This window comes from Pristis pectinata, chromosome 14 (assembly GCF_009764475.1).
Source record: "Pristis pectinata isolate sPriPec2 chromosome 14, sPriPec2.1.pri, whole genome shotgun sequence".
NCBI lineage: Eukaryota > Metazoa > Chordata > Chondrichthyes > Rhinopristiformes > Pristidae > Pristis > Pristis pectinata.
In genome coordinates this window covers 38686533-38747480 of record NC_067418.1, presented here as the reverse complement: position 1 = coordinate 38747480, position 60948 = coordinate 38686533, and the positions used below count along the sequence as shown (strand labels likewise).

Sequence of the window (60948 nt, the reverse complement as noted above, 5' to 3'; positions counted from 1 at the left end):
AGAAATCATCACTTGGGCTGCATGTTATTCTGCCAGGAATTTGGGCAAATCCCTATCTCCACAGGCACTTTTTCATCGATGTTACACCCATGGCATAATGTGGAGAGGATGCTAGTGAGGGCTGGATATTGTGGGGAGCCGGGATGAGCAGTGCAGCCACTCACCTCTGAGGTGTGGGGCTCAAGGCTGCATCCTACCCACCACAGTGAGTGCAGGCTGGTGCTGGGGACAGGCAGCAGCTGCCCCAAATGCTGACAGACTATTCAGATCCTACCATCTCATCATCTCCTCTTGGATGTGATAGAAGCTGGAGTCCCCCAATAAATTTGGCTGCACAAGTTCAAAGGCCAGTGACCATCACTGAGCGTGTTATCACAGAGAAGTCTCTGGGCTGGAGAGAGCTGTACTGCCGAACAAGCAGGGATGGGAGACATCAGTTTCCCACATATCCAAAACGTGATGATGAGAGAGATGGTAGGATCTGGACAGTCTGTCAACACAATGGTCTACACTCACTGTCTCAGACAAGCTACAGCCCTGAGCCCAATATCTCAATGCTGAGTAGCCACATGGCTCATCACAGCCCACCTAACACCACCCCCCTCCAGTAGCCTCTCCATACCTATTGATTGCTGGATTCACTCCAAATTCCCAGCAATCAGTTTCCAAGCACAGCAGCACCTGGGTGCAGGGAGCACAGGGGGTTGCTCCAGTTTTCTGGCACAGCAGCATTTTCAATTAGACATTTCTGTATGAACAGTCTGTAAGGGCCCCTTTTAGTACAAATTCTATTAGCGCTCTCATTCCTGGGAACATATTCTGAGTGCTAAGTGAGGTACTAGTGTATCTGACGTTTTAACTCCTGCACAATTGATAAACTGTAAAACTGTTCCTTAAACATGAGAAGGCTAGGATATTGCATGTCAAGATCGCCCACACTGAAACATTATGGTTGAGAACCATGCACACACACACACGTACACCTCAGCATCATTTATCTGATGAATGACATAAAACTATGATCATAAAATAGTCAACGAGACTTTTTCTGTCACTTTGGTCCATGGCTGGATCGCTGTCACTCATTCCTCTGCTTGTTGGGATAACTGTCTCTCACACAAGCTCAGGGCATGGTGCACAAACTGGTACTGTTCACATGTCTGGATCATCCCTCCCCTAAGAAAGAATACAAAATCAACATCAGGTGAGGTTCCTATGGAAGTGCAAAATACTTTAAATTTATTTGAAACACTAAAGAAACTCAGAAATCCTATGGCAGCTAATGTTGTTTAGTGCAAGAATCATAATAATTCACACTAGGAAATTCAGAGATCATTGAATACCACAGTTTCCCACTTCCACTGACAGGGAGTCAGCTCTGGAAACTTTCACCTGCACTTTCAGATCTCAGCTGCCTTGCATTTACTCTTGTATTTGCCAAGGAACTTATTCAATTGTTGATTGCACAACCATTCCCAATCTCCACATTTGACATCCTTCTCCCTCATTTCGTACATGAAAACGTGAACTTGTATATATCTGATGTCATGACATTACCATCCCATCACATTGGCAAAATGGTCAAATCTATTTAAGGGAATTTACCACTAAAAATGCTCAAAGTGCAACACACACAAAATGCTGGAGGAACTCAGCAGGTCAGGCAGCATCTATGGAGAGAAATGTACTGTCAATTTTTTGGGTTGAGACCCATCATCTGGACTGCTATGACTTAAGTATCCTATCTATGACATAATACCCTACTTAAGTCATAGATCCAGTAACCATTTCAGCATAGAACTAGATGAAGTTTGAAGGATGGAACTTGATGATTGCCAAAAGCAATTGTTGAACTATTAAGTTGAACTCTGTAGAAGCATATGGATGACTGTGACAAACTGAGGTTGGAGGGGAAGTAAAGAAATGATTAGGAAAGAATGGAAGTAATCAGGAGGAATGAATGGGTCAGAGATTGGGAAAGGTGAGGTGGCAGTTGAGGGAATGGAGTGGGTGGTAAATTGTAACTTGCAGCAGCTCATGATTTTAACATGGAGCCAAAAGGAGCACTGCTTTTCCTGTTGGCTTTACATTAAGGTGTGCATGTTTTCCAATACTAACTTTTTAATGCATGATCTCCAGCAACCTTCTGAAGGACCACTGGTTAGGTTACACATAATCCTTGTTTTCTGGAGGTTGTATCCAGCACAGCCCATTTATTGAAAAATATTGACACTAGGTCTTCTATTGCACCTGGAGAAGACTTAATACCAGCTTTGAATATGGGTCATGGATATATCTTTCGGTATTTTCTCATAATGGATTTTGACTTGCAATGTGTACATGCATGACCTCTGTTATATTGAATCCTTTCATGTTCATTTTTGACCAAGAAAAGTAATCATCTATTTACAGTGATCTTGTTTGCTTCTGCGTTACCCCTTCTCTAAAATAAAACAATGCTGATCACAGTTTTCATTTGAAATGTTAGCTTGCAAAGACTTTTTATATTCCTTTTGGATCATTTTCAAATTATTTGTGAAAGCAATCCAAAATACTTTTATCCCAAGCAGATGCAAAAGAAGTTTTCCACCAGAAAAAAATTTCTGTAAAGAATGATTGCTATTATATTCTTAACAGAACAAATTGTACTGCTCTTCTTATCAACTATTTCTGTGTCAAAAGGCAAATTGTATTTAATTAATCTGATTGAATTGATACAGTTAATGAGGTCAGTGTGGTTGAAGTGTATATGGACTTTTGATAAAGTGCCATGTAATAGGTTGCCAGCAAGGTTGAAGGCATTGTAATAAAAGAAAGAGTGTGGATAACAAATTGGCCTAGGGACAGAAAACAGAGTAAAGGTGAACAATTGTTTTTCAAACTAAAGTCTGCGGTGCAGGGAGGATTATTTTTCCTGATACATATTAATAACCTGAATTTGGATGTATAGGGATAAGTTTCGAAATGTGAAGGCAACACAAAACATGGAAAATTTGTGAACACTGAGGAGTATAATGTTGGACTTCAAAATAACGTAAGATGATGAAAAAGGTGAACATGTGACAGATGAAATTTAGCACAGAAAATTGTGGTTGTACATTTTGGTAGGGAAAAGTGAAGGGAGACAAAATAAATATAAAAGGTAGATCAGGAATAGAGAGACCAATAGGTAAAAATGCATAAAATTTTGAAGGTGGCGGTACAGGTTGGTAACCTGATTAATGTAGAATACAAAATAAGAAAGCTGGGAGTTTTCATAAAATACTTATTGTCCAAAATTGAAGTATTTTTTCCAATTCGTAGAGCAAAGAAGGTTAAGATGAGAAGTGTTCAAAATAAAAAAAGAGTTTCAGAAGACAGAGGTAAACTGTTCCCAGAGAACACAGGTTTAAAATGAACTCATTGGTATAAAGAACCAAAGGCAACATAAAGAAATACTTTTTACAAGTGGCAATTGGCATTTGAAAAGGTCTGTAGAAAGGTTGGTGGAGGGAGATTTGTTCATAGATCTCAAAAGGGAATTGGATAAGAATGAAAAAAAAATTGGTGGGGTGTGAAGAATTGGCTCTTAATTTGGCCCTCTCTCACAATTCTTACAATAGAGAGTTATTCTCCATCTTGTTTTCAAATGGTTTGGAAAATAATGTAATTATAAATAAGAAAAGGCATAATCCCTAAGCCATAAGAGAATTATGTTGATACATAATAAGAATTTCTACAAAATAAATCGATTAATCAACAGTATTTTTGTACCTGCAGTCTTTGCATATATTCAATAAGATTTTTGTAGTGCGTGGTGAATAAAATGAGGCATTTACTTTAACTAGAAATACTTTGGTAGATTATTAGTGTTTGCTAGGAAAATGTTTGTTTTATTCTTGCTGCACCATTATTACAAATCTTTTTCATATTCTGTGCTTTTCCCCCAATTTCATTGATGTACCATTGCTAAAACCCTTTATGCCTGCAATTATCTTTCACAATTACCTGTCTATCCTTAGCTGACAAGTTGTCCTCAGTACATCAACCACGCCAGCATACTTCAGCTCTCTGTAACAGATGCTGGTGGCAATGAAACAACCTGTTCTCCCAATGCCCGCACTGCAATACAATAACAAGTAAACCAAATAAATAGTTTATTCCACATAAAGTGATGGGACTCTAGATTTTGCACACTTTAGACAACAAGTGAGTGGAGTAAAATCAAGAATTTGGTTGAGAACATCCCTTTCTACTGGAATCCAGCTGAGGAAGTCATTCTAGAGCTTGCTTTAATGATGGAGAAGACTGGTAAAGAGCCATATCAACAAAAAACTAGATTACCATAAAAAAGAAAGGATAAGCAAATCAGGAAGCAGAGATTAAATGACTTCATATGTGAACGTTTAAATCCTGCAGGTGAAGGAGCCGGAATTATAAGAGCTAAATTCATGGGAAAGATTGAGTCTGGAAAATTACAGCAAGGTTCTAGCTCTGAAATTGTATAATGTTCTTTGTCCTACCTGCAATGGACTATTACTGGTCCACTACTGTCCTTCTTTGCTTGCATTCTAGCTTCTTCCACTTCCTGGACCAGCTGTAATAGTGGTCGAGCATTGTCTGGTGTCTTCTGATCTGGCCAGGATGTGTACCAGTAGTGCTTTAAATGTCGTTCCTCAAAACCATCCTAAAACCAGAAGAACGTAGTTTGAAAACTCTCGTGTGGGGAAATTTAGCTGGTCAGCACATAGGATGTGATAAATGAAATTTTGACATGTTTCCAAATGGCTATGGGATTGAATCCTTCTTATTTAGAGATATATTTGTACATGAAAGTATGTAAACAAGAACAGCAGAAAGAAGAAAAATTCATAGAAATCCTGAAAGGAATATACTGTATTATTATTCAAGTAAGGTGAATGTTCTGAATGAAAGTTAATTTAGTCTTTATTTATGTTTTAATCTTTTAATTTCTGGTATAAAAATCTACAAAAATGCCTATTAATTTGTTATCTGGAGTAAAGAAAGTTGTTATTCAACTTTACTCCCTATTTGCTTTAAATATTATGATTAGTCATGTTCATTTACAGGGACTATTTCATTTCATTCCTTTCCCAATGAACAGTGTATAAAAATAGCTTCAGTCTAGAATTTTGTTCAGAAAACTGTGGTCACAAAGAGGCACTAGTTGTTTGGATTCTAGGAATGTGGATGTGGTTGGAACTTTATGGGTGATATACTGGTCCATGTCTGCAGCACGTCTGTTAAAGTTAGTAGTCAATTTTAGCTGGCTGGCTGACACGGCAGATCAGCATGGTAGTACAGCAGGTAAAGCTGCTGCCTCACAGTTCCAGCAATCCAGGTTCATCTCGTGTGCTGTCTGTGTGGAGTTTGCACATTCTCCATGTCACCGTGTGGGTTTCCCTTGGTCCTCTGGTTTCCTCACATGTCCTGAGGACAGACTGTTTGTTAGGTTAATTGGGTACAGGACAAATAATTCCTCATGTAGGTGGGCGGTAGAAGGTAAAGTTGATGGGCATGTGAGAGAGAATAGATTACGAGGAAATAAGAGGCAGAATGGAACTTTTCTGAGAGCTAGCAAAGACTCAGTAGACTGACTGTCCTCCTTTTATGCTGTGAATAAATTTGGAATATAGATCACCATTTATAGGAGGATGGATGTCAACATCCTAAAAGAGAATAGCAGATTTGTGCCACAAACCCACGGCTTCCTATTGCATTGTAATTCGTTGGAGGACTGATTCCTGGACTGCTGTAACACTCTTAAAGTCCCTTTAAACCTGAACTAGAGCCATGATAGAAGTTCCAGCTTCTCCTGCAACACACAGATATTGGTGGCTTCTGCTTATGCAGCAGTCATTTTAGATTGGGTGCCTTAATTTTACAGCAATAAGGATCAGTGTTCTTTCTTCAGTAAGACACTCACACCCCCAAATCCCTCAGCTCCTGGCCTTGATTTCAAAAGGGAGTGTGGGGAGGTTTCAAAAAAGAAGTCCAATTCTTTCACATGAATTTGTGTTGACTTCTATGGAAATAAAAATTGGTTTAGATGTGCACCACTGCTTTGATGCTACTGAAATTGAAGGTTGGCCCCATTGCCTCTGCTCCCAAAGGAATTGTGCACAGGAGCGGAACAAAATTAAGAATGACGAAACAGCATCAGACCCAACAGGTTCTTCCTTTTTTATAGATCCCAATCTTCCAACCAATTTGGTCAATCTCTACTGTGTTAAAAAAATATCCAATTGTCCCAACCTCATCTGTAGTGACTGTTCAAATGTATTTCCCTAGAAACTTAACTATCCTTTACAAATGCATCAGCTGAGTTCTTTTAACTTTTGATTTCCTCTGGTGCTTGAACTCTTCAACAGTGAATCAGCATCTGAAACAATTCTAATGATTTATTTCAAAATTCTCAAAGCTCCTGTTAGACCACCTACAATGTCTTTTACAAAGCCCATTTGTTTCTGAATTAGTTATATTTTTAAGTCTTTCATACTTGTAGTCATCTATATGGCACAGTGTGATAGTGCATATCAAACAATGAAAAGGTAGGGTTTCATGGGAAATAATTAGTTTATTTAGTCAAAGAATTGGAAAATAATAATCACAAGACAAAGGAGCAGAAGTAGGCCATTCGGCCCATCGAGTCTGCTCCATGAGCTAAACTAATACTATTCCTATCTAGCCCCAAGTTCCGGCCTTATCCCCATATCCCTTGATACCTTGACTAATTAGATACCTATCAATCTCCTCCTTAAACGCCCCCAATGATCGGGTCTCCACAGCTGTACGTGGCAAAGAATTCCATAAATTCCCTACCCTCTGGCTAAAGAAATTTCTCCTCATTTCTGTTTTAAACTGGTACCCTCTAATTCTAAGATTGTGCCCTCTAGTCCTGGACTCACCCACCAGGGGAAACAGCTTAACCACATCTACTCTGGCCAGTCCTTTCAACATTCTAAATGTTTCTATGAGGTCCTCTCTCATTCTTCTGTACTCCAATGAATACAGTCCAAGAGCCAACAAACGCTCATCATAAGTAAGCCCTTTCATTCTGGGAATCATCCTCGTCAATCTTTTCTGAACCCTCTCCAACATCAGTACATCCTTCCTAAGTAAAGGGCCCAAAACTGCGCACAGTACTCCAAATGAGGCTTCACCAGTGCCCCATAGAGCCTCATCAACACTTCCTTACTTTTATACTTCATACCTCTTGAAATGAACATAGCATTTGCTTTTTTTACTGCTGATCCGACCTGGTGGTTAACCTTTAGGGTATCCTGCACGAATACCCCCAAGTCCCTTTGTACTTCTGTACTTCGAATTTTCTCCCCATCTAGATAATAATCTGCCCATTTATTTCTTTTTCCAAAGTGTACAATGGCACATTTCTCAACATTGAATCTCATCTGCCATTTCTTTGCCCATTCTCCTAAACTATCTAAGTCTTTCTGCAACCCTCCTATTTCTTCAATACTCCCTACTCCTCCGCCTATCTTGGTGTCGTCTGCAAACTTAGCCACAAAACCATTTACTCCATAATCCAGATCATTAACTTACAAAGTAAAAAGAAGTGGCCCCAACACCGACCCCTGCGGAACACCACTAGTAACCAGTAGCCAACCAGAACAGGATCCCTTTATTCCCACCCTTTGCTTTCTGCCTACCAGCCAATGCTCCACCCATTCTAATATCCTACCTGTAATTCCATGAGCTCTCATCTTGTTAATCAGCCTCTTGTGCTGCACCTTGTCGAAAGCCTTTTGAAAGTCTAAATACACGACATCCACAGCCTCTCCCTTATCCACCCTACCTGAGATTTCCTCAAAAAACTCCAATAGGTTGGTCAGGTAGGAACTTCCCTTCACAAAACCATGCTGGCTTGGGCCTATCTTGCCTTGCACCTCTTGGTATTCCATAACCTCATCCTTGAGGATCGATTCCAATAACTTTCCCACCACCGATGTCAGACTAATAGATTTGTAATTTCCTTTGTGTTGCCTCCCACCCTTCCTATACAGCGGAACTACATTTGTGACCTTCCAGTCCTCCGGAACCATGCCAGAGTCTAGTGATTCCTGGAAAATTATCACCAGTGCCTCCGCAGTCTCTGAAGCCACCTCCTTCAGAACCCCGGGGGTTCACCTCATCCGGTCCGGGAGACTTATCTGTCTTTGGTCCATTTAGCTTCCCGAGCACCTTCTCTCTAGTAATCTTAACTGAATTCAGTTCTATCCCCTGAGACCCCTGACTATCCGGTATATTGCTGATGTCCTTCACAGTGAAGACCGATGCAAAATACTCATTTAGTTCCTTTGCCATCTCTCTATTATCCATTATAATCTCTCCCATACCGTTTTCAATTGGTCCTATATCAACCCGTGTCTCTCTTTTACTCTTCATATATTCAAAAAAGCTCTTGGTATCTTTTTGAATGTTATCTGCCAATAATAATAATTGTATGAATAAATAATATTCTTCAAGAATACTTGATCCAACAATAATGGTAGCAATCAATGTCCAAAAGACAACATTCTCTCACCTTCAGGGTCATGTTTCTCAAACTGTAATCATCTTCATGTAGAACATCATTGACAATGACTTCGATTCCTTGATAATTGGCTTGATACTCAGGCCAATACACTGTACATTTCTGAAATAATGAAACAGGAATGCACTTGAAAGAGAGTAGTTGAGTAAAAGGGCTGCACCAAAACAAAAGGGTATAGGTTTAAGGGAAGAGGTAGGAGTTTTAAAGGGGAGCAGGAGGTAATTTTTTTTACACAGAGAGTAGTTGATATCTGGAAGGTGTTGCCAGAGGAGGTGGTGAAATCTGAGGCAATTACTACGCTTCAAAGACATTTAGATAGATTCTTAATTAGGCAAGGCAAAGAAGGATACAGCACTAATGCGGACAAATGGGTCAGTATGGGTGTGGTGAGGTGAAGGATCCATTTCTGGACTGCTTGAATCTATGACTCTAATATTGAAAACTTTTGACGTGAAATTTGAACATATTAATTGTGTATATGTTTTACTCAGAATGGAATGTTTCTAGTCCACACTGAATAGATGGAAGGATTCATGTTATTACCTCAAAGCTTGTACAACTAAATTGCATTTAGGAATAGTAGATGATCTTTTATTGTATCAGTGAAAACTAGGTGTGGGTGGGTTAGTAAGGAGGATGTATTCATTCTGCTGAATTCCCCGCCCCCCCCCATTGTTTCTACTCATCACCGACCAGCCTCTAACTCAACACTCCCCCGTACCCCCAGCCCCTCCTTTGGTTCCACCACCAGCCCCTGTCTCACCTCTCCCTTTCACTTCTATATACTGGCTATCTTCCCTCTTCACCTCAGTCCTGATGCAGGGTCTCGACCCAACTCGTCAACCATCCCTTCACCTCCACATATGCCATTTCACCCACTGAGTTCTTCCAGCATCCACAGTCGCTTGTGTCTCCTGTGTTCCCATTGTTGATGGGCTGAATTTTGCTGAATTGGGTTTGTTGCCCAGATCAGAGGCAAGAAGAAAATTGAAGACAAACTCAAATTTCTTTCTTCTAAAGTTAATTTGAACAGGTTATTGAATCATTGGTGAAATATCACCAATAAGCTTGATACAAGCTGTACTTGATACCCAAATACACACACCAGATAATACTCAGGTCATTAATTAAATTACAGATTTAAAAACAAACCCAAGGATCTTAACTCTTCTGACCAGGGCTGTACAGAAAGCCCAAGAAAAATATAAAATATTGTTCCTGTTCCTCGCTGCAGTAGTGCAGAGGAAAGAGCAAAAGTAGCCATTCATAATGTAATAAGCATGAACTGGATGGGCCAAATGTCCTATTTCTGTGCCATATATCCTATGTAAAAGGTCAGAAATGGAATAGAAGGGACTTTTAAAGGGATGTCAGAGAAAGCCAAGAGCTAATACTCTCTGAAAGAAACGTATATTCAGCAAAGCAATTTCCTAATATGCATTCGATTCTTCCAATTCATTTTAAGATCTTCAAAGATCAATCTTCCTACAAAGGAAAGGCAGACTTCTAAGTAAGTAGTTGCAGATCAATGTTTCTATTAAAAAGCCATTGGGAAATATGTTGGATTAAGAGTGAAAGGAGGTACTCAGTGAGTACAGTGTTAATAAACTTGCTTTCTTAAAATCCTCAATTAAGCCATAGTCCTGGAACTAACTGCTAATTGCCTTGTTTTCAGCATTTCTGGAACCACTGAAACTGTAGGTTTTGCGCTAAACTGCCAATTAGTAGAAACATTGCAGTACGTACAGCTTCCACATAGACATTTGTACTGAGGGTGTACATTGTGCAGACTGACAGGGGATGGCACTTCTAAGAATGGCTCAGGAATGGAGGGAAAGGACACATAGGTTCTCAGTGACATCACTGGAGATCTTGGTTCACAAAATATAGGGTGCAGGTGGGTGGGGAGATGTGATGTTCTTTCCAAAAGAGGGAAGAAAGCCATGGAGAAAATCCTTGAGGAGGCCACAGACAGGATGACTGCTCCAAGGATACGCTGTAAAAAATATTACAATTTGCCATGACTCATCAAGATTCCACCCTAAAACTACATTAACTGGACCAAGACCACAGTCCCACCCTAATCAAGTTACACCACCATCTCACTTCAGACATTCCACACTATTGCATCCTACAACAGCATTTTTCACACCTCAAACAAACCTCCCAGCTTTCAGTCATGTAACACATCACAAACGATCACAGCTGCCGATACACTTGTTCACATTTGCCATTTCTCTCAATTTTAGGAGAGAATCTCATATAACAAGAGCTATAAACACCTAAATAAGGTAGGGGAAGTATAACTTTGTGACTTATTCCCTTTGAGAAGACACTGTTAGTGGAAGTTTACGCTGTAATGGAAGAACATAGCCTAAGTAAGAGACCTATTTTTGGAGGTATTTGGTCAACCCAGTGTTTTCTGTATCGACAGTTCTTTTTCAAAAACTGCACAGGGTGTGATTACACATTGTATCACAGAGGTAGCAGAGGAGAAGGATCCTCATGGTGAACACATAAGGCATTAGTCAACAACAGTTACACCATATAAAAGAGTGCCAGAGTAGGTTGAATTCTAGTTCTGGTGCAGAGGAATTAGATGAGCACTCTACTAGGCGAAGCTTCAGGAAAAGATTAATTAGTTTGTCAAACTACATACTTGGTTCATTGGGTAGCCAAAATACTCTCCAACTTGGAGGATGGCCAATTCTATCCAACTGTCTATGGAACTCAGAATTTTTCAGCGTTTAATGATTTGTTTCCCAGCTTCCAATACAGCCATTGCAACTTGCATGGAATGCTAACCAGCCTACATGATATGATTAACAGTTGCGATGGAAGATAACCAGCGCAACCACCATAATCTATGGATTAGCAGAGCACTGGATTGGAAGCTCATGCATCTGCCACATTGGCTTTGGCCAATTTGCTTGAAAGTGGCTTGTGGAGTTCAGAGAACGTCTCTCCAGTAGATCATTAAACTGGCTGAACAGTTGTCCTAAAGTAATATGAGGTAAGCATAGCAGCCTACAACCTTCCTCTAGATGGCAGTATTCCTGCTTCCAGCTTCACCATTGCTCGTATAGTCTGTCCACCCAGACTACTGATCCATGCAGAGATGATGCAATCTAAGCCATGGCCACATGGCCCATAGCCCTTTGAAGGTATTGCAAGAGGACACCTCAACTACTCTCTTCAAATTCTCAGCAGACATTTGCCACACATGTTGTAACCACTTAGCTACGGTTCAAGAAGCAACAGGAACACCAAGAGTACTTTTAGAATAGCCACTAACAATGAATAGTTTAATTTTTGAAAAGACTATTAGTTGGTATAATGTTTGCTTTCCTTATCCTTAATATAAAGATTGATTGTGATAATTGGCTGGTGATGGAATTTGAATCTATTTTATTGTGCTCCTCATGAAGAAGAATTAAATATAGTTATTGGATCTCTCTCTAAAGATACTAAGTCCTGGAAATGTTGACATGTGGCAACAGCACTCCAAAGCCTGATGGTGGAGAAGCTCTTTCGGAAGCATCTTTCAGTTAGATAGGGGCAAATGTCCCTCTCCGGTGTATCCTATCTACCTGGAATCCTCTGACGATTGCAAGGATCTCTTCACATTCCTCTGGCAAATGGAGGCAAGAGAAGCAATTTAAACCCTGCTCATCTCATGGGAACGTGAGTGCAAAGTGATTAAAATTGCTCATGGGACTTGACCATCAAGATCTTAACTTCATTATCCTGCCAACTTCCTACTGACTAACCGGCATTCTGATCTGTTAAGCAGAATGACCGTCTACACAATTAAAATTTGAGATTGTAGTTCTATAGAGAATAGAACAATTGTGCTTTTTGGGTAAGTAGACTGTCTGGTGTGGCACTGGAGCATACTGACTAAGAGGAGTCAGTCCCCTATTTGTTTAGAGTTAGCTATCCTGGCAAAAGGTGATAATACTGAAAATGTGGGTCAGGAGCGAACAAGATCAGGTGCATTGTTATGATGCTGGCACTCACTGAGTAAACTAACAGATGCATAAAGCTCATGGTTAATAGTACTGAAGGAATACCAGCATGAAAGTAAAAGTATTTTCTGATTAATGCAAATTGCCTTGTCCAGTAATTTCCTTCTCTTTTAAAGAGTCAGTGGTGCTGACAGCTGTCCCAGTACCTCATTCCTCTCCTCCAGGTTTGTAATCATGACAACAATGGTTGACCTTTCCTGCCAAATCATTGTCCAGAAATCCGACACAGTGTTCACAATTGGTCCCTGAGTAGCAATGTACACCTTTTCCTCCCCTCCATAGCCCTGTAAGCAAAAAACAATGTCAGTTTAATACTGTTATTAAAGAAAAGAAACACCATAATAGTCTGCAATTCTCCTGCAGTTATTCAGAGTAGAACATAGCTGTTAAACCAGTCACAAGGAAGGGTACGAGAAAACCTAGCTGTCAAATTTGCACTTAGTTCCTGCAGAGTCCAGAGAAGCAGAAAGTGAGTTCTCCATCCAAAGTACATTATGCATAGACCTGTAGAATGGAACAACTTGTTCTGATGAATTATTTATTTCTCACTGTCAGGTCTTGCACATGTACCTGCAAAAACCTGTAAAACTGATAATGCAACTCCTGCATTGAGCAGTGGATTGAATGCACACAAGGATTGGCCAAGGATAAGTGATCAGCTCATTTAGGTGATTTACTTGTGGATACATCACTAAAAACAAATTAGGAATGGCAGCATTGTATTTTAAATATCTATAACAGTAAAGGACAACTGGCTGCAAGTCCCTCTATGATTGTACTTCTCCATTTCTGTAATCTCGTTCAGTGCTATAACCCTTCAAGATATCTGTGATGCTTTCATTATGGCCTCTTGATAATCTCCAATTTATTCACCTCACCATTAGAGATTGTGCCTTCAGCTGCCAGATCCCTAAACTATGCGATTCCACCTATCAATCTGTCTGCCTTCCTTAAAGTTGTTGGTCATCTACCATAATGTCTCATAGTGGCTTTTTATTTAATAACACAGTTATGATATGCCTTTTGGCATTTTGTTACAATTTGTAATTGCAACATAAATAGCAATTCTGGAAATACACAACAGGATATCCTAAGATGCTCAGCACTCCAGAACATGGGCAGTAAATAGCCTTTAACCTTACTTAACAAACAATAACACAATAATTATGTGGCAAATTACGCCCTTGACCTGCTCAAAAAATAGGAATATCACAGTTACATTGTAATTGGAGCAATAGCATTTTAATTACCAAAATGTTATTTTTAAGATTAGCCAAGATATCTTCAGTATCCCCTTTGGAAACTATAACTATAGATGTTGCACTTACCCTAATGTAGTTAGCATTAATGTATGAGCTAAGTGGATCCTCTGATGATTTAATAGTAAGGCACACTCTGCTGTGGGGATCTGAAAATAAAATGGGAAGATAGAAAACATCCAAAATCATTGTATTTTTGAAAGAGATCACTCCAATTTACAAACATTGATTACTCGGTATTGTGATACAAGCAGAAATTATTCATAAAAATATGGTTATAAAGTACAACAGAAGTTACTTCCTAAATCAAGTTGTCAGATTTCTTCAAAAGTAGGATCAGATTTAACTATCAATGACGTACTTACTTGAAAATGCTGCAATCCATCTGGTTTGAGGTGATTATTGGGTCGACTATCTTTTCTGAGTATGTAATTAGCAGGGTGGATAAGAGAGAAACAGTTGAATCATGGAAAAGTAGAGAAATAGGAATAGTGGTAGACCTTTCAGCCCTTCAAACTTGCTTCACCATTCAATAAGATCATTGCTGATCCTCTATCTCAATGCCATATTCCTACTCTCTATCCATACCCTCTATAAATCTATCTCCTTCCTAGCTATATTTAGCAATGGCCTCCACAGCCTCTATGGTAGAGAATGGCACCACTTTACTACCCTCTGAGTGAAGACATTTCTCCTCATGTCATTCCTCATCTCCTCATCTTACTCTGTATTCTGAGACAGTGGCCCCTGCTTTTAAATCCCCTGCAGTAAGGGGAAGCATCCTCCCTGCATCCAGCCTCTCAAGCCTGTGTGTTTCATTGAGACCTCTTATTCTTCTCTCAAGTGAATACAGACCTCGTCAATTCACTTTTTCCTTGCAAGTCTCACCATCAAACGATCAGTCATGGTCATATTCATAGTCAAGTTTATTGTCATATGCACAAGTACATGTATGCACAGGTGCAATGAAAAACTTACTTGCAGCAGCATCACAGGTACATAGCATCACATAAACAGCATTCACCAGAAAAATATAAATTATACCCAATTTTTTACAAGAAAGAACACAATTAGAACAAAAAGAACAAACAAAGAAACTAAAGAAAAAACTTAGCAAAGAAAAAAACCCAAAAAATATCCGTTTCAGTGCAAAGTGATCAAAGTGGTCATAGTGTTGCTAAACTGTAGTGAGTAGGGTTTTGCTGGTTGGTTCAAGAACTGAATAGTTGAGGGGAAGTAGGTGTTCTTGAACCTGGCGGTGTGGGACCTCAGACTTCTGTACCTCCTGCCCGATGATAGCAGTGAAAACATGGCATGGCCCTGATGGTGGGGATCTTTGATGATAGATGTTGCCTTCTTGAGGCAGCACCTCCTATAGATAGTACCAATGATGGGGAGGGATGTGCCCATGATGTATTGGGCAGAGTCCACTATTTTCTGCAGCTTCTTACATTCTTGTGCATTCGAATTGCCGTAATAGACCACGATGCAACCAGTCAGGATACTTTCAACAGTATATCTGTAGAAGTTTGTTAGAGTGTTCAGTCACAAACTGAACCTCCTTAGAAAGTAAAAACGCTGGTGCACTTTCCTTATGATTGCATCTATGTGCTGGGCCCAGAATAGGTCATCTGAGATATTAACGCTCAGGAATTTAAAGCTGCTGATTCTATCCACCACCAATACCCAAAGTGACTGGCAAATGGTCGCCCTCCTTCCCCTTCCTGAAGTCAACAATCATCTCTTTAGTTTTGCTGGTGTTGAGCGAGAGGTTGTTATTGTGGTACCACTCAACCAGGTGTCCTATCTCGCTCCGGTAAGCTGACTCATCGGCACTTGTGACTTGTCCAACAACAGTAGTGTCTTCGGCAAATTTGAAGATGGCATTGGAGCTGTGCTTAGCCACACAGTCATGTGTATATTGAGTAGAGCAGAGGGCTAAGCATGCAGCTTTGAGGTGCACCTGCGCTGAAGATCAATAAGGAGGAGATGTTGTTACCAATCCTCACTGATTGAGATCTGCTGATGAGGAAGTCAAGTATCCAGTTTCAGGGGGAGGTACAGAGGCCCAGGTCTTGAAGCAGTCTGGTGAACCTTTGATTCAGTCCCCCCATGGCAAGTGTATTCTTTCTTGGGTATGGAGACCAATACAACACACAATACTCTAGATGTGGTCTCACCAAAGCTCTGTATAATTGCCGTAAGATATTACTCCTGTACTCAAAACCTTTTGCAGTGAAGGTCAATTTAACACTTGCCTTTTTAACTGCTGCACCTGCATGTTTGCTTTCTGTGACTGGTGCACGAGGCCACTCATTCATCATTGGGAGGAAACTGGAATACCCAAGGAAAGCCCACGTGATCATGCAGAGATTTCTGCACACTCAGCACCCAGAATCAAGCCACCATGCTACCAGCATGTTAAAATGGCACTCTGTAGGAGGATTGAGAGGCACAAGTCATAATGTTTACTCGATTAGTACATATTAAGATTGAGTAGTTCTTGATGTCCTGTGCACCAGCTGAAACCAACTGGTGCTAATTCATGTCATGCCAGAGGAGGTGAGCACTGAATGCAATCATTGCCAGAAGTCACTGACCAAGTGAGAGGAATACTGAAAAAACAGCAACATGGACTTGGGAGCAGAGATCCTGCATCACTGATGCTGACCTAGGGGTCCTTGTCAGAGAGGCAGACAGTAAGAAAGATGTCCTGCAGACTCAGCAGCACAGAAAACTAACACAGACTGAAATGGCATGGTGGTCAAGGCCAAAAGTGATGCCCCAGGACAGGTCCTAGTGTGCTGAATGAAGTTAAATAACACAACTTCATGTGTTTGGCTAAGGTCTGTGGAAATAAATCCTATTTACTGCAGAACTACTTTCTGCACTTCTCCAGCATGTTCACACACACACAAACACGTATTCTCATGTTCACATTCACTTCTGGCTATTCAACCATGACACATGGCAGCTATTTCATTTACAAGTATTGCAACACACTTATTAACATTTCCTTATATCTTGCAGGAGAAGGTGCTATGCAGTGCTACCTGTACAAGTAGACTGGCAAAGACTCCTACCCTGCTAACATGCAGAATTGTGTAAAGGAGCGAGTGCTTTTGAACACAGGACTGACTGTCACAGAGCGTTAGAATGATACAGTCAGAGCCTATTCCTCTTCTCACATCCCATATCCTTCTCACCCCATAATCTCTTCTTCCTGACAGAAGGCTCAAATCTTGATGGTTTGAACATGAGCATCTTAACTACTTTCTCCCTATAACCATTCCATTATGCACTTCTCATTTCAGTGATCTAAAAAATACCAAGGGTTCAGTATCCAACCAATGAGCCTACACATTCAGAGGAGGAAGATACTATGTCAATGCATCTAAAATATATATTCACCAGCTTGAATCCCAACACTTCATGGATAGTAGATGGAACTTCATGTGGTGTGTCACCAGGCATGAGTAGACTGCAGATAAATAAGAGGAAGATGTTGCACGTGTTCCAGCTCCTAGGAATGTGAAACTCCAGTCCTTTTCTAAATAAGGATTTTAATGAAAAAACCAGCATTGAGATATAGTTGGAACTTATACATTGAGCTGAGAATCACAACACTTGATGACACATAGTGGAAGTCCAATCTAATATTTAAGAAACAGCTGAAGATGACAGTAATGGATGATCTCATTCGAGGGCAGTCCCTCAAGGCTGAGGATGACTTCCACTCTGGTTCTGTGGGCTCAGAGCTAGCTTAAAAGTTCTTTGCAGGATTCACAGAGAGTGGCAGAGGTGGGGCATATGTCGGTGATGTCTGATGGGTTGTTTGAAATGTTGAGTACTTTTTCTGCTGTTAGCATTCTTGATCTTCTGGCATGGAGTCCCTTCTTGGATGCTCCTTCTCCAATTCGATCTGGCACTATGCCAGGAATTCTGTAAGTCAATGAAGATGTTAGACTTTTCAAGAAGACCTTGAGGACGTTCTTGAAGCTTTTTTTCTGTTATCCTGGAAATCCCTTACTGTGAAAAGATTGGAGTAGAGTTGTTTTGCGCGTTTGGTTTCAGGCATATGGACAATGTGGCTTGCCCACCATTGATGGTTGAGCATGATCAGAGTCTTGATGCTTGGGGTGTTGGCTTAGGAGAGGATCCTGCTTAAGAACTGGTCCAAACATTCTGAGAAAACAGGAGAATCAGAAGAAGTTCCAAGTGGAGAACAAACAAAATACTGTGGTTCATGGAATCATTTTAAAAGATTTACACTTCTTAATATTGAACCTAATGAACCTTCACAAGGTTCCTAAGTCTTTGTATGTGGCATGTATATAATCATAAAATAAAGGGTAAGATTAGTTGACATCCAGAAAACAGATGTCTGTTTGGAAACAACATTAAGTCCTCAGTAGGAAAACATCAGTGGGGTCACACAGATCACATATCTGTCAACAGCAATGTAATACCTCTCTAGTAGTGAATCTAAACTGAAACAAAAATTAGCTGTGTCCTCTATGACAATCAACTTCCTGCTGGTAAGCTTGCCCTATGTAATTTACTAGGCTTGACCCTGTGGACGAGTGGGTAATGATGTGTAAAAAGTATTCCTTACTGGAGCACAAGCTCCAAAGTATATTAAAACTGTTCAAGTTCAATGCGTATCCCTACCATTCAGACCTGATTTCCTCTGTGATAAGTACATGTTAATGAATTTGCAAGAGGATTGATACAACCTCATTTGCTTTAGTCATGTGCTTATGATGCACAAAGCACTGATTGATGGAATGTCTCTTCATGTGGCGTATGCACTCTGAGCTTTGATTGTATCTGGCATTTGATTTTATGCTAAAATTTAATCTGTGGTAGTTAAAAATGTGAGATATGATTGAATTTTGTAGCCAATACCTTTTAGATGGTGAGGAACTAGTATATGGTGTACAGTGGTCTCTGGGAGTGCAGGAATGCAAAACACTAATATTTAATATGTAGGTAATATAATGTGGCAAACAACATAGACAAATGGTATGTTGGCCTTTGTTTATTATAGCATGGATTAAGTAAGGACATTTTTTGTTTTGCTGTAACTGTGGGCTTTGATGAAACACCTGGAATATTTTATGCAGCTTTGGACGCTACTTAAGGAAGAATTTAGCTGGATTGAGTCCCGAAATGAGGGATTGTCCTGTGACAGGAGGTTGATTTGTATTGAACTACACTCTTTGAAGTTTAGTAGAATGAAGAGCAATCTCACTTTGGGATGAAATGACAAGGTAAATGCACAGAAGCTATTTCCTCAGGCTGGGCAGTCTAGAACTGGGGGAAATAGGATAAAAGCCATTAAAGATTCAGATGAGGAATCTCTTCATCATAGAAGTATAGAAAATTTATGACACAGAATTTGTCCCTTCACCCATCATGTGATGAAAAAGACCTGTCCAGACTAATCCCACCTTCTGACACTTGGTCTATAACGCTTCAGGTCATGACTCTTCAATTAAACATCCAAATATGATGAGGCTTTCGCCCTTGACAGCCTTCTTTTTCCTCATCTGTCTTTTTATCCTTATTCTAATTACATTAAGTCCCTAGGAATCTTTGGAATTCTGTACTCCACAGGCCTGTAGATACTCAATCACTAAGTATATTGAAGGTTGAGATTGATACATTTTCAGACACTAAGAGATCGTGAGATGGAATTGAGCAGGTGAGTGGACTGAGCTAGTAAATAAACTATAACATTAATTGGCAGAGTAGGTTTGTGAGGCTCTGTGGCCTACTCCTTGTTCAGTTTTATATTCTTAGACCATTATAGGTTTTATTGGACATATATGGTATTTCACAAGCTAAATATCCATTATCCTTGAATGAGAAGAGGAAGTTAAATTTCATTTCTGAATATTTAAAGTAATCAAGTAAATACCTTATTAATCTAGTAAAACTTCCTTCTCATCAAAATTTAGCTACCTGTACTTCCATAAGAACAATTAGTTTGCACCACTGTTCAAAAGATATCAAATGTGTAAATACAGGATTTCCTCCATTTGCTGATTACCTTTCTGATCCACCACGCATCTACCGATGGTGAGACGCGAATTTTGATGATAACATACATATTTGTACGAAGATCCCACGGTCTCCTTCTCAGACAGATTAAAACAGATTAAATGTTTTAAATTTTCAATAACTTCCAAACCTATCATGTTAAGGTGGTGAAAATTGCTTCAGGATGAAATGGCTGAACTTTCTTCCATGAGATTTATTTCAATGCAGGATTCTACTTCCCGCCACTCAAAGTATTCCAACCCATAGGACTTTTTTGTTTGGCTATTTGAAGAAAAGAAAAAATCTTTATGTTGTTGAAGATCTTAGTGCCAGCAAACATTAGCTCAAAATGCTAAATAGGAATTGGTTCAAGCACTAATTGAGGGTGTGAGTGAAAGAAAAACAAACTAAATCAGATAAACTACCACTAATGTGACAATAAGCTTGAAGTACTTGTGTTTTACTCACTTGGTAGGATTGTCTTATAGCGATTCTTCAATCCAAAGCCTGGTATATCAAATTCCTTTGGATCAACAAAATTCATTGGTATTTCCTGAAATAGAATAGAAATACTGAGTAATTTTCTATTAAAGGTATCCTAAACATGCAAAGTTCAAACAAAAATGTGGCTGCAATGGTCCTTATGTACCTTATCAATTTAGATTGATGTTATGAAGTTGAATGTGAATACCCAGGCATCTAATGATCTGATCTCCACTGTTGGTGAAACAACACAGTTTAGGAAAACATGAAACCAGAGTATGGGTTTATACCCAAGTCTCAGAATTTCTCAGCTCCAAGTAGGGTGTTTGTTGGTTGCATCACCTCATCACCAAAGTTTCGCATTTGGTGATGTCACAGCTCCCACCATAGTTAAGGCACAAGGAAGCTGAGTATGGAAACCAGTAATGTTTTTAAGGGAATGGAACATCAAAGAAGGAAAACAAAAGAAGATATCCCTACATGCATTTGGAGCCAAATTGACAATGATTAAGGGGAGGCCCACTACTCAAATCCTATGAGGTAATGAAGAGCAACAGTGGAGGGAAAAAGAGACAGAATTATCTAATTAGTCAAAAAGAAATGTTTTTCAATAGAAGAATAACACAACAAAGAGGCCACCGAGCTCATTTGTTTTTCTGGGCTCTTTGAAGGAGCTAATTAGTTTCACACATTACAATGGAGTTGCAATTTATCCAAAATTGTTGTGAAATTTAATACTAAATCTGCTACCATCACTATTTTGGAGGTGTATTTCAGATAACAATATCCATATTATTCTATGACACTATGACTCTAACAATAACTCACAGCATAAAAGAGCTTTTTTTTATCTTGTTTCTGGTTCCTTTGCAATTCACTATGTATCTGTGATTATCACTGCTTCTGCCTTGGAAACAGTTTTCCCTCTTCATCACTTCATATTTCTTAGCATCTGCAGTAAATTTTCCCTAAATAAAATCTGAGAGATTACATTTTTCCACACATGGAGGTAAGATGAAAAAAATAAATCACTTGGAAATACTACAGTGGAGAGCTGAGCATAGTTTGGGCAGTCTGCTCTTAATTGAACAATAGGCACTAATCATTGGCCTAGCGCTGAGTGCAAGCAGGATGCATGTATGGTTGGCCAAGTTCTGAGCAGGAATCTCAGATATTGAATTCAATCACAGACATATTGGCAAATGAAGCTCCTTTGGATTTTTGTCCCGATTCCACACTTATATGTTACTTACAAGGAACTCTCTCTGGAGTGTGAAGGAGTCCATGGCTCGCTCATGCAGTTTCTGAGAAGTGAGTAGGTTAGATGCTGTTTGCAAGTATTCCCGTGCTGACTGTTCCCTGGGTGACAACACCTCTCCATCAGCTTCTTCACTACCTGGTGTGCACATGTCAAGGGTCAGCGATACGTTTGAACCTCTCCTTTGGGGCAAAGAGAAAAAAAAAATCAGAGTTCATTGAAGACATTTGATTTCTTCTCACAGATTTACAGCAGAAATCTTGTATACCTGAATGCGAAATGTACATTAAGTCAAAATCCAGCTTATTGTCATATGCACAAATAACATGTATGCACAGGTGCAATGAAAAACTTACTTGCAGTAATATCACAGGCACATAGCATAATATAAGCAGCATTCACAAGAAAAACATAAATTATACACAATGCATACAAGAAAGAACACAATGAGAACAAAAAAAACAAAGTCCATTTTAGTGCAAGGTGATCAAAGTTGTCATAGTGTTGCTATACTGTAGTGATTAGAGTTGTGCTGGTTCATTCAAGAACAAAATAGTTGAAGGGAAGTAGCTGTTTTTGAACCTGGTGGTGTGGGACTTCAGTCTTCTGTACCTCCTGCCCAATGGTAACTATGAGAAGATGGCATGGCCTGGATGGTGGGGATCTTTGATGATGGATGTTGCCTTCTTGAGGCATCGCCTGCTATAGATACCACCATTGGTGGGGAGGGATGTGCCCGTGATGTATTGGGCAGAGTCCACTACTCTCTACAGCTTCTTATGTTCCTGCACATTCGAATTGCTATACCAGACCATGATTCAACCAATCAAGATACCTTCAACAGTACATCTGTGGAAGTTTGTTAGAGTATTCGATGACAAGCCAAACCTCCTTAATCTCTAAAGAAAGTAGATGCTAGCATGCCTTCCTTGTGATTGTATCTATGCACTGAGCCAGTCTTCTGGTCCCAGGTTTCCAGTTCTCTGGTACACTTGGAGTACTTACCTCTGTGCAGCTGATTTTTTTTTACTTATGTTGTTTCTCCATCCATCACAGTCCAGTCCCTGCTGTATTGTAATTTATCATTTCAGTATGTGGTGTTTTCTATTTACATGGGAGCTTTAGTGGCAGCCTGTGTGGGAATGGAAATCAAATGTAGGGATGCTTTTCATGTGTTCCTTCTGAAATCAGAACTTCTGCATTCTTCTTCTTGTGTTCTTCCACTAAAGCCATGGATCTTTAAGTAGGCATGAACAAAACAAACCTCACAAATAGGCCTCAGCAAGATTCCAAACCATGCCTGGTCAATTTTGAGCAGTGGACAGACTGAAAGGTATTGTATGATTTGCCTCTCACTGCAATTGCAGGGCTCAGGTACTGCAGTATAGCTCCACTTAATCATGTCAGCCCTGATTGTGGATGTGGGTATGACAGGATCCAGTGCCATTTGGAGGCAGGGGGGTGAGGGCAGGGAGTGGCAGGAGCTGTAAAATGGATTGCTGGTGCAGAAGTTACTGAGTATGATGTACAGTATATGATATGCAGCCTTGCATACTGAAAGATAAACCAAAATCTATATCAGGTAAAGATTAGAAAAACAGAAGATGTTTCAGCCACTGTGAATATATATTTGGCCTGACTATACAAAACTGACCCTCTTTGCTCATTGTGTCATAGCCCAGAATTTTGTAGGGAAGTTAAATGGGACAGTCAGCACCACCAGTCAAATTTATTTTACGTTATAAGGGTGGTGAATCTCTTGAATTCTATAACATAGTGTTGTGGAGACGAGATTAATGGGATATTTAAAGAAGTGGTAGGTATGTTTTAGCAATAATGGGGTATTGAGAACTATGGGGAACTGGCACAGAAGAAGGGTTGAGGACTAGGGCAGTTCAGCCATGATCATATTGTAGAGGGACATTTTATAAGGGAACTTCATTAGCATGGGCAGTCACACGTTAAGATTACTTTGCATATTCTGCCAGAGTACAGCTAGTACTCAGCAGGACACCTGCATATATGTCATCTTGGCTCTCCATTAAGGCCCATTATCTCGGGAGCAGCAATAACTTGAGAGACACAAGGAACAGTTGAACTATCAAGACAAATTATAGAGATAAGAGACAATGGGCTCACTTTGGAAATATCTCCAACTGACACCTAGAAACTCTTTACAGACATTAGAGCTGGCTGTTGCAATAGTAACAGAGGTCATAGGATATGGCCTAGCCATGAGACCACATTAGAGGAAGGAAAAGGGTCCTCACAGGGTTATAGCCATAGAGTTATGCAACATAAAAGCAGGCCCTTTGGCCCACCGCCTTTATGTCGACCATCATGCCTATCTATACTAATCTCACTTGCCTGCTTTAATTCAATATCCCTCTATGCCCTGCTCATTCAAGTACCTGTCCAAATGCCTCTTAAATGTTGTTACTTTTCCTGCCTGCACCACCACTGCTAGCAGTTCATTCCAGATACCAGCAACACTGTGTGAAAAATTTACCCCTCAGATCCCCTTTAAACTTCTTTCCTTGCACTTTAAACCTATGCCCTCTAGTCTTAGACACCCCTACCATGGAAAACAGACTCTGGCTATCTATCCTATCTATGCCTCTTTTATATACCTCTATCATGTCACCTCTCAGCCTCCTTAGCTCCAGGGAAAACAGATTCAGCCCATCCAGTCTCATCTTATAACTCAAGCACCTCCAATCTAGGCAACAGCCTTGTGAATCTTTTCTGCACCCTCTCTAGCTAAATCACATTTCCCCTGTACTGTGGCAACCAGAACTACACACAGTGCAGCCTAACCAACATCGTCTATCTATGTTGCCACTTTCAAGGAACTATGTACTCATACACCAAAGTCTCTCTTCAACACTCTCCAGGGCCCTGCCATTCACTGTGTATGCCCTGCCCTGGTTTAACTTCCCAAAATGTATCACTTTGCACTTATCTGAGTTAAATTCTATCTGCCATTCCCTTGCCAACTTTTCCAGTTGATCTAAATCCTGTTGTAACCTTAGACAGCCTTCTTCATTGTCAACTATACCACCAATGTTGGTGCCATATGCAGACTTGTTAGTCATGCCACCTACATTCTCATACAAATCATTAATTTACATGATAAACAACAAAGGACCCAGCACCATTCCCTGTGGTACACCACTGGTCACAACTCTCCAAACTGAAATACAACCCTCCACCACCACCCTCTGCCTTCTACCACTAAGCTAATTTTGTATCCAATTGGCGAGTTCACCCTGGATCCCATGTGTTTTCGCCTTCTAGACCAGCCTACCATGCAGGACTTTGTCAAAGGCATTGATAAAGTTCATGTAGATAATGTCTTGAGCCCTGCCTTTATCAATCTTCTCAATCACCTCTTCAAAAAATTCAATCAAATTCGTGAGACATGATTTCCCATGTCCAAAGCCATGTTGACTATCCATAATGAGTCCTTGCCTTTCCAATTGCAAATAAATCCTGTCTTTCAGAGTTTCTTCCAATCATTTTCTCACCACTGATATAAGGCTCACCAGCCTGTAGTTCCCTGGCTTAACCATGCTGCCTCTTGTGTGAGAGACAGCACAGGAAGAAATAAACAATCACACATTCCTCTGTACCTAGATTAGGTTATAGATTGGTCAATTGACTTATCTTTGCCCAGTCTAGTGTAAAAAAAAAGATACATTTGATACTTTCTGGGAGAGTGGGATTGGAGGAGTCTAGGTTATGAGCTCTGGGCCATCTCTTCTGAGCATGGCACACTGTTTGCTCAATAAAGACTCCTCGCTTGAACCATGACATGCTATATTGAGATTAGTTATTGAATCTCCCACAGCAACCTTGAATGGCAGTGCAGGATTGAGGGGCCAGTCGGCCTACCCCTGCTCCTAAATTCTTTCCTTCTTGTGTAATTTACTTTGGATGGACATTTATGCAAGATCACAAACTTGTTGCTGAAGTTCCCAGCTGTTCTGTCACAAAAAGAATTCTGCTCATGAACCGAACTTCCAAAAATATCCAAAGTAGATGTACATAAATTATAGACTTGTATTTTATGAAATATACCATTTACTACATTGTCTTCCATATTGGTGATTGATTAATATGTCACAATGCAGTACAGGATAAATGGGTTATTGACATGTTTCTTGATTAATTTATTCTAATTTGCTTATAGAACTGAATCCTCAGAAGTTCCACAGAGCTTTATCTTCTCAAGCAATCTCAATTTCTCTAGCACTTCTTCAGAGTTTCTAGTCAATTCCCAGAGGTCCTTACATGCGACCAGAATTTCCCAGGTTCATTCCATGATGTGCATTGAGTTAACTGATCCCAGCTAACAAAAGACCAAATAGATAGACAGCAATATTTTTAGACCTTTTCAATAAAGAAGAATTTTTGATAAAATTCTGTTCTTTAATTCCTTTCCACTCAGTCTGATACCAATGCACTGGACTACTATCCCAGTGATAATGGAAATAGTTCCAGTTGCTGATTTTATTTAGATGAAACTTTTATCAGAACAATATGGACATATTAGAAGTGCTCTGAAGAGAATGGAACCCAATCTATAAGCAGCTCCAGTTTAGAGCCAAACTCAGGAATAGTAACTGGGGTCTTCGAGGAAAATGGCAATGGAAACAGGAAGAAAGGAGGGAAATAGTAAAAGGAAAGAAAGCTTGGAATAATAAAAGAGGAAATCCTTGAAGTCTGGAATGGAAGAGAGGAATCGGTGTAAGGGTGGGGGAAGAGTGGAGGACAATGCCTTGAAACAGAGGATCCTGAGAGAGGATAAAAATTTACATCCTATTGTCTGTTAGGGCAAATGGGAATTCCAGAAAGGAGTGGGTGAGGAGCAGAAATAATATGCCATTCTAAACTGGGGAGCTTGACAAAGAAGATTGGTAGATTAAATTGGAGAAATCTGAGGCAAATTTCCAGCTTTAAATAGAGGGACCAGGTATGTTGTGTGCACAAAATGCAGAACAAATCCAATCCTACTAATTACAGCCCAATCAGCCTACTCTCAGTCATCAACAAACTGATGGAAGGTGTCCTTGGCAGTGCTATCAAAGGACACTTACTCGCCAGTAATCTGCTTACTGAAACCCACTTTCCATTTTGGCAGAACTCTCAGCTCCAGACCTCAACAGTGCCCTGGCCTAAGTATGGACTAAGGTGCTGAATTTTTGAACTGAGGTGTATATAACTGCCATTGACATCAAGGAAGTATTTGAATGAGTGTGGCTTCAAGGAGCCCTGGGAAGACTGAAGTGATTGTGCATCAAGGCAAAAGCACTTTAATGATTTCAATCACACTTGACACAAAAGAAGATGCTAATGGTTGTTGGGGATCAATCATCCCAGCCCCAGAATGTCACTGCAGGGGTTTCTCAGGGCAGGGTCCTAGGCCAAACCATCTTCAGCTGTTCCATCAATGATCTTCTTCCATCAGAAGATTAGAAGTGGGGATATTTACTGATGATTGCACAATGCTCAATTGCATTCACAATCGATAAGTCAGAAGGGAAGAGATTAAAGGACAAATGTTGCATCACCCATGGTTGCTTGAGTATATGCAAAATACAAGAGGGGAAGTGGGTGTTGGTGGAAATGGAAGACTAAACCAGAGCATTGGAGAGGGATCAGTCCCTTTGAAATGCTGAAAGGATTAAGGTTTGTCTGGTGGTAGAATTTCTTTGAAGATGGAAGAAATTAAGGAGGATGATTGGTTGAATGTGGAGGCTGATGGTGTGGAAAGTAAGGACAAAGGAAACTTGATTCTTGCTCTGGGTGGGAGAAGACAAGGATTGAGAGCAGAACTAGAGGAAATGGAACAAACATAATTGACAACCCTGTCAACTGTGGTGGAGAGAAATCCACAGTTAAGAAAAAAGGAAGGCACCCTGGAAGTGTGTATACTCTCCACCCCTCCCTCTTCTGACTTTTCTTAGTTTTATTTAAAGTTCATTTGCCTGAAACATTCACTCTGCTTCTTTCTCTGATCTGCTGATGATCGGCAGTATTTTCAGATTTACAGCATCTGCAGTTTTTTTTACTTTTTGACTGGCATCAGGGATCCATCATGGTGCAACATAAATCCACTTCCTTTCACCAGCCATAAACATAATTACCAGAAGGGTTTGAGAAAAGAACATTTGAAAACATAAAACCATTTGATCCCTTGTGGTGAAGCTCTACATATCTGCAGGATCTCTTGCAATAGAAAAATGGATTGGGCCAAAACAAGCACAACCCATAAAAATGACTTGTCCACATTTTAAAGTAAAATGTGCCTCATTATACTAATTTGAAAAGGTGGCCATCCTGCTGATTGCACTATTGTGTCAACTGCCAATTTCTTTTGTTGTATCAAGTATGAAGCATAACTTGGACACTCACATAATTTCCATCAATAGAGACAACTGTGGTAATATTCAGGCACATACCTCTCCTGAAGTCCCACTGGTTTAACAGCAAGTGTCGACTGATCCACTGACTCTGACACCGAATCTGTGGAGCTTTCAGGGGTCTGAACCTGGTTCTCTACCTGTTCCTGACCCTCAGGCTGGTAAAAGACTTGGCCCTCAATGTCTTCCTGATCTAGATCTTTGAGCACTGGTTCAGTGATTTCATCTGTTTTTTCCTCAGGCCATTCAAAGTAGGTGAAGGAGGGCTGCCGGCTCATCGACTGGCGTCTTGCCTCTGTTGAGAACTGTCGGACAACAGTTTTAAGACAATAGAGGATCTGAGAAAGAGAAACAATTTTTATTTTAATGAATTGTGGAGACAGGTCTGTTTTAAAAGCCATGGCATCATCTAAATTTTGTTAATGTTCAGACAAGTTAAAATGAAGGATGAAGATGAACAAGTACCTTGCTCTAATTAGACAATTAGAAGGTTAGTGAGCAGCACACAAACTTCTTTTCAACCTGCCCACAATATCCTCAAACTAAATATTCTTGTCGCATTCTGAAGGCCACCAACACTAAACTAATATTGATTTTGCTTTATGCATACCTATTAGTGATTGGACCTTTATCAAGTCTCTCTTCAGACAGAGAGACAAAGTTATAAGTTCATATTGCTTTGTCTGGCCCGGATTTAAACCCTGTTGCAGAGGTGAAGAATGTGTCCATGTACTTGCCATTGCACTAGCCTAGAAGTGCTTAATGACAGTATCAGAGGCCAAAATTTGAAGAGTTCCATGCCCAGGCTAGAATATCCCTCATCTTGATGAATTCTGTGGTTACACTCAGTACAAATATTTCACTAATTCACCTTGGAGCATTTAATGATTGATAACAGCTGAATTTAGAAATGGTGTCAACAAATAATTTTATGAGATTCTCCTGAACCCTTGCTGCAATTGGTGGAAGATCTCCACAGACCTTGTAGAATTGTCATGTGGCTCATTCTATGGGAAATCCACCAAACTTCTGTCAAATTTATGGCAGAAAATTAGACCCATCATGGAAATTTCAGATGTAGCCTTTGAAGATCTGCAGATTCTACTCACTGGAACCTTGCAAAAATAATTATATCGTGAATGAATTGGGAGTAACCTAATCTGAATCTAATAGGAGATGCAATAGGGAATATATATTTGAAGCCACCAAGAGCAGATTTCCATAGTTCCAGATGTCTTTTAATTCAACTTTCAAGTATAGTTCCATTTTTGGTGCATTTTTAAGGAAATGTGGGCTCAGCCATGATCTTATTGAATGGCAAACCAGACATGAAGGGCTTAATTGCTCGTATTTCTTAGGTTTCCTCTCTGAAGTCTGTGAATATACTATTGACTTCCAAAGTATTTTTGCAAACTATCTGCAGCCAAGAGCCTTCTCTGTTGTTCAGCTCCATGCAACTGCCCTTTCTCGGTCCCAGCCCCCTCTCCCTTTTCTCCTTTAAAGTTCTCTTTCAACCTTCACTCTTTCTCCAGATTTTTCATCACCTGCTTTAAGGAACAGATATGGACCCTTAGAAAGAGCTTAGACCCACACCCCTAGCTTTCTGTAAACATCTTTTCCTAATCTTATTCAAAGCCCAGCAGTAGAAAGGGTATAGTAGCATAGTGATTATTGTAATTATAGTAAGGGTATAGTAGTTGAACAGAACCCTGGACCATCGATCTGAAGTCTTACTTGAATCACAACAATTGGGAATTGAATTGTAAGTAGTTAAATAATTCAAAAATAAAGAGCTGGAATCAAGATTGGTGACTGAGACTACTGAAAATTGTGAAATCCCATCATATGTCCTGGGCTATACTGATCATTCCATTTCTATAACTTGGGGGCAGGTAATGACTGATGACTTTACAAGTTATAATTGAACTCCCTAAGAATTGTTTTATAAATTCTCTTATAATTGGTTGTCAGGAAAAAGATTGTAGGTTCGAAATTAGAATAACATATTTATAAGAAATGTTAAACTCACCCCAGACCCTGTTAGCACAGTTCCCAGTATAGCTGTTGCCAAGAGAGGGCAACAGCTCCCAGCATCCCACAGTCCTTGCTGCAGAGGTAACAGACCCTGGAGAGAAAAGAAAATAAATAACAAAAAAAAACCAATATGACAAGTAACAATTTTTAAAATATTTTCTTATGTGAAGCTTCCATGATTCTCTTGATCAAAATGTGATATCAAGTAGCATTGGTGCTTTATTGTTTAGCTCTGAGGGATACTCATGGGCCTACTCCAAGTAAAGAGGTGAACCTGCAGTTTAAAGGTCATATTCACTGTCCATGACAACTGTTTCTTAAGTGAGATGAACTGAAATTACTTTGAAACCTTGTATTATAGTAATGAAGTCTAGCAGCAACCTTGCATATCCTTTGGTGATGGGAATGGTTTCTGTAAAGGTAAGATAATGAAGAAAGAACAAAGCTGTAGAGAATCAAATCTACATTCTTTTTTCAAAAATGAAAGTTCAAACAGGAGAAACCCCAAGATTGATCTCTTCCTAAAAACAACACCATTTATTCCTGGAGCCAAACTTCATACCATGTCACTATTATAAGGCTTGAGCAATCACCTGCCTGTTTATGACTGGTGTGATTTTTGAGATTTTTCTTGGAAACTTTAATACCAAGGAAAAACTGATTAATTATTGAGATTTTCAATTAATTTTTTTCATTGGGGGAGCAGACCTCAGAGCCTATTTTGCAAAATGAGCAAAATTATAGATTTATTCACTTCTGGCAGTTTAAAACTGCCACGGGAGTTCTCTGCGATCATCCCAGTAGTGGCGTACATTCCACCCCTGGCAAACATCAAGCTGGGACTGGAAGAGCTGAGCACCATGATCAACAGTCACGAGACAGTGCATCCTGATTCCTTCCTGATCATCGCAGGGGACTTCAACCATGCTACCTTGAAGAAGTCTCTGACCAACTACCACCAACACATCACCTGCAGAACTAGAGAAGCCAACCCACTCGATCACTGTTACACCACCATCAAGAATGCCCACTGTGCCGTCCCGCGCCTGCACTTTGACAAGTCAGATCACCTGGCTGTACTTCTACTCCCAGCATATTGGCAGGGACTGAGGACCACAGCAGCAGTGGTGAGGACCGTGATTGGTATAGCCAAGGGAGGCAGAGGAGCATTTACAGGACTGCTTTGAATCAGTGGACAGGACCACATTCAGGGATTCATCTTCGGATCTGAATGAGTATGCCATGGCTGTCACTGACTTCATTAAGACATGCGTGTGGATGAGTGTGTGCCTTCAAGAACATACTGAGTTTTCCCAAACCAGAAGCCATGGATGAACTAGGAGATTCACAGTCTGCTGAGGGCTAGATCTGTGGTGTTCAAAACCAGTGATCCAGAATCCTACAAGAGGTCCAGTTACGACCTATGAAAGGCCATTGTGAAAGCGAAAAGGCAATTCCAAGTGAAACAAGAGACACAATCGGATGCGTGACAGCTGTGGCAGAGCTTGTATGTGGTTACTTCATATAAGATGAAATCTAACACCATAAATGGAAGTAATGCTTCACTCCCCAAAGAGCTCAATGCCTTTTATGCACACTTTGAAAGGGAGAATAACACTACGCCTGTGTAAATCCCCACAGCATCCGGCAACCCTGTGATCTCTGTCTTGGAGGCCGATGTCTGAACCTCCTTCAAGAGGGTGAAACCTCGCAAAGCGTCAGGCCCCAATGGCTGGGTACTGAAAACCTGTGACAACTAACTGACTGGAGTATTCAAGGACATCTTCAACCTCACACTGCTGCAGTCTGAGTTTTCCCACCTGCATCAAAAGGACGTCAATCATACCGGTGCCCAAGAAGAGCAGGGTGAGCTGCCTCAATGACTATCGCCCAGTAGCACTCACATCAACTGTGATGAACTGCTTCGAGAGGTTGGTTAAGGCTAGAATTAACTCCTGCCTGAGCAAGGACCTGGATCTGCTGCAAATCGCCTACCGCCACAACATGTTTATAACAGACACTATCCCACTGGCTCTCCACTCTGCTTTGGAGCACCTAGACAACTGCAAGATGTACATCAGACTACTGTTTATTGATTACAGCTCAGCGTTCAACAAGGGTGACAACTTCAAGTTAAGATATAAGATAAGATATAAGATATCTTTATTAGTCACATGTACATTGAAACCCACAGTGAAATGCATGTTTTGCGTAGTGTTCTGGGGGCAGCCAACAAGTGTCACCACACTTCCGGTGCCAACATAGCATGCCCACAACTTCCTAACCCATACATCTTTGGAATATGGGAGGTAACTGGAGTACCTGGAGGAAACCCATGCAGACAGGGGGAGAACATACAGACTCCTTACAGACAGTGGCTGGAATTGAACCTGGGTTGCTGGTGCTGTAATAGCATTACACTAACCACTACACTACTGTGCCTAGAGGGATCTAGGTGTCAACATCTCAGAGGATCTATCCTGGGCCCAACACATTGGTGGAATCATGAAGAAGGCATGCCAGTGGCTCTACTTCGTTAGGAGTTTGAGGAGATTTGTTATGTCACCAAAGACTCTGACAAATTTCGATAGATGTACGGTGGAGAGCATTCTGACTGCATCACAGCCTGGTATGGAGGCTTCAATGCACAGCATCGCAAGAGGCTGCAGAGGGTTATAGGCATAGCCACTCCATCATGAGCACAGCCCTCCCCACCATCAAGGACATCTTCAAGAGGCAGTGCCTCAAGAAGGCGGCATCCATCTTTAATAACCCTCACCATTCCGGACATGCCCTCATTACTATTATTGGGGAGCAGGTACAGGAGCCTGAAGACCTAAATTCAACAATTCAAGAACAGCTTCTTCCCCTCCACCATCAGATTTCTCAATGATCCATGTACCATGAACACTACTTCATTATTCCTTTTTTTTGCACTATTTATTTATTTTTGTAATTTCTAGATTTTTATGTCTTTGCACTGTACTGCTGCTGTAAAACAACAAATTTCGCATGATAATAATTCTGATTCTGAAAACTGGGCATCTGTGAAATCCTGTGAACTATTAGCAGCAGCAGAAAAGTATACAGCACAATCTGTAACCCCCTGGCTCAGCATATCCCTCATTCTGCCATTACTATCAGAACAGGGGGGGATCAATTGTGGTTCAATGAGCAGTGCAAAAGGGCATGCCAGAAACAGCACCAGGTTTACCTAAAAGTGATAAGGTGTGCCTAGTGAAGCTGCAGTACAAGACAACTTACATGCTAAACAACAAATCAACATCCAACAGACAGAACTTAAAGATCTCACAACCAATGGATCACATCAAAACTCTGCAGTTCAATCACATCCAATTGTGAATGGTAGTGGACAATTAGACAGCTAATTGGAGATGGAAGTTCCTAGAATACCCCCATCCTCAATGATGATAAGGCCCGGCCTATGAGTCTAAAAGAAAAGGCTGAAACATTTGCAACCATCCAGAAATGCTGAAAAGATGATCCATCTCAGCTTCCTCCTGAAAAACATCTCCATTTTCAGAAGCAAATCTCAAAGCAATTCGATTCATTCCACCAAATATCAAGAAACAGCTGAAAGCTGAAAAGGTTATGGAATCAGACAGTATCTCAGTTGTGCTGAAAACCTGTGCTCCAGAACTAGCTGTGCCTCTAGCCAAGCTGTTCTGGTTATAACACTGGCATCAACCCAACAATGTGGAAATTTGCCTAGGAATTTCCCATTCACAAAAAAAGTAGGGTGAATCTAATTTAGCTGATTACCACCCAATCAGTTGACTCTCAATCATCAGCAAAGAAATGGAAGCACTATAAAATGACACATATTCACTGATAACATACTCATAGATACCCAGTTTAGCTTTCACCAAGACCACTTAGTTCCAGACCTCATCACAGCCTTGGTCTAAACATGGACCAAAAAGGTGAGATGAGAGTAACTGCCTTTGGCAACATTTGATTGAGTATGGTTTCAAAGCACCCTGATAAAACTGAGGTCAATGGTCATGATAGGGAAAATATTCCAGTGGCTACAGTCATACCTGAAAATGCAAAGGAGATGCTTGCAGTTGTTGGAGGTCAATTATTACAGCCACAGAACATCATTGCAGGAGTTTCTCAGGACAGTATCCTTGGCCTAATTATCTTCAGCTGCTTCATTGATGAGCTTCTCTCCAGCCTAAGTGGGGATATTTGCTGATGATTGCACAATGTTTAATTCCGTTCATATTTCCTCAGAAAATGAAGCAGCACATGCCGGTATGCCGCAAGACCTAGACAATGTTCCAGCATGAGCTGATAAGTGGCAAGTAACATTTGCTAATACATTGAACCAAAAGTGCCAAATGGATGATACATTTCAGCTTGTTCCTGAGATCTCCAGCATCACAAAAGTCAACAAATTCAATTCATTTTTCGTGAATGGGAAATTCCTAGGCAAATTTCCCCTAGGTTTTCCCAGATGGTCTGGTTTCCTCTCATATCCCAAGAACTGTAGGTTAGTTAGTTAATTGGCCACTGTGGATTCCCCCTAGTGTGTGTAGGTGATTGGTAAAATATCGGACGAGTTGATAGGTATGTGAGTAGAATAAAATGAGATTCATATAGGATCAGTGCAAGTGGATGCACGATGGTTAGCATGGACTTGGTGGGCCAAATGGCCTGTTTCTGTGCTGTATGACCTGTGGCTCTAGAGCACCAGAAAGACCAGCAAAGAGGATGAACCCCTATTGAGCTTCAAAACAAACCCCTTTCCTTCATTTGAGTTAGAAGTGCACAGGGCATCAGGCCAGTAACAGTCATAGAAACAGAAAATAGGAGAAGGAATAGGTCATTTGGCCCTTTGAACCTGCTCTGGCATTCAATACGATCATGACAAATCATCCACTTTTGTATCCTGTTCTTAACTTCTCTTTTTATCCCTTGATGCATTTTGTATCTAGAAATGTATCTCTGCCCTTCTTAAATATATCTGGCAACTTGGCTTATACAGATCACTGTGGTTGAGAATTCCACAGATTCATCACCCTCTGTGAAGAAATATCTCCTCACACCTGTTTTTGCTTTGAAGTCTCTGCAACTTCCTCACAATTTGCAATCCCACCCAGTTATAGAGTCAGAGAGCGAAACAGCACGGATATAGGTCCTTCAGCCAAGGGCTGGGGATGGGTCGGACTTTCAGGGATTGCAGGAGGGATTAGAATCTATTGGAACCGATCAGAAGGTAGACAGTGAGGGTAAGATTTGGCTGTTCGGTTCATTGCAGGAGGGATTGATAGTTTGCAGAGGAGATTGGTTGTTTGTGTAGGGTGATTACTGAGTGATTGGGGATGGGGTTGGGTCAGATTGCCAGGTGGGTGGTGTGGGATCAGGTGTTCAGACCAACAGAGAGTTAGTGAGGGAAGATTTGAGTAAGGGCTGTTTTGGAGGAGTAGTAGAGGAATCGATACCAGGAATTGGGTGATAGTGGAGGACCCAAGGGAGAGCCAGGCAATTGTATTGTATAAAGGAGACCTATCTAAGGCTAGTTCCAAGCCTTAGATACTGAATCAATCCTCACAAGCGTGTGTGGATAGAAAGCAGAGAAGTAGCATTAAAATTTGGGAACTACTGTGCTTGTCTGACTCCATGCATGTGTATCAGATGCACAGATGACTCCAAAGCAAAATTGTAGACAATGCAACTCTCAGTAACTCCCTCACTTTCCATTGAACTTTAATTGCCTTCATCACAAAAATGTGGCATCAGTTTCCAGGCAATGTTGTCAGATGACTTTTGGGTTACTTTAGGTATCTTTCGGTAATAGTAATATCCACCGAATATTCACTCTGAATAGTTGAAAGTTGGTGACTTATCTTTTAAAGATAACCAGACAGTGATTTCAATTATTATGCAGACAGAACAAATACTATGATGCTCAAAAAGCATCTTGAACCCTGAATATCTCAGTACGTACAATAGAGTACACTTTATGTGTTTCATATGTGCATTTCATAGGGAGATATACAAAGAAAGACATACTCAAACTATAACATCATATCTGCAATGAAAGCTTCAATTAATTCCAAAGCTCACGCTGTCTGATTACTATCATAATGGCATTTCTCTTACCACTGTATCCATTGATATGACTGGGAAGGCAAGTGTCGGCATCAGCAGGTACTGCAAGAGGCTGAGGACTTTCTGTCCAGCTACAAGCAATCCATGACCTTGACATAGATATCCAACCCAGAGGACCTATAGTGCAACCAGAAGTACAATCACAGGCCATCTATATGAGGTGACGATGACACTGTGCAGTACAAATACAAAGTGCCTGCAAGTCAAACTAGGACAAGATAATGACAACAGAAAACAAAGCAAGAAACATTAAACTTAACAACGAGTTTAAGTACCCCATCAATTTTAAGTGTTCTAAACAACCCACCCTATTTGGTTCAAAATTATGAGTTTTATTCAAATTTTCATATGCCTCGTGGAAAATGGAAAAATGTCTCACTGGTGCAAAAGGAGGCATTTTTCTGAGTGTGGGACTCAGACATCTAGTTGAGGCAAAGCAGACAGACCTTTGTGCTGCCCTATCAAGCACTCTAGGGCATCTACACACGAACTGAGTGCAAAATGTCACCCCTTCTATAATTCCTCATTGGGCATTACTTAATGTTGCAGGCATAAAAATAACAGTGCAGTTTAGAGAAATGGTTATCAGCATGGGTTGTGCTCACCAGAGGGAACAATTAGTTGAGGACAGACTTTTTTCATTCATTAGGAGGGGCTTGCCAGCACCATCGCTGACTGATCATGAAGGACCAATTTGGATCTGCAATGGGTGGAGAGTGAATCAAAACAAATATGCTTGTACTCCCCAGTCTACCTGTTGCAGATGCATCTGTCCATGATGAGAATGACCCCTGTAAGGTACTTACGCAGATAAAGCCCAGTATTCATACCTTCTTTCAGCAAAATGAAACACACTTTCATCAACAATTCAATTAAGTGCACATTGCTCACTGCTATATGTCTGCCTCAAAACTCTGGCCTCACTGTGCCAGAGACCCAGGTTCAGTTCTGACCTTGGGTGCTGTCTGTGTGGAGTTGCACGTTCTCCCTGTGAATCCAATTTCCTCCCACCTCCCAAAGACACCCAGGTTGGTAGGTTAATTGGCCACTTAAATTGCCCTAATGTGTAGGTGAGTAGTAGAATTTAAGGTTAGCTGATGAATGTATGAGGATTAATGTTGGAATAGTGTAAATGAGTAGTAGATGGTTGGCATGGACTTGTTGGACCGAAGGGCCTGGTTCCATGCTCTATGACTCTATGACTTTAACATTGTACCTGCTCAAAAATGTTTGACAGTGGTGTCAGGTACCCAAAGTTAAAGCTAGTTCATTCATCAGCAATGAATTCCTGCTACTTAGTGAATTTATCAAGGGAGAAGTCCTTGCAAAAATAAGGAACAAAATCATGTTTAATTGCTAGGTTGAGGAGCAACATTCTGCCAGTGCATTAAGCATGGACTAATTTAAAGCATTAAAATTAAATTGTCTCAGCATCCAATTCAGCAGGGGACAGAGAGATAGCGATTTTTGACAGGAAAAGGTGAGAAATGCTCAGTTTCCACCTTGAAATACGAACTGAATGGTGCATAAACCAGATTACATAAATAAACAGCATAGGAAAAAGCTATTCAGCATGTTTTTATTGCTCCAGTTGATTCTTCCCATCCTTACATAACTATCAGCATATCTCTCTATACCCTCAACTTCTTCTTGTGGTAGCATGGTAGCAACTTCACATTCTCACCACTATATGGTTAAAGAGGTTCCTTTTCAATTCGCTATTTGACTTCTTGGTGAAGTTTTTTCAATGGCTCATAGTCTTGCTCTTTCCTACAAATGGAAACTTGCTCCAGAATAGAGTGCTTACTTGGTCAATACCTTTCACAGCTTTTTTCGATGAAGTAGCTTGGTGATTGATCTTTTCTAATTACCACATTTATGTTACTCTATTGACAGAGATGTATATTAGATAATTTCTTATGGAATGGTTTTATTCAGTGATATGACATAATTTCCTTTAAAAATTCAGAAGGCAAAAGTACCCTCTCATGTATTTTGAACTGTTCAGACCAGGAAAGTCTGAGATTTTAAGTAAGTAGCATTTAGATCAGTCCTATGGGAGACTGTTAATACAGAGTATGAAACTTGGGGTTTTGGTGAATGGGGAAAGAGGGGCTCCATCTGTACTTAAATCAAAATGGAGAAAAACAAGAGAATAAAAAAAATTCCCATGTGACATTACAAGGCAGCAGGAAAGTAATTGGTTGGTGAGTATATTTCTTAGCTCAAAGGAGTTTGCTATGAATTATAATCCAGTGGCAAACCATATTCTGGTGGATGACTCTGTGGAATGTATAAGAGATGGTTTTCTCGATCAGTGTGTTGAGGAACCAACAAGGGAACAGGCTATTTAAGATCTGGTATTGTGCAGTAAGAAAGGGCTAATTGATCTGGTGATTAACTCGATCAAATTTTATATAAAAATTGAAAGTGATTCAGTTTAATTTGAAATCAGGGTCTTAAATATGAATGGAGCAAACTATGAAAGCATGCAGTGCGAGTTCGTTTGGTAGATTGGAAAACAACATTAAAAGGCAAGATGGTAAACAAGCAAGAACTAACATTTAAATAATGAATACCTATTTACAGTTGACAAACACATCCCTTTTAAGGGAAAAAAAATCACTGCTTGTCCCATTCCAAGTTCTCCTCCAGCCTGAGGGAATGTCCATAATTCCTTCATTCAGGACCTAATCCTATTGCTGCATTCTAAAAGGCTAGTAATAGAAGAAAGAGTCATGAAGACTTTTTCTTAGAACAACATTTTGTGAAACTAATCAGCAATCAGGCTATTTTCGATTTGGTCATGAGATATAAGAAAAGATTAAATTATCTCATTGCAAAGAATTTTCTGGGAAAGGGTGGTCTTATATTAGAATTTAAGGAGATGAAACTTGGGTATGAATTTAATGTCTCAAACTAAAATAAAGGCAACTAGAAAGCTGTGAAGGTGGAGTTGGCTAAAGTAGATGGAAAATAGAGTTCCCTTGAGAAATAAAAACTCTCAGAAATGTGAGGCATCAGATACAATCCCCACATTTAAGAGATATTTAGACAGGCACTTAGAAGGATACAGACCTAACGTGGGCAAAAGGCATTAGTGCAGATGAGCAAAAATGGTCAGTATGGTTGTGGTGGACCAAAGGCCCTATTTCTGTGCTCTTGACACTGACTGTTCTGGCCTCTGAATCAATCCCACTTGTTTGCAGTAGAGGGAAGCACAAGCTCTACTGTGTTGATGAGGCTCTACGGGGCGCTAGTGAGGCCTCATTTGGAATACTGTGCGCAGTTTTGGGCCCCGCATCTTAGGAAGGATGTGCTGACGTTGGAGAGGGTTCAGAGGAGATTTACGAGAATGATTCCAGGAATGAAAGGGCTTAAGTACGATGAGCGTTTGTCGGCTCTTGGACTGTACTCGCTGGAGTACAGAAGGATGAGAGGGGACCTCGTAGCGACATTTAAAATGTTGACAGGTAAGGATAGAGTAGATGTGGCTAGGCTGTTTCCCTTGGTGGGCGTGTCCAGGACCAGAGGGCACAATCTTAGAATTAGAGGGTACAGTTTCAAGACAGAGATGAGGAGAAGTTTCTTTACCCAGAGGGTGGTGAAATTGTGGAACTCCTTGCCACGCACAGCAGTGGAGGCCAGATCAGTGGGGGTGTTCAAGGAGGAGATAGACAGATATCTAAATAGTCAGGGTATCAAGGGATATGGGGATAAGGCTGGCAAATGGGATTAGAATAGTTTTTTTTTTCTCTCTCTTTTTTTCCCACCCCATTTCTTTTTCCCTTTTCCTTGGAGCAGACTCGATGGGCCGAATGGCCTGCTTCTGCTCCCTTATCTTGTGATCTTGTGATCTTGTGAAGCCATGCATTAATAAAGGAAGTGGGCCTGGATCCAGAACCAGGTCCTCTAAGGGGAAAACAACACAGATGGAGAGAGTTCCCATTGAGACAGGTAGCCATACTGTGTGTCTGATTTTCTTTCCCATTGACTAGCAGCAGAAGAGCTGTTTATGCTGGCAAGTTTATACTGCTAAGTTGCAATAATTCACAAATATTCAAAAATGTTTATAATCTATTAAAAATATTAAACATTCCATTGACATTTTAAAAAATATTTAACAATGGTTAGAAATCAAAACACTAGAAAACAATTAAGCACATTTAAATCTCAATAATTTTTTTAAAATGTCAATTACCTGAAATTTATACTAATAAAGTGATACGAGTTGCTGCCTCTGCACTGGGACTAACCTGTTGCAGATTCAGTATGCAGTAGGGGTCTACTGTCACCTCTAGAGTAACTTGACAGAGGTGATCAGCTATATAGAAATTTTGGACTTCCATCTTTACACATGCGTATATAGACTACCCCTTTTCTCCTCACGGTTATGAGTAAATGCCACAGAACAGCTCTTTTGGAAGTGTTGTGCCAGTGTGTTGGATTTCGGTATACAGGGAACAATTAAGAAATGTACAGATAAAACAAAACATGGAAGTACTGTGAACAGTGAAGAAGATAGTAGTAGACTTCGAGAGGACATGGGTGAGGTGGTGAAATGGGTGTATAAAATTTAATGCAGATAAATGTGACCGTATATTTTGATAAAAAAAACAAGGAGCGGCAAAATATTATGAACAGGATACCTCTATAAAGAAAAAAAATTACAGACAGAGAGACTGGTGTATGTGGTTGTATAAACCTTTGAAGGTGGCAGAGCAGGTTTAAAAAGCAGTTGAAAATGAATATGGGATCCTGGGCTACATATTTAGCGGTATAGAAAATAAAAGCAAGGAAATTATGAGAGATCTAAATAAAACACTGGTTTAGCCACACCTGGGATACAGAGTTGAGTTCTGGTCACCTCATAGTGGGAAAGATATGAAAACCTTAGAAAGGGTGCAGAAAGGATTTATTGAGGGTCTTAACTTATGGGAAAAGGCTGGAGATACTGTATTGTTCTTAGTAGAAAGAAATCTGAAAGAAAATGCGTTGAAGAAGGTAATGGGTGGGAAGTTCAAGGGAGATGTCAGAGGGAGGTTTTTCACCCAGAGAGTGGTTGGTGCATGGAATACGCTGCCTGGGGTGGTGGTGGAGGGTGCTACGTTGGTCAAGTTCAAGAGATTGTTAGGTAAGCATATGGAGGAATTTAAGATAGAGGGATATGTGGGAGGAAGGGGTTAGATAGTCTTAGGTGTGGTTTGAAGGGCAGCACAACATGGTGGGCCGAAGGGCCTGTGTTGTGCTGTATTGTTCTATGGTTCTATGGTTCTAAGAAGATCAAAGTAATGAGGAGTCTGGATAGAGTGGACAGAGGAAAACTTCCTACAGGAAGAAAAGGTGTGAAGATGTGAAGTGCTTGACAAATGAACTGCAGGCAATCTGAGGATATTTTATTTTTCTTTACAGCCAGTGATTTGAAACGGGTTAGAGCCAGATTGAATACTGACTTCCAAAGAGAAAAAGAATTGCAGGACTGCAGGGAAAGGCTGAGCGAGCATGACCAGTAGAGATGGCATGGGCTGGAAGGACTTAATAGCCTGTTTCTGTGCTGTTACCGTTCTTCGATTCTATCAGGTGAAACACTCATCATTCATTAAGCTCATCTGACTATACTGAGAAGAAGTGAATTTAGTCAGTTTTGTCTGCCAACAAGTTGTTGATGACCCTGAACATGCCAAAGGAAATGGCTCCTTAAACAGTACCAACCAAATGATTTTCAGAAGCAAACAACAAAGTGCTGGAGGAACTCAGCAAGTCAGGCAGCATCTGTGAAGGCAGAGGGATGGCCGACATTTCAGGATGAGGCCCTGCATCAGGTAGGGTCTCGATCTGTAATGTCGACCATCCATCTGCCTTCACATATGCAGCCTCATCCACTGAGTTCCTCCAGCAGTTTGTTTTTTGCTCCAGATTACAAACAACATCTGCAGTCTCTTGTGTCTCCAAATGATTTTCAGATCATTTTACTGTTTCCCTTGCTCACCCAACTGGTGGTCATTACAGTAACTTCAGTATTTCATGCTTTCTACTTATTTACTTACTCCCCGGGCCCTGGCACTACTACTGTTCATATCCATAGACGAGCAAGACAGAGGGGTTAAAAATAAAAGTTTAAAGAGGAAAAGGTTGGTGGTAGAATGAGATACATTATAACAACTTTTGAAATATTGAATTACTTTTATTTTTAATAATCCTGAAGACAAAAGTGATCCGTTTCCTTCAAAACTGTTGACAATGGACAAGGTTGGGAACTGGATATCAGAACGACTCGAAAATGAGTCACCTTCAGATATTTGCAGTCCGCAATTGTGCAGTAACAAGGGACTGCAGATCATGCTGTGTCGATCAGCTTCCTCTGCTTTCATGTTTCTTTTCATTATAAATGCTCTGTTCATAAAATTCCCAAATAATGTTAAATATATTGTTTCCAACAATCCAAATTCTTAATGATTACAAAGCCTTTTCTATATCTATGGGGCTTTTCTTTTATTGGCTGTTAGTGTCCTTTCTGCCTATTCCCAGTAACCATGGAGCTATTTGTAATTGATGAAAACAGAACTATCCCTACCTCGTTATTAGTGATTGCAGTAATCCTAGTGCTATTTCTACCTTCATTCCTAATAATTATTCAAGTCATTGTTATTCTCAATGGGCTCCTACATTTCTACATCTTTGTCAGTGACTATCATTCCATTCCTGTGACTTTAGTGCTATTTCCCTGTGATTAGTTCTCCCTGCCAAGCAATAACAGCATTTTTTTCTTAAGGCTGCTCGCTTTGAATATCATGGCCTTCATAAAGGTTGCCAGGCAACAATGCAGCATTCAGGATATTGCCCTATTGCCTATACTCCATATAAAAGTGAGAGATATTTCACAAATGTAACCAATATGAGGCATTGAAGTGTATTTATATCCAATCCCCAACCCTCCTGCCCCACCACTTCCACCTTCAAACAGTGCACTACACAATGGGTCTGTTATTGATATAGTAAGGTCAAACATAGTGCCACACTGACGATATATCTGGCATCATGTGTTGTGACAGAAAATTCTTTGAACATCATCCCTGCCCAAAGCCTTACCAGAATTTGGAACATTATACAGAAGAGAACACTGAAGCTCACTCTCAGACAGACTCTCCTCATCCAGCTCCATCGATTTTCCTTCCTAAGCTGCAAGGAACTCTGGGATTTCTCTGGGTTGTCCATTTCTTCCTCCTGGGGGCTGCATTGGGTCAGTGCCCCCATCATCCTTCTTTTCTACCAGTGCTTCAGAAGGACCTGCAAACATAAAGAAGAGGAGTTTGAAGTCGGAAGTTGATCAGGATTCATCCAGAGTGGCCAGCTGCTCCCCACACTCGATGTGATGGCTCGTTCTTTACGGCTGTTAGTGATGGCTCAGTCCCAAGTAGCAGATGCAAGTCTGTGTTCAATTGTCATGGTTAATTCATTGAGTGCTGCTGCTGCTTCCTTTGGAGACAAAAAACGAACCCACACATGAGTGGGAGGACTACGCAATTGAGGAGTAATGGAAAATTTTACACCAAGGTAAAGGCAGACAGCCAATGACGAGTAGAAATGATGGAGATTGTAGAGAAGATGTGTGAGAGGGATTGAGAGAGGGAAAACAAAATACTGACAGAGACATTCAAAACCGAAGTAGATGTTAAAAGATCGACCTAGGGAATGTCAGATTTGTACAAAAGCAAGAAATCATCCACAAGCAGAAAGGAGCACAGAAACATGCATGAAAAGAGAAAAGAGAGAGAGAGTGCAAACAATATCAAGAGAAAGTAACATAATCCTAAGCATGGACGTTGCTAAGTGTGTCAATATTTCGAGTGCACTGAGTATTTTCTTTGACTGCACTCGCATTGTGATTTACTCTTGACATTTGACACTTGCATACATTGCTAATGCTGCACAGGCTTCTGACTGCACGGCAGCTTGAGGAAGCTTTCAGACAAGGACTCCTTTTAATGGTAATTTAAAGAGCTCCAGCAGCATTTTAAATGATAGTCTGTGATTGCGATGTAGCAGAAAGGTTTAAGCAACAAAATACCTGCACATTGATGGCTTCTGGTTGTTGAACTGCCACATTGTCTGCAATCATTCTAAACACTGCCCAGAGAAAAGCAAGCCTGATAAATCATATAATGAATGTTGACCCCCAACAGCCAGAGAATCTGCAGCAAATGGACAAGTTGAACATATTTGAAGAAAGGGTAAGCACACAAACCTTCTTCCAACACAAACAGCTGCCCCGAATATGCATTGCCATAAAACATTTCCAAAATCCCTGCTATCACTGCTCCAATAAAAGCAGATACAAGAAGAAATTTAATTTCCTGGTTCCATTCATGATGCTTCCACTATGCAGCAAGCTGCGGCGTCTGCTACGTTTGAGCCGTCATAGCAAATCAACAGTGAGTACTCACTAACAAGGGCTCTTCATTAACAGCATTCCCATTAAGTACAAGCTATGTTCACATGCACAGAGTGTATTCAATGGAAATTATATGGAGTAGGATAGAGGAAAACAACAGCATGCTGAAACAACCTCTCCACTGCCTGGACCACACTGGGGGAAATACGCAGATATCCCTGTCCTCTAGTTATCTCTAACTGTCTTCAGCTGTGCCAAGTTGTCCTAAAATGGAAGAGTGTCACAGATTGTCGTGCAATCTGTTTTGGCATTGTGTCTGCAAATGGCTGAACAGTTGGTAATGTATATACGCAATGAGATGTGGGTTTGGGACCAACAGAGGTGTTAGATGTGCAAGGGTGTGATGGAGCACATTCCCGCTAGGCATATATCTTAACTAATAGAGATGGTTGGGAGATGAGTGATTGAGGAAAGTGAGGCCCAAGACTAGTGCCACATTTGGTAAGGATATGGCATTTAATGCTGCATTCACTGACCTTGACCACATAAGTGAGCCAATTGATCTTCCTGTATCAGTCACTGCATTTTAGTCCTTCAGGCTTGACTTGTGGCATCGATTTCTGTGGCAGCTCCCACTGCCTTTTGAGCATCTGTCTAAAGGATGCTGTGTCCCCTTGTGGAAACAGGTCATTTTCTTTCTACATGCACCAAGGTCTACTACACAGTATCTGAAAATCTTGGAATTCGTGTTCTTCCTAGCTTTGCCTTTCTTCTCTTGTTCTGCATTACAGTCAGCATTCTCTCCAGCCAGACTGCAACTCTCCTTTAAACACTGCAGACTATATCTTAAGAAGAGACTTACTTTAACTGTGCAAGCCACTCATAGTATGGGCCTCTTGCTGATTTATCCAAACAAGAAGAAGCTCATTTTGTGCTGGCTGGATTCAGAAATCATTCAATGAATCAGACAGCACTAAGTTGGGGTGCTACACACATTGCAATGGAAGGATACTCCTTAATTGTGTATCTCAATCCCTTCAATCATTTTCAGCGGCTGTCAGATTCAGGCACGTGAACATTTGCTTTGAGTAATTACTTTTCAGTACGGTAGCTTACTAGTGAACCTTAGTCGCCCTGCAACCTCAAAGGGACTTCACACAATAATTCCACAATGTAACCTATCTACAACTTCTTCTTAGGTAGTCCCTTAGGATCAAGGACAATTGCATCCACTCTGGTTTTGGAGAGCTCTGAGGTGGCTAAGGCCAATGTGGGAACTGTAGGCTCTTCCACGAATAGGGTAGGCGATGACCAATGAGGCAGATGGGTGGGTAGTTGTGATGTAATCCTCCTGCTGCATGCACAGGGCTTTCTGACTGCTTCTTCCTCACTAGACATTCCGAGGTGAGAGCGGGGATGTTGCATTTCTTCAAGCAGGCTTTCAGCACATCCTTTATTCTTTCCTTCTCTCTGCCTGGTAACCCCTTCTGATGACAGAGCTTGGAATTGTTTGTATGTTTTGGGAGTTTGGTGTCTAACATGTAAATGATGTGAACCGCCCAACGTAACCAATTGATTGTAATTAAGGCCTTAAGGATGTTGGCCTGGAGGTGAATGCTGCAGTTGTTTTGTTGTCCTTTCAGTGAATTTGGAAGAATTTGCAGAGTGGTATTTGCAGGGATCATTGCTGCCCAATAGATCAGCTCTGAGGTCTTGATCTTCAAACATGGTTTTACTCAATGGACCAAAGTCTGCACTGGTATATTGAAAATAACAGTGAATTTCATCATCAATGTCTGCCTGTTCTCTATGGACCTTGTACTCAATATCCCCAAGACAATGGTCCTCTACCAACTTGCCTCTATTACACCACATTGCCCTCCAATACTAAAGGTTCATGGCAAAACCCTGGAAAGTAGGAACTGCTTTATATGTCTCAGGCAGACATTGATGATGTAATACTTATTCATTTACTGAACCACATGTGGAGCACTTACATGTCAAAATATGTGCTGCTAAAACTTGGCACATTTCAAAATTGTTTTTCTGTTTGCAGTTCAAGATGGTACAAGGTAAAAGGGAGCAGAGTCATACTGCAGATAGGCCCAGATATATGAAGCCTTTCTCTTGTTTGGGAGACTAAGATTGGTTTGATTGGCTATAAAAGCATTTAGAGTGAATGGGGTGGGGGAAAAGAAGGCAAAGGCTTTCTCCAAGATTAAGATTACTGCTAACATGCACCTGCCATGTTTTACTTTACTGAGGTTCCCCCACCCTGACCTTCATCACGTACTCCAGGATATAAAGCTTGATCTCCTCTGAAATTTTCTCTTCTATCATGCTGTGTGGTTTTCTTATCATTCATGCTTATCTTCTCTGTGCCTCTGTCCTTATGTCCTATTTAAAGCATTGTACCACAACTGAAAACAACTCAACAGGTGGAGTTAGATAAGTGTATTGTAACATCTTTGTAGAATTGTACTCTTGCATTTTCGTCAAGTATTCAATTTGGTCTTCAATTGTTAATCACCTTGCCTAGATTTTGAGAGTGAAGAAGTATTTTCATGATCCTTTTGTAATTCAAAATCAATCAATTTTGTATTTGCAATTTTTAAACCAATTTGTTTTATATTTCTCAACACCAATTTCTGTTCTCCAGTCATCTACCCTACTGAATAGTTGATTGACTTTGACATCCTGTCTCTATTGCCTTCCTTATTATTTGACTAATTAAATGTTTAACAAGTTTATAATTAATTTGATATTTAAGTGATTTACACATGTCAGAAAAAACATGAGTTGCAGCATTGGCCAGTAAAACAACGCAGTTGCTGCCAGACTAACCTCCCTTTGCAATTCTTATCCTCTTTTAACCATTTGGATTAATTAGGTCTTTCATATGGAATTTTGTTAAATCATTTGTGCAAATCAAAATAGCTTGGGTGGATATCTTTGTTTTTATTGCCTTCAGTTTATGCAACAGCAGGACAAAGCAGAGAAGGGAAAACCAGGTAAAGAAAATCAACTATACACTGCAGAATCTGCCAGCTTACACCCCCAGTGCAAGCTTGCCCATTCGATTTTTCTTTTTTTCAATTCACCCATGGCATGTTTAGCATATAAGTAGCAAAAGTAAAATCAATCTTGCTATGCCAGTGAATTTTACAATGTACTAGATGTATGGTTTTACCATTAGAACCTACCTGATTTTCATTCCATACATTTCGATGGGTTCTAAAACAGACTTGTGAGAAATAATGGCAGATTATTGTTCAGCTTGTCAAAATAAAAATCTACCACAATGTATCTTACTTTCATCATTCTCACAGATACTGCAGTTTGCCACTTTTATTTATTTCTGATGGCTGCTTCCATAGAGGTATGGAATCCTCTTTCGTATTGCTTTTTGTTTTTTATTGATGTAAGACAAGTTGCTGGGTTAGGATATTTTCCTGTACACCTGTTAAATTAGCCTGCTTCCAATCTTACAGAACCCAGACAGGATCAAGTGATTCCTCCATAATAACAATCAATTTCCTCCAAATTTCCTTCCTTTCTCTTCAGAACACTATAAAATCATGGACTATCATAGATTTTGGTAAAGAATGAAACTGTGTAGGCTGCGTTGCTGCTATTTTCTTGACTTTCTTTAATATTTTTCTTCATTTTCCTAATTCCTTCATGAACATTGTGGTATTCTAATAAAGCGTGTATAATAATTCCTCTGATCCTTCCCTTTTAGAATTAATTATGAGCTTATGTTCCTTTGTTAACTATTCACTGTTTAGATATTGATGGTCTGAAGACATTATGGGTGAGCCCTTGCAGAAGAGACTGGTGAATAGATTGGAGCCTGCTACATCATAAACAACAAACCACTGAAATTTCCAAAGTCTTGTTGGTCAACAAGGCATAGAAATTACAATAAATATTTTGTTTATTTTTCTTTCTTTTATTTCAGCTAATCTTTTGCCAAACTTTTCCTCAAACCATTGGGCATTATGCAATGTCCTCAGCATTCACTGCTGCACTAAATTTGACAATATTTTAAGTCTCTTATTGTAATTGTTTTCTTCAAATCTTTTAATACTTCATTGCACATTCCCGTAATGCAACATTGAAAATAACACACTGTACTTACTGAATCTTAATCAATATCTTTTAAAGACTCATCATCAACTTCATACTTTTACCTTCAATTCTCATAAATTAATTTCAGCAAGGCAGGCTAATAAATGTTTAATATCACTAATAATTATTCAAATTTTATAAATAGTAGGCCTAGAAATTAGTCCATGAAGTGTCTGATATTGTATGTACCTTGCACTACTAAGGCTCAATAGATCTCCAACACCTAATTTATTGGGGATGGACAAAAGTTAGTCATCCTTTGAGTCATAGAGTCATACAGCATGAAGATAAGGCCTTCAACCCACCAAGTCCTTGCTGACCATCAACCGTCCATTTACACTAATCCTACATTAATCCCATTTTTATTCACCTCACACCCACATCAACTTCCCGCAGATCCTACCACTCACCTACACACCAAGTGCAATTTAAAGTGGTCAGTTAACCAACTGGCATATCTTTGGGACATAGGAGGAAACTGGGGCACTTGGAGAAAATCTACATGATCACAGGAAGAGCATGCAAACTCCACACAGATAGCACCCAAGGTCAGGATTGAACCTGGGTCTCTGGTGCTGTGAGGTAGCAGTTCTACTAGCCGTGCTAGCTGCAGTTTTTGGTTTGTCCCGCAGCACTAGAGAAACATTCAAAAGCAGAATACTGCGGAAGCTGGAAACCTTAAGTAAGATTTTGAAATACTGGAGGAATGAATATTGAGGATGTGCTAAACGTCAATGATACAGAAAAAAAATGAGGTAGATATCCCTTCATTGGACAGAGCACAAGAGATTTCAAAGGCTTGTAAGCCTAGAGGGGGTTACAGAAAAATGAAGGATGATGCTGAGGTGAGATTTGAGTGTGAGGCTGAGAATTTTAATAATGAGGCATTGCTGGTCTGGAGGCCCTGAGGGTGATCCCTGACAGTGTGATTGGTGAACAGAAATTCACCAAAAATTACAGAAGATGCTTTGTTTATTTTTCTTTCTCTTCCATTAATTTAATGATTTAATTAACTTCTAAGACTTTAAAGTGTTTTTAGTTCAGTTTATTACTTTTGATTTTATTTTAACCTTGTTTTAGTTATTTGCCTATTTGACTTGTTTTTAAATGTCTCTGATTATCAGCAGTGGGGCTTCCAGATCCCTCACACTAAGGGCTGGTTGGCACTGGTGGCCCATTCCACTTTTCAGGATGGCTGTCAGGTACAGAGGGTCAGCCTAGCCAGCTGTTTGTATCTGGGTTAGGTTAGTGTAGGTAGACAAGATAGCACGAGCAACACTAAAAGCACTAGAGGAACTCAGTGCGCCAGGCAACATCTATGGAGGGAAGTGGGTAGTCAACATTTTGGGTCAAGACCCTTCATCTGGACTGGAAAGAAAGAGGGGAGATAGCCAGTATGAAAAGGTAGAGGAAAGGGGTTGAGCAGGAGCTGGCAGGTGATAGGCGAGGGGGAATGATGTCAGAAGCTGGAAGGTGGGTTGCTCCAGATTCCAGCATCTGCAGTCCCTTGTATCTCTAGGATTGCAGGAGACAACTTCAGGCAGTATAGTACAATAAGATGCAGTACAATCCAGCCCAGTAATTCAAAAGCAAATGAAAATAAAAAGAACAGAGCTATAGTCAGAAACTGTGCTTTAGATACTATTGGTTAAAGGAAGCTGCAAGATGTAAAGTAATTAATCAAAGAGAGAAAAATGTGACAAAAATATTAGAGCAGAAGGACACATCAGGATATGTCACCTAAGTAACTGCTCTTTATGCAAATACGGAGTATGTATAGAACAATTACAACAAACTACAAGAACAAATTTAGTTTACAGATGTAATTTGGAAGACCACTGAAGCATGACTATGAACTTAATATGCATGTAATAAGGCATAAAGGAAATATTGGGGAGATGTTAGAGGGAAGAGAATGTTTCGTCATTAAGGATGAAACACCTTCAAAGACAAAAGAGAATGTAACAAAAAATTAAATAGAAATTGCTGGCAAGTCCACGTCGAGCATGTGGGAAGTGTTTAAGGATCAAATACATAGAGTACAGGACAGGTATGTCGGGAAAATAAGGGAACCTTGGATGTCCAGAGAAGTAATGAACTTAGTCAAAAGAAAAATGACAAGTATGTAGAGCTTCAGAAGTTAGGATCAGACAGAGCACATGAGGACTATAGAGAAGCAGAGAAGCTAGAAATGAACTCAAGATAGGAATTAGGAAAGCCAGGAGGGGCCATGAAAAGTCCTTAGCAAGTAGGATTAAGGAGAATCCAAAGGCATTCTATACCTACATCAGGCACAAAAGAATAATGAGGGAAAGGGTAGGACCGCTTAAGGATAAAGAAGGGAATCTATGTTTGGATGCAGGGGATGTGGGTGAGGTTCTGAATGAGTATTTTTCTTCAGTATTTACCCAGGAAAGGGACATGCAGGATGCAGAAGTTGGAACCAAGGGTGTAAACTTGTTAGAGCATTTAGAGGTCAAGGAGGAGGTAGTGTTGGGTCTCCTAAACAGTATTAAGGTGGATAAGACCCTGGGGCCCGATGGGATATACCCCAGGTTACTGAGGGAGGCGAGAGAGGAAATTGCTGGGGCCTTGACCAGTACCTTTGTGTCCCCTTTGACCACGGGTGAGGTCCCAGATGATTGGCGAGCGGCTAATGTTGTTCCTCTATTTAAGAAAGGAACAAGGGAATATCTGGGGAACTATAGACTGGTGAGTCTCATGTCAGTTGCAGGGAAATTGCTGGAGAAAATTCTTAGAGATAGGATATATGAGCATCTGGAAGCCAATGGCTTGATTAGGGAAAACCAGCATGGCTTTGTGCGGGGCAAGTCGTGTCTTACTAACCTGGTTGAGTTTTTTGATAGGGTGATGAGAGAGATTGATGAAGATAGAGCTGTGCATGTCATGTATATGGACTTCAGTAAGGCATTTGACAAGGTCCCATATAATCGGTTAATCAAGAAAGTTTGGATGTATGGGGTCAGTGGAGATTTGGCTGTGTGGATCCAGAACTGGCTTGCCTGTAGAAGACAAAGGGTGGTGGTTGAAGGGACTTATTTGTGCTGGAACTCTGTGAGTAGTGGTGTTCCGCAGGAATCTGTGCTGGGACCTCTGCTGTTTGTTATGTACATAAATGACCTGGATGAGTATGTCGATGGGTGGGTTAGTAAGTTTGCAGACGCTACCAAGATTGGTGCATTTGTGAATAGTGTAGAAGACTGGTGACGGATACAGCGTGATATAGATCAGCTGCAGATGTGGGCAGAGAAATGGCAGATGGAGTTGAACCTGGAAGAATGTGAGGTGTTGCACCTTGGTAGGACTAATGTCAAGAGGCAGTACACTCTTAAGGGCAAGACCCTTAACTGTTGAAGAGCAAAGAGACCTTGGGGTGCAAGTCCATGACTCATTGAAAGTGGCTACACAGGTAGATAGGGTGGTTAAGAAGGTTTATGGAATGCTTCCATTTATTAATTGGGATATTGTGTATAGGAGTCAAAAAGTTATGATGCATCTCTATAGAACACTGGTTAGGCCGCATTTAGAGTATTGCGTGCAATTCTGGTCACTCACTATAGAAAGGATGTCGAGGCTTTAGAGAGGGTACAGAGGAGGTTTACTAGGATGCTGCCTGGATTAGAGGGCATGTGCTATCAGGAGAGGCTGGACAAACTTGGGCTCTTTTCTCTGGAGTGGCAGAGGCTGAGGGGTGATCTGTTGGAAGTGTATAAAATTATAAGGGGCATAGATAGGGTGGACAAGCAATATCTTTTTCCCATTATTGAGCGATCCAGTACCAGAGGGCATGCATTTAAGGTGAGGGGGGTAGGTTCAGAACAGACGAGAGGGGTACATTTTTTACTGAGAGAGTGGTAGATGCCTGGAATGCGTTGCCTGATAGGGTGGTGGAGGCAAATTCATTGGGGGCTTTTAAGTGGGGCTTGGATGGGCACATGAATTAGAGGAAAATAGAGGGATATGGGCATTCAGTTGGTAGGAGGGAATAGCTGTATTGGCACAACATTGTGGGCCGAAGGGCCTGTTATGTGCTATACTGTTCTTTGTTCTATGTTCTAAATGAGATTTGATATGTAGAATTTATTAACAAAAAGAAGGATTTGAAATCAGCTTGGCCATAGAAGGGGTGTCATTTTGACTGGAGGTCTGTGACCGACAGTGCTCTGCAGGGATCAGTGCTGGGCCCTTTGTTGTTTGCGATATACCCAAATAATTTGGACGATAATATAGATGGGTTGATTACTAAGTTGCAGACAACACAAAAAATGGTGGCGTCTTGGATGGTGAATCCGGTTGTCAAAGTGTATAGCAGGATATGGATCAGTGGAAAAATGGGCAGAAAATGGCAGATGGAGTTTAATGGGTAAGTGTGAGGTGTTGCACTTTGGGAGGTCAAATGTAAGAGAAAAGTATACGGTAAATGGCAGGACCCTTAGGGGCACTGATGTACAGAGGGATCTTGGGATGCAAGTCCATAGCTCCGTAAAAGTGGCAACACAAGTAGATAGGGTGGTAAAGAAGGTGCACGGCATGCTTGCCTTCATGTCGGGGCATTGAGTATAAAAGTCAGGAAGTCATATTATAGCTGTATAAAACTTTGGTTAGGCCCCATTGGGGTATTGTGTGCAGTTACAGGAAGGATGTGGAGGCATTGGAGAGGGTACAGAAAAGGTTCACCAGGACATTGACTGGATTAGAGAGTATTAGCTTTAAATGGACAAACTTGGATTGTTTTCTCTGGAGTGTTGGAGGCTGAGGGGCGATCTCATCGATGTATATAAAATTATGAGAGGCATAGATAGGATAGATAGAGTCTTTCTCCCAGGACGGAAATGTCAAATACTAGAGGGCATAGATTTAAGGTGAGAGGGGGAAAGTTTAAAGGTGATTTATGAGGCAAGATTTTTTTACACCAAGAGTGGTGGGGGTCTGGAACATGCTGCTAGGGGAAGTGGTGGAAGCAGATACAATAGCAAAGTTTAAAAGGCATTTAGTCAGACACGTGAAAAGGCAGGGAATGGAGGGGTACCGACCATGTGCAGGCAGATGTACAGTTTAAGTTGGCATCGTCGTCGGCACAGACATCATGGGCCAAAGGGCCTCTTCCTCTGCTGTACTATTCTACGTTCATAACCTTCTTCTTAGCAGTTTCAAGTGATAGAATATATGAATACAGTAATTGGACAACTACATCATAAAGACAGAATGGATCTTAAAGTAGGAAACAGCAATGACCCAGATATAGTTAAAAGATGAATTGTGCTTGAGCATTTAACTAACGATCTCAATATATAAGAAACATAAATTTCTGGAAGAATTCAGCAGATCAAGCAGCATATTTAGATGCAAAGATCTGGTTGACATTTCAGGGTGAGACCCTGCATCAGGACTGAGAGGGAGGACAGCCAAGAAATAGAGGTGAGAGGGAGGGGTCAGTCAGAGGCTGGAAGGTGATAGGTCGGACCAGATGGGTTGGGGGGAGGGATGACGGGCAGATTGAGGGGGAGGGGCAGTGCTGATACAGAGGCTGATAGGTGATGGATGAAACAGATAAGGGAAGAATAATGGGCAGATAGAACCAGGTTGGGAGTAGGAAAGGTGAACCAAGGGAAAAGAAACCCAGCTAGATAGGTATGTGCATGGTGAGCAGATGGAACCATGTGGGGGAGGGTAATGTGTTTAAATAACAAGACTTACAATTTCAGGTAACCCACTCCCCCTGTGTTTCTTTCCCACTTCCAGCAGTTCACTCAGGGTCTCTATCCCTTCATTTGCCTTTTCTATCCTTCCTCCCCATCATTACCCAGACTGGTTACCCTCCCCTTATCTGATTCCAGCAGTTTAAAAGGGAAAAATATTTGCGAGGGTTACACACAAATGTATTAGAGGTTATGAACATAGAACAGTACAGCACAGCTGTTAAGATGCTACATTTAGATAAGGCTGATTTCAACAAAATGAGGATACATTTTCCATGGTAAATGGGCAAATGACAAAAGATCAGTGGGAGGTGTTGTTCAATGTTGTCCATTACCCTCACTAACAGGTATACCTTTTTAGATACTATTGGACGGTATGATCTTTCAGGGACAAGCAGCAGCAGTCATGTCTCTGGCACTGTGACCAGCTCTGAGGCTCAGAGGGGAAGGGTGCAGTCAGACAGGACAATAGTGATAGGAGACTTGATAGTGAGGGGACAGACAGGAGACTCTGTGGCCACAGAAGAGATGCCAGGATGCTGTGTAACCTCCTGGGTGCCAGGGTCAAGGATGTCTTTGAGCGGTTGCAGAACATTCTCGATGGGGAGGGCGAACAGCCAGAGGTCGTTGTACATATTGGTACAAACAACACAGGTAGAACAAGGGATGAGGTCCTGCAGACTGAGTATGGGGTTAGATAAGAAGTTAAGAAGCAGGACCTTGAGAGTAGTGATCTCTGGATTACTCCCGGTGCCACGTGCTAACAAAGTCAGAAGTAGAAAGACAGGCCAGATGAATGTGTGGCTGAGAAACTGATGCAGTGGACAGGGATTCAGGTTTTTGGATCATTGGGATCTCTTCTGGGGTAGGGGCGACCTGTACAAGAGGGACGGGTTGCACTTGAACCAGAGAGGAACCAATATCCTTGTAGGGAAATTTGCTAGTGCTACATGGGAGGGTTTAAAATAGCAGACGGGTGGGACTCTGAGCAGGAGTAAGTCACGGGATAAAGCAGTAAGCAGCAAGAGCAAGTTTAGTAATCAGGATAGCCAGGGGCACAGTAAAGAAAGGGAAAGTAACACTCAAACTGTATTTATTTCAATCCAAAAGGCTTAATAGGTAAGGCACAGATTGGCTCTGGGGACTAGGATGTTATAGCCATAACAGAAACATGGCTGAGAGAAGGGCAGGACTGGCAGCTCATTGTTCCAGGATACAGATGGTACAGGTGTGACAGAGGTACAGTTAAGCGAGGAGGGTGTGTTGCCTTTTTGATAAGGAGGGTGTGTTGCCTTTTTGATAAGGGAGAACGTAACAGCAGTGCTTAGAGATGACATTCTTGGGGGATCATTCAGTGAGGCCATATGGGTAGAACTGAGAAACATGAAGGGATGATCACTCTAGTGGGGCTGCATTATAGATCCCCCAATAGTCTGCGGGAACTTGAGGAGCAGGTATGTAGAGAAATTGCTCATAGTTGTAAGAATAATAGGATTGTATTAGTGGGAGATTTTAATTTCCACCCAGAGTGTTAAGGGCATGGATGTGATGGAATTTCTGAGATGTGTCCAGGAAAGTTTCCTGAGTCAATATGTTGAGGGCCCTACTCAGGAGGGTGCAATACTGGACCTCCTCTTAGGGACGAGGCAGGGCAAGTAACTGAAGTGGCAGTCTGGGAGCACTTTGGCTCTAGTGACCATAATTCTATTAATTTAAAAATTGTGATGGAAAAGGATAGGGCAGGTCCACAGATTAGGGTCCTAAACTGGAGCAGGACAGATCTTGGGGGAATTAGGCAGGATCTAGCAGAGGTCAATTGGGTGAGCCTGTTGAAGGGAAAGGAATGAATGGCAAATGGGTGGCTTTTAAGAAGGTGATATCGAGAGTCCAGGGGCAGCATGTTCCTGTTAGGGTGAAGGGTAAACCTGGCAAGTTTAGAGACCCCTGGCCTGCAAGAGATATTGAGGCTCTGGTCAGGAAAAAGGAAGCATGCATTGGGTTTAGGAGGTAGGGGACAAGTGAATCCCTTGATGACTATAAAAAGATTAAGAATACACTTGAGGGAAATCTGGAGGGCAAAAAGAAGGTACGAGGTGGATCTGGCAGGTAAGGTTAAGGAAGATCCCAAGATCTTTTAAGAGTAAAAGGATGGCAAAGGAGAGAGTAGATGCCCTTAGAGGTCAGCAGGGTCACTTCTGTCTTGAGTCACAGGAGATGGGTGGTATTTTTAAAGAATATTTCTCCTTGGTGTTTAGAGAAGAAGATCATGGTTGCTCAAAAGATAAGGGAAACAAGTGGAGATGTTTTGGAGAACATTCATATTACTGGACCAGGTGTTTGCAGCCTTACAGCACATTAAGGTGGATAAATCCCCAGGGACTAACCAAGTGCATCATCAGACTCTGTGGGAAGCTAGAGAAGAAATTGCAGAGGCTCTTGTGGAGATGTTTGCTACATCGTTAGCCACTAGTGAAGTTCCCAAAGACTGGAAGGTGGCTAATGTCGTTCTGTTGTTTAAGAAGGGTAGCAAGAACTAGCCAGGGAATGACAGGCCGGTCAGCCTGACATCAGTGATGGGAAAGTTACCAGAGGGAATTCTGAGTGACATGATCTACCAGCATTTGGATAGATAGTCTGACTAGAAGGAGTCAGCATGGCTTTGTGTGTGTAAAGTCGTATTTGACGAATCTTTCAGAATTTTTTGAAGAGGTAACCTAAGGGGTAGATGAGGGTAGGGCAGTGGATATTGTTTTTGTGGACTTTAGCAAGGCCTTTGACAAGGTCCCAGATGGTAGGCTGGTCTGGAAGGTTAGGTCCCATAGAATCCAGGGAGAGCTAGTTAGGTGGATTCAAAATTGTCTCGGAGGTAGAAAGCAGAGGGTGGTGGTTGAAGGTTGTTTCTCGGAATGGAGGCTTTTGACTAGAGGTGTGCCACAGGGGTTGGTGTTGGGACACTTTGTTATTCATTATTTATATCAATGATTTGGATGCGAATGCACAAGGCTTGATCAGTAAGTTTGCAGGTGAACCTAAGTTAGGAGGAGTTGTTGATAGAGAAGAAGGTTATCGTAGATTACAAGGGGACCTTGATAAGTAAGGGAAGTGGGCAGAGAAATAGCAAATGGATTTCGATACAGATAAGTGTGAGGTGATGCATTTTGGAAAGTCAAACCATCATAGGACTTATACTATGAGTGGTAGGGCACCAGGGAGTGTAATGGAACAAGGGACCTAGGAGTACAAGTGCATAGTTTGTTGAAAGCAGCATCACAGGTAGACAGGGTGGTGAAAAAGGCGTCTGACACGCTGGCCTTCATCAGTCAGTGCATTGAGTATAGTAGTTGAGACATTATGTTGCAGTTGTGTAAGTCGCTGGTGAGGCCACACTTGGAATACTGTGTTTAGTTTTGGTCACCCTATTATAGAAAAGATGCGGTTAAACTGGAAAGAGTGCAGAGAAAATTTACAAGATGTTGCCAGGACTAGAAGGCCTGAGCTATAGGGAGAGATTGGCCAGGTTAGGTTGGGCCAAAAGGCCTGTATCTGTGCTGGATTGCTCTATGACTCCATGATGGAATTAATATGACACTTAACCAATTTATATCCCTAAGGTGCAAGAGTTCTACTGCTGGTGAAAAAATTACCCAAGGATAATTAATGCATTAAAGGACAATGTAAAATGAAAAGAAATACCAAATAAACATGAAAAACCTGAACTGATTCTGTACCAAGGATAAAAGGTTACAAAACAGACAGTACGAGTTGCCAAACAAGTTTATGAAAAGAAACTTGCAAAGAATATCAAAAGTCACTTAGAACCACATACAATTATATGGATAAAAATAGTGAGCCCCTTGAAAACTGATAATGATGATGCTGTAAATTAAAATAAAGGAACAGCAGACATGTTAAGTGATTACTTTTCATTAGTATTTATAGTAGAGATGCCCAATGTCCCAAGGAAATTAAAATTAAATTGGGGAACTCATCTAAGTTAACAGTAAGCAAAACAACATTAATAAAGAAAATAATGGCCCTAAGGAATGATTAAAACCCTAAGGACAAATGGTTCTCATGCCAAGATTTTTGAGGTGAAAATATTGCGGCTGTCCTGATGTAATCCTTTAAAGTTCTCTCAATTTTGATTAGAAAATTGCAAATAAAAGATGAAAGTAGGAGATTAGGGAACTGAGTGGAGGGTGAGCACCAGGGAAAAGTAGGAAGGTTGGTGAATCAGGATCCAGTAGGTTTAGAGATCAGGGTGAGTGTTGGTGAGCAAAGAGGTCAGGGCTCATTGATAGAAAGAGGGATTGGAGCTGATCAAGAGGTAGTGGGGTTGGATCGGATCAGCTAGCAGAGCTGATTGGCAGGTAGATGGGTTGGAACATTGGCAGGTGGTGAATTTGGACTTGAACAGAATGGGGGTTGATTATTAAGAAGATGACTCAGGCTCAAATCTGTAGGTAAAGGGTCAGGGCTAAATCAGCAGTTAGAGCATTTAGGGTTAGATTTCCTGGAGAAGTTGGACAGCAGAATATTCAGTTGTAGGGAGGGTGTTAATAATTGCAGGAGGCTGAAAGTCAGCAGTAGATTGGGGTAAGTTTTAAGGCAGTAAGGTGAGTATCAGGTTCATTGTGAGCAGATGGGGTGTGGGTTGTGGTGACCTATGGGAAAGCCAGCTTTGTAGGTTTGCTAAAGAAACCTTACTGAATCAGCTCCTTGACACTGGATGCCACAGCTTGGGTCCTGCTCAGGCAGATCTCCTTTGAGTGAAGGAGGTCTGACTAGCTCTGTAAAGATGTACATGAGGATGGATGAATATCCCAGAAATGTTGTTAAGTGTGAATTACATGTCATTGAATGCCACGGGGCAGGCCTAGGCTCCTCTGTGTATTAGATGTAGATGCAGGGAGGACCCAGAAAGAAAAGTGCAATCCATGCAACACACTATAGTTCTCCAATTTGCCATTACGTTTCCTTTTTAATTGAAATTGGATTGCATAGCACACAACAACTTGGCGAGAGTACTTACTAAATGGTGGAAAACTAGAAGCTGTGGAGGTCTAAAGATACATATCTTAATAAATGTGATTAAGACCTGATAAACAGATCTAAAAAAAATCTCAAAAATGGAATGCTGGCCTCTATATCTAGAAGATTAAAATTTAAGGTGTGGTATTAATACAATAGTTAAACCACACTGGAGTATAATGAGCTATTTAGGAATCTTACTTTAGGAATGATGCAGAGATTAATTTTGATTACGTAATGTATGTTTCCCAGCACTGCAAATGCAGATTTGCTTCTGATTTTAAGCATGAATTGGGAGAATGATTTTGTAGTGTGACTCATGCTGCTTGATAGCTTGGATAATGCAATGCCACAAGTGTTGCACATGTACATGTCAAGGTATGCAGGGAAGGCTGTGGGCTCTGTCTTTCTGCTGCTGATTGGATGCAGCCTTTCAGAATTAGACAATTACAATCCACCTAATGTCCCACTGCGAATCACACTGAGAATTTGCACTTTGCAGCCGATGGAACTCTTAAAGACTTGCAGATTTGTTCGTGACTGAGTTGGAGATTAGGACGCTTAACAGAACTGTGCTAGGTAGAGGAGATAAAACACCTTATGCCTGTGGCAAGCAATGTGATAGAGCTTATCGAATATCTGGTGGCTGCCTTGACTGGCAAGAATGGAGGTTGTTACGTTGAATCTTCAATGTAACCAGAAAGAAGTGGTCTGAAGATCAGGTCAAGCCACCAGAAAAAAAATAGAGGAGACAGAGGAGGAGAAAGATTTTGTCCAGAATGATTTATCTCACCAGAATATTGAGGCAGCATAGGTCTTCCCTACACTTCCCAAGGAAGGAGATAGTGATCCATCATGTGCTGCAGATAAAGCTGCAGCCATAGAACCCGGCCTGCCTCAATTCATGCTGGTTTTACGTATGTTGGATGATTGTCATGTTTAATGGATGTAAGTACATTGTGTGATGCACAAAGTGTGAGCCCAGTGATCCAGTTTCCAAGAGGTGGAATATGATGATGTCTTTGCTGACCTTGACCACTGATGTGAAGTCATTATTTTTTTTCCAGCATTAGGTCTGCGTTCTTTCTTTAATGCCTGGCTTTCAACTTGGTACAAATTCTTCCCAAAGTTGCTTTGTGTAATCCTGGCTTGCTCCCTGGACACCTGTGCAAAGAGGACCCCGCTCCTACTCTCCATATTGTATACGCCACAATGGCTATGTTTGGTTGTTTTTTTGCCCTGTCAGAAAGTTTTACATGGAAAGGTACTGCTATTGGTTTATTATTGTCACATGCACCGAGATACAGAAGAAAACTAAGTTTTCCAAGCCATCCATAAGATCATTTCAAAAACATAAGTATTTTGAAGTAGTTCAAGGGAAAACAAGCAACAGAATGCAGAATATAATGTTATAGTTACAGATAAAGTGCAGTGCAGGTAGACAATAAGG

At 40.8% G+C, this 60948-nt stretch overlaps 1 protein-coding gene across 1 annotated transcript; it reads right to left on the bottom strand.

Annotated features, from left to right (window-relative positions):
• Nucleotides 1-1082: 1082 nt before the first annotated feature.
• Nucleotides 1083-30948, bottom strand: ptpn5 (protein tyrosine phosphatase non-receptor type 5). The gene is made up of 12 exons (XM_052029698.1): nucleotides 30841-30948; nucleotides 30082-30177; nucleotides 28204-28390; nucleotides 28092-28137; nucleotides 21623-21809; nucleotides 20355-20439; nucleotides 13911-13990; nucleotides 12729-12866; nucleotides 8546-8656; nucleotides 4503-4666; nucleotides 3988-4101; nucleotides 1083-1176 (listed from the first exon to the last, which is right to left on the bottom strand). The coding sequence occupies exons 1-12, from the start codon at nucleotides 30946-30948 to the stop codon at nucleotides 1083-1085; spliced, it is 1410 nt and encodes a 469-aa protein (XP_051885658.1).
• Nucleotides 30949-60948: the final 30000 nt, after the last annotated feature.

Excerpts from the sequence above, each read along its gene's own strand:
- ptpn5 (XM_052029698.1), bottom strand. The coding sequence starts at position 30,948 with ATGGTGCTCAGCTCTTCCAGTCCCAGCTTGATGTTTGCCAGGGGTGGA. Across the intron at positions 28,138-28,203 it reads AGTCTTTTACCAGCCTGAGG|TGGATCAGTCGACACTTGCT; the intron begins GTCAGGAACAGG and ends TGTCAGAGTCAG. Across the intron at positions 4,102-4,502 it reads CCAGTAATAGTCCATTGCAG|TGCGGGCATTGGGAGAACAG; the intron begins GTAGGACAAAGA and ends ATTGTATTGCAG.